General features: G+C 39.4%; 1 protein-coding gene across 1 annotated transcript; it reads right to left on the reverse strand.

Annotated features, from left to right (window-relative positions):
- Positions 1-29176: 29176 nt before the first annotated feature.
- DIRAS3 (DIRAS family GTPase 3) lies at positions 29177-31502 on the reverse strand. Its single transcript, XM_016164520.2, has 2 exons — positions 31306-31502; positions 29177-30588 (listed from the first exon to the last, which is right to left on the reverse strand). The coding sequence occupies exon 2, from the start codon at positions 30521-30523 to the stop codon at positions 29834-29836; it is 690 nt and encodes a 229-aa protein (XP_016020006.1). The 5' UTR covers positions 30524-30588; positions 31306-31502; the 3' UTR covers positions 29177-29833.
- Positions 31503-50874: the final 19372 nt, after the last annotated feature.

The raw sequence follows: 50874 nt of genomic DNA on the forward strand, positions 1-50874 counted from the left end.
TTATTATTATAGCTCTTCAATATAGACTCAGAACTCAACTTAACTACCTCAGAATTAGACAGATGTCCAATGTCTCTAAGATCCTTAAGATAGCAATCGATTGCAATCCCTGATCTAGCTCCTCAAACCTTTCCATGCCGGGCAGGCAGACAAAATCCTGTCCTTTCCACTTCTCCAGTGGGATGACATGGAGGTTAGCCCATTCGAATGCCACCATTCTTAATGTGCATATCCGCAGAAATTGGACTATTTCATAGGGGAGTTGCCAATTATTATGGGAAATAGGCATTGTCCTATTGGGCCTTATTATAGATCTGTTATTATGCCACATACCGTGAAGGAAGAGATACCCTAACCTTCCCTAACAGGTCCCTTTAGAATTAGACATTCTCCACCTGTTCTTACAAGGATCTCTTTGTATTTATTGAGCCTCATTATTACATTTAATAGGCCAGGCTGCCAGGCTCTAGACAGAACTATTAATTTGAATCTGTCCTAGATGACACAGTGTACCCAAAGAGTAATCTCAATAAAATTTATAATTATCACAATGATAATAAAAATAGGTGTCTCTCAAATAATGCCCCCATTATGATCCCATTCAAATTGCTTAGTATGATAGACTCAGAAATTTAGGATTCTCTAACCATTTAATTTTGGGAAAGCCCACCAGGGGCAAGCCTTTCCAAAAAGTTACTAATTGTTCTTAGTGCCATTCCTAATATTGCTACTGCTTTTCTAGCTACTGTGCCAATAGTTGCTACGCTTAAGGCCCTCTTCCTACAGCCCCAGTGAACCCCATATCCATATCGCACCATTTATCTGACCTTTATCAATGGAAGCCCTTTGCCCTTTGCCTCCATTGATTACCCGGATACAATGTCCATTATTGGATACTGTGACCATGCCCTGTGGACACATGCCCATGTACTTCATTGGAGGTATATTGATCGTCACATAATTTTCAATTTTTATAGCCATCATTGCTGCTGGATCCCAGTTTCCTCAAAATTTAAAAGGAATTCAAATATCTCTCACCCTTTCTATAGGTACTATTAAACTTGAAAACTCACTGAAGTGGTGATCCCAGTGAAACTGCCCAACCCTATAATAAGTATAGATGCTCTAACTAAAAACCATTCTCATTGTGTTAGACCCAAATGCAATGCCCTGATCATAGGCCACACTAATTGGACCCCAATGGATCTATTATATTCTATTAAAATTGTAAACACCTCATGATATCACATTAAATAACATATTAAAGAATTAAGACCCACTATTAATGATTTGGTTGCAGAAGGAGTCCTCATTCTCACCATTTCTCCCCTTACTAGCTCTATTCAGCCTGTCTGTAAGCCAAATAAAAAACAATCTTGACATATGGTCAACTATTGCAATCTCTAGGTGGAATTACCTCTAATTAAGGATCCTGTGCCAAATGTCATTAAAATTACTGACACCATTCAATCAGCTACAGGAAAGTTCCTCATAGTTGTTAATCTAGATAATGTCCTATTTTGTCTCCATTTCTCCATCACCATAGCCACATCGAGAAGTCCCAATGTACATTATTTAGTTTACCTGTGGGATATCTCAATAGACAACCATTGGTCATAATTTATGCACACAGAGCTTTTGAGGGTTTGCTTTTGTCTCCAGGCACTGTGCTATAGCATGACATTAATAATAGTCTACTAAGGGGAGAAACTCATGAAACCACTGCACAAGACCTTTGAACTGTTGTCCAGACTTTAACTGACTGCAACTGAATCATTGCACCTCAAAAAGCCTACCACATGACATTTGGGAGCCTAATTTGGTCTGTGGAGGTTAATCCATATGACAAAATTGCATGTTTCCAAACATTTTTTTTTGTGACATCCTACACACTTAGTATAGCCATCCTAGTCTCCTTGTCAGAATAGAAATGGCACCTACAAGATATAACTCAGTCTAGACCTTCAAGCATAACCAGATTGCAGGAGGACGTGGCTTTCTTTGCATTAGTCTATTGATCTAGGAGATCTAGTTCACCTCTCTCCCAGCCTGGCTGGCTACTTAGGGAACCCTGTGGGATAAATTGAATCTATCAGAAAAAAATTCCATTAATTTTATCAATGGCATCACCTTTATTACATGTAATGGAGCTCGCTTGAAGGCTGCATTTCCTATCCTGTTACAGGAACATTCCTGTTAAAGGATGGAATAATTGTCAGCTCAATTCAGGGATCTGATCATAGTTACTTAGGTACTGGAGGATGCCCTCAATTAAGGTATGACCTTTGTTCCTATTTTTAAAGAATCCTGGGCAGTAATGGCCTTGTTGTTTGGTTGAGTAAATAGATTCAAATAGACTTTTCACTCAGGATCCTGTGACTGGGATTCTACCACTCTGGCTCAATGCCATATACCATAGCTCCTTTCTATGCATACCATCAACCCTACTTATTTGGGTAAATCAGTCTACGGCTTCCCTATAAGAAGTTATTCCATAACTTGTAGAGGCAAAGGGATTTTCAGTCATATCTGTAATAATTTCTCAAGTGTAAACTTGGCCTTATAGTCTTGGGACCAGTGCAGAACTCATATCAGGAGCTCCCACCTCCGATCATACTAGTGCCCTTGTAGGTACTATCCATAAGTCAATTACAGTCAATAGCACAATTAGGATGATGACCTAAGCCCAGCAGACCAAAGCATTCCAAATGATAACTTCTGCACAATTGATAGTCCCAGCCTCTACAATGGTACCCTAATGTATCTTGCCAACACAATTCCACATTGAAAGCTGCTAAATAGATATTTTCTTTTCTCCTAAACTTAACTGTGGCTCTTTTACACCACCAAAACCCCCTATAACTTCCTAGCTTCCCTTTCTTTTTTCTCATTTTCTGACTTAACCTCCAGATTTCAATCTATGTAGGCCTGTTTATGCTCTGTTCCCAACCTAACTCACACCACTGTCACCATGGCTATTGTGGACTGCATGACTAAGGATCACATCCACTCTTTTATGTAAATCTCTGCAACTCCATCTTATCTCTTACACAATGTAAGGACACCCTTCAAGAAGCAAATGCTCATTGGCAGGCCTTTTCCTGCCTAGATATATTCGAGCCCTGATGAATGATGCTGTAAATGATACCTTTGCCCATTACCTAACCAGTCGCATCAAGGAACTGCAAGCACATTATTTGGATTTTTTAATTGACTCACTCTTTTTCCTTTTCATGAGTTGCTCTTCGGTATAAGCTAGGAGCCTGAAAATGAGCTGAACTCTCCATGCTGGTGTCCTAAAACTCTCTCTCTCTCAGCTTAAAAACTGAATTTGGAACCCATTTCCACTATCCCCACACAAAAGCCTAAAACTTGACTTCCGCCTTGCTTAAGAGCTGAGACGTGGTTACAGTAACTGCCCATTTGACCACCCCTACATCGTTCACCACTGGGACCCCTAAAGTCTCATCAGTTCTGATTTCCCTTACCCAACAACTCACTCTTCATTCTCCACTATTTCTCTGTCACTATCTCCACTTTCTACTTTCCTTGGCCTGATGGACAATACCTATATAACACTAACAGAGCATGTCACCTGGAGTTAAACCCTTGTAATTCTGGGCCTGCTAACAGGTGCCCCAGCCTGGACAACCACTTATACAACTAATTTCTGCTCTTCTTTAGGTCTGTGATATTCATCTTAACTGACAGTCATCCTCTCCAGTAGAGCCTCTGTTCATGCCCCCAGCCTCTCTCGACCTCTCCAGGTGCTTCCTTATTAACCAGCCCTTCATGGACTCCTTGTCCTTCCCAGCTTTCCTTGCCAATCAATAACTACATACAACTGTGACTTCTCCCACCCCACTCCACCTCCACCCTCTGACAGGTCTATATTGATATAAATTTACCCACCAGACATTCCATCTCTAAGACCCTTGGGCTACCGGTTCTCTTGTGGCACTCTTCCTGTTCAACAGGGTCTCACACTCTACTCCTCTACCCCACCCCTTCTCACTTATGCGGCCTGGTCTGTCTTACAGACATGTAATACTCAGGTCACTATACATCCAACTAGAGAATTCACTTCTCTTATAAAGCTTTCCCTCAAAAGGGCCACCTTTTCCTATTATATTGAACCTCATTACAATCTTTGGTAACAGGCATAAATTTAGTTTTTTTTCAATTCTGTAATACAGACTCAACTCAGAGAGGCCACACAGACCACATATATCAAATGGCCCTAGATGCCATTAATAAGGGACAAAACTCTCTGGTTGCTATGGTAGCTGACAATAGATTGGCATTAGATTACCTACTGGTATCTCAAAGTGGAGTGTGTGCCTTGAAGGGAACCTCCTACTTCATGTGGGTTAATAACACAGGAAAGGTCTGCAGAAGAGCTCAACGAATAAACCAACGAACCAAAATGTTATTACTAAAATACTCCAAGAGATTCCCTGGACTCCATTGACTTCTCTTGGCTATCTCTCTTCCCGGGGCACATGACTCCTCCCTATCTTTCAGGAAGCTATAATAGCAATTGCTAGCCTGATCATTATGGGTTGGCTTTGCAAATCTGGTAGTTTTCAAGTATATGTTTATGTAAAGGAAAACTGGGAGGTTGCTATATTAACCCAGATATCTCAGATGAATTGTGAAGAGCATAGGAAAGAAATTTAAACCCTTAATTTACCTTTCTTTAGTGCCAGTAAACTCTTAATGTCATCTGCCTGTGTCTGTCAACTCCTGTACAATAAGGTTCACATTATTGCACTTCCATCCCACAAGCTCACGCATGCTCTTACTTTCAGACTTCATAGCAGAGGCTGTACTCTCCTCCCACTGGCAGGACGTCCTCTCTATAAATGCTCATGCACTCTCTACACTCTCCAGCAGACCCATGCCCTTTGCCCCTCACCTTGGGACTTCCTCACTTGTGTGAGTAATAAAACTTTCTTTGATCAGACCAAGGGACCATTCTTAAGACTTTTGACATCTGAAGCTAACCCTGAGAGGGGGTTTGTTTCTTCATGTTATAATAGAATTGCTCTTTCATACGTTATTACAATTATTTTGCTGATAAGGAAATTGAGAGGATTTGAAGTCATTCTAGATGATTAGATCCTACCTGACAGGTAACATATTTAATCAAAGCTTTTTGAAGGCAAATTGTTTATGATAAACTTGGGCCTACAAATCTTTTGGTGTGTGGTACGATGCCGAGCCAGAAGATTTCTCTAGCTGGAAATAACATCTTATACTTGTGGCATAATTAAAAGGGAGGCTTCTCAACTACTTATAAGTGGGGTGGGGGTGGGGCTGGGGCTTGTGGTCTGGTCCTAAAGTGCTGGTGCTCATGAGCTAGGAGCTGTCCTGCCAGGAGGTCATTCCTACTCCTGCGTGCTGTATGGCCAAATTCTTGTGATCGATTTGCATGACCATATATCTCATGGGAGAAAATGCTACAGTTTTCTTATTCCTTTCCAAATGGTTTCTTGGGGAATCACATACACAGTAAAAACACAGTCCTCAGAAAACTTAGGCCATGACAACATCCTTTAATATAGAGGTTATTAGACAGAGCAGGAGAACCATATTGCTCAATTTTTGTTAGTGCAAAGGTCCCTAAAATGCACTAATCTGCTTCTCTTCCAAGAGAAGGGCAGTATGTTGAACATGATGGATAGTCTCTTTGTACCCTCATGGTGCAAAGTAACCATGGTACTCTTTTCTGCCTCAACTGTGATGTTTAGAGGACCCTAGGATGATCAAAGGGTATGTATGAACTCCAGTATATACCATGAAATAATGACATAATAATGGATCTCCTATTCTGATCATCTACTACATGCCAGGAAATTTGCACACATTATCTCTTAAATCCTTACAAATCTGTGAAGTACTGACATTCCCATTTTACAGAAGAGAAAACCAGGGCAAATTAAGAGGTCATTTAACTAGCAAAACACAGAACTGGTTTTCAAGTCCATCTCACTCTCCAAATTCTAAATTATAACCAACATCTCTCCTCCTTTGGTGTCTTTGACAGGCAAAATGATGCCCACCCACCAAAGGTGTCCACATCCTAATTTCCAGAATCTGTGACTATGTTACCATGCAAAGCAAAAGTAGTTTTGCAGGTGTGATCAAGATTTTGTGAGAAAGAGATTATTCTTAGGATTATATTGGGTCCTTATGAGAGGAAGGCTGGAGGATCAGAGTCACAGTAGATACGACAATAGAAGCAGAGGTTAGAGAGATAAGGTCATAAGCCAAAGAACAAAAGCAGTCTCTAGAGGCCAGAAAAGTCAAGGAATGTGTTCTCTTCTAAAGCCTTCAGAGAAAAACACAGCCCTGTTGACACCATCATTGCCTCGTAGACCCATTTCAAACTTCTGACCTTTAGAACTGTAATATAATAAATTTGTGGGGTTTTTGTTAAAGCTGTTAAGTTTCTAGTAATTTGTTATAGCAATAGGAAATTAATACAATGTCCCATTCCACTTTAACTATACTTTGATATTACTTTTTATTTTGTAATATATTATTATATAACATATATTATATAATATATAATGCATATTATATTATGTATTATTATATATTATATAATATATCTTCCAGCAAAAATATCTTTTTTATTACTCTATACCTACCAAATCTTAACTTTTCCCAGTGTCTATGTTGTACTAAGCACTATAATACAAACTTTACAAATAAAGACTCGTTTAATTTTCCTAACGACCTGTGGTAGAGACAGCTAGCTTTCCATAATAAAACGTGTGCTTCCCTTCTATAGTACAGACTGTTTCTAGAAATTCGTTGTCCAAGCAGAGACTACATTTCCTATAAATCCCTCCATATCTAAGTATGGCCGCAGGGCTGGGTTTGCCAATGAAATCTGAGTATAGGTGATATAGTTAGGAAGCACGTATGCCTCCTTCACTCATTCCTTACCTTTACAGAGGCCTGGAAAACTATGTGTGGAATAAGGCTTGGCCCCTTTTACCACTGTAATCTTTTAAGAGCAAGAAATAAATCAAGACTTGGGGCTTTATCTGTTATACCAGCTGGTGTTACTTCGGCGATACTCCAACCCTATGAAATATATATTAGTGGCCTCGTGTTTAATGGTAGTGAAACTAGGGCTCAGAATAATGAAATAACTTGACCAAGGTAACAAATTTGAAAGTGGCAGAGGCAGAATTCTGACTCCAAATACCATCGTACTTTTATAGTACTACATAGTATCTTATGTAAAATGGAGGTTCAATTGTCTGTTGAGCAAATTTTTTTTTTTAAAACAAAGTCGCCAAATCATAGATTTTAGACCTATAAGTTACTTCAGAGATTATCTTCCCTAAATGTCTTACAGTACCTCAAAGATGAGAAAAGGGAGGCATAAAGATACCAGGTGACTGGCCCACGTGATGAGACAGAGCTGGGACCAGAACCCAGGCCTCCTTTTCATTACCCAAATACTACTATGTCAGCTTGTCTTTGAATCAAAAATGGTTCTCAGACATTTTTATATAATATCACCTATGACCACTGAATATAGAGTCTTCTCTTTAGAACAAAAAAAATAGGAAAAACAATTTTTAACTGTATTAAAAAACTCTGAGGTTATTGCACATCGTGATATGTATACCTTGTTCTATTCTTAATCTCTTGTTTTATTGAGACTGAATTATCTTCACACTATAAAAATAAAAATGGCAGAGCACTGAACAGATGGAGAGTTGAAAGAATAAGCTGAGGATTCCACATCTTGGCAGTCTGAAAATATGTTACTACAGTAAACATATTTTTAGCAAACAAATCGTGGAGATTCACATGTTGATCTTGCAAGAGAATTCTCTAGTTTGGCTCATTTGTTCTCTAAGTATAGCTGAACTTCTTTGTAATAGACTACTACTCCCCCACCCCACCCTCACTTTCAAGCCCAGGAGTGAATTTAAGAGCACCAAAGAAATGGCTAAAATTGAAAAATTACAATTATGATTTTGTACTGGGTAAAATGTTTCTAGTCAGATCAGAACACAGATACATGACAGACTATTTTGATTTCTGCTACTGATCTGATTTCTTAACATGGAAATTCTAATATGGAACAATTTCTCCAAAAAGTCATAATTCTGTAATAATGACTGCTGTGAGAAATGGAGTTCTGAAAAATCTGAATATACAATGTGCCATGAGATAATGGCAAACCCACTGTACTTGTAATTTTCTACGATAAATTTTGATATTAATTAAGCATCTTAGCATCAAGGAATCTCAGGGCTGGAATGGAACTTCAGGGCATAGAACAAAGGGTCTCCCCAAATTCTATTACTTTGGAATTACTTTCAAGATATATCTGGATACTGAATATTCAATTTATTCCTTAATAGTTTTTTTTCTGTAAATTAACTTTAAAACTAAAAATTAACTTTTGAAAAATTATCAGCTTCTTGAGGTATAACCTGTATAACGTAAAATTTGCTCATGTAAATTCAATGATTTTTCATGAATTTACTGAGTAGTGCAACCATAACCACAATCAAAGTTTAGAACATTTCTATTACCCTCAAAAGACACCTCCTGCCCATTTTCATTCCTGGCTTTGAATTCTCAGCCCTAAACAAACAGTGGTCTCCTTTTCTTTTCTTTCTTTTTTTTTTTTTTTTTGTCTCTTACAGATTTGCTTTTTCAGGAAATGTCATATAAATGGAAACCTACAGTATGTGGTCTTCTGCGTCTGACTTCTGAGGTTCCCTTTAAAGTCAATCAGTCTGTCCAACCAAAAGCTGGGCTCAGATCCCTTGCTCCTGGGACTCCCGAGGGAGCCGGTGGGCCAAGCCACAGGTGAGATGTCACTGCTGGGTTCTTGAGGGTTCTTGACTGCTGTCAGCTGGCCACTGCCTCATATCGTTTTGCATGACAGAGAAACAACTGATCTTGATCCTTCCCCAAGTTCACTTAGGGAAACCTTGTTATGACTTTAACTTCCTTTACAAAATAAAATTTGACCATTTTCTCAGCACTCCATCACAGTTATGGCCTTTGCACTGAGGCCAATTTGTGTGCTTCACTAAACCATATGACTGATAGGAGTGATTGGCTGAACATATGAAGAGCAGGGATTAAGTGCAAGCTTCTGACCTGCACTTTCTGAGAACTTCTCCTTCAGGAAGAATAATTGCAGTGCCTGATGGGGAATGGAGTGCAGTGGGTGACCAACGCCTGCAAGACTAGGGAAGGCACACTCCCAGTCAGTGTAGCGGGGGCAGCCCTGGCCATGTAAAGGTGTCACAGACTTGTGAATGTTCAGTCTGGAGGGGCTGACTCCTACTTGTTCCTCTGAGAAGTTGGGGGACACTGACTGTGCAGGGTCTTTAGTTAGCAAGCAGGAATTTCCTTCCTTATCAGAATTAACCAAATTGCTCTACCAATTTAGGATAGCCAGTGAAGAACTATCAATCCTGTCTATATCTGGTCTGGGCAAGGATCCCCTGATGAGGCAAATTAAACCTCAGGCTCCACTTCTGGGGTAACTTTCCATCAATTCCCTTAAGTTAAACCTTTGTAACCATACTCGCTCAGTACTCAAAGACTTTGATTTCCTGAAAACTGCCCTAAGGGTCTTGAGAATTACACTGTCACATGGCCTAACCTACATTGCTTTGGACTGGAACTACAATGGTATCTGATTGTCTTCAAACCTCTGGCTTTCATCCTTGATTAAGGAAATCATTCTCGGCAAATACTTTTCTCTGGCTCTTCTGTCTATACAAGAATTTCACCTCTAGCAGAGCACAATATGGCTGGCCACCTCCTATTTGTCCATCGAACTATGGCTTCAGTTCTGAAAACAAACAAAACGGAACTGTAGTCCTATTTCTTTATTGAGAAACTGGCTGTGGTCTCCAGAGGGCTTGAAATACTTTTTTCTTGTTTTAAACAATAAACACTCTCCTTGGGATACTCAGCTAAGCACATCAAGTGTGTTCCAAGAGGCAAGGAGCAAAGGCAAGTAGCCTAATGTTTTTGAGGTTTATCTCTGTCGTAGCATATATCAGGTCTTTATTCAGTTTCCTTGCTGAGTATTGTTTTATTGTATGTATGTGCCACAATTTGATTACCCATTCACCGATTGACAGCTTACTTATTTGTTCACCATTTGATGGTTATTAGAGTTGTTTCCTCATTTTGACTATTATGAATAAATCTGATACAGTGTTTCATTTCTCTTGGGAGAATTGCTGGCCATATGATAAATTTATGTTAAATAGTCAAACTGTTCCCCAGAGTGGCTATACCAGCAATGTATGACAGTTTCTCTATATTCTCCCCAGCATTTGTTATTACCTTTTATTATTATTATTATTATATTATTATTATTATTTTAGCAATTTTGGTCAGTGTGTAGTGGTATCTCATGGTAGTTTTAATTGGTATTTCCTCAATTGCTGATGACGTTGAACATCTTTTCCTGTGATTATTGTCATCTCTGTATCTTCTTTGATGAATATCTGTTCATGTCCATTGCCCATTTTTTAACTGGATTTTTTTAAATATTGAGCTTTGAGAATTCCTTATATATTCTTGACAGAAAAATTTTGTCCAGTAGGTGATTTCAATATTTACTTCCAGTCTGTATATTTGTCTCTCTATCCTTTTAATATAGTTCTTCACAAAGCAATAATTTTTAACTTTGATTTTCATGGTGATGAAAATGAATTTGTTCCTTTTATAGATCATATATTTAGTGTCAAGTCTTAGAACTTTTCATCTAGTCCTAGGTTCCAAAAATTTTATCTAATGTTTCTCTTAAAGTTTTATAGTTTAGCATTTTCTATTCAAGCCCATGATTCATTTTGCATTAATTTTTGTATAAGGTGGAGGGTTTAGGTTGAAGTTTGTTATTTTATTTGTTTGTTTTATCTATAGATGCTTATAGTAGTGAGCTTGGACTACCATAACAAAACATCATAGAATGGTGGCTTAAACAACAGCAATTTATTTTCTCATGGTTCTAGCGGCTAGAACAGGGTTGGATTCTTGATAAAGTCCCCCTCCTTGGCTCACAGACATCCCAGGTCTTGCTGTCTGATGTGGAAGGGACAGAGAGAGACAGAGAGACAGAAAGACAGAGAGACAGAGAGAAAGCCTCTTACTTCCTCTTCTTATAAATCCACCAATCTTATCAGATTAGGACCCTTAGCACCCTCATTTAACCTTATGATTTCATTTAACCTTAAGTACCTCCTAAAAGCCCTATCTCCAAATACAGTCACATTGTGAGTAAGGACTTCAACATATGAATTTTGGGGAGACACAATTTAGTCTATAACAATGTCTTATAGCTCCAGCACCATTTGTTGAGAAGGCTATCTTTTCTACATTGAATTGCTTTCACACCTTTGTCAAAAATCAGTTGGGCATATGCGTGTGGGTTTATTTCTGGTCCTTCTGTTCCCTTAATCTGTGTGCCTATTTCTCTGCCAATACAATACTGTCTTGATTATTGTACCTATATATTAAGCCTTAACATTAAGAATTCTTTATTGTTTATTTATACTTTATTCTTCTTTTAAAATATTATTTTGGCCATTCTAGAACATTTCCCTTTTCATGTAAATTTTAGAATAAACTTATGTGTGTCTACCAAATGATGCTGGGGTTTTTATAGAAATTATATTAAATCTATAGATCAATTAACTCCTATGGACTGACTAAATTCATGCATAAGCTTAGAAAGAAAACTTAAAGCCATAAAGAAGCAGTACAAGAGGAGTACGTAACCTAGGATAGGTTAACGTGCATTTATCAGTAGGAATTCTGCTTTCAGCCAAATGAATCTGAAGCTAACTCTGTCCATGCCTTTGCTTCTAGAATCTACTGTGGGTTCCTGCAAGAGCCTTCCAGAGTCACAGACAAATCAATCTCAAGGCTTGTATTTGAGTCTTCCTTGTTTCTTCTCTGTATAGCCATGGGGGATGAAACTGTAAAGTTTGGGACAAATCTCCAGCCACTGTTAACTTCAGGCAGCCAAATTTCATGAAAATAATATACTTAGAGAACCAGCCAGGGCAAATGGACCCTCTTTATTATTAGCTTTGATTTAGACCTAATCCCTCTGTAGGGCTCTTGGTCCCAAAAAGCAGAGCTGGAAAAATGTTAAGGACTCTCTTTGCCCCTTTAGCTTTACGTCTAGACTAGGAAATACCTCAGCAGACAGATTAAGCCTTGCTTTCCCTGAGCTCCTTTATTGGTACCCTAGTGGCGTCTGCTTGAACTTCCCAGGGCACACATACCCATTTCTTAAACTCACAGGGGAAGAGACATTTACAAAACCAAGTACAGAAGGCAAAAAGTGAGAAGCCAAGAAACACCATGGCATTCGAATTCCAGGTTTGTAGGTTTTTTAAAAAATCATTTTCCTTATCACACCAGAAGCCCAGCCCCAGACCTGTGGCTCCATTTCCCATGGCGTTGATCCAAATCGGTGCTTCAGTGTTCAGTTGAAGTGGAGTTGGGGCAATGGAGTGGGTAGCCTTGGTCTCTCCCTAGAGGCTGCCTTTTCCCAAGCTCTTTCTAGCTGTGCTACTAAATCTGTTTGCCTGTATTGCTGGGGAGATTGAGTTTCATAAATCATCATGCGGTTCACATGGATGCTAACATCAGATAAACTGCCTGACAGGCTAGCTATAACAAATCATTGCTTGTTGCTATGCTGCTCCTTAGATTCTTGAGAGAAAGATTCCACAGTGCAATAACAACCAGTTATGTGTCCCAGGGGCAGCCGGAGCCACAGCTTTCACCTTTCAGTGCCTTTGCTCATGTTGTTGCCTTCTTTTTAGAGAAAAGCCTCTGTCTGCGACCAAACCCAGCTCAGCCGCCTTCTGTGAAGTCTTCCCCACCCCCACCGCTGCTCCCCCAACAAAAGCCTCATAAACCATTCCCTTCCCATTGCCCTAACGGCCCTTTTCTATTATTATACTTCTAGCATGGTTGGTTTTGTTCTTTACTGAACAGTAAACTGCAGGCAAAGGAAGCCAGGGAGTATTTCTGAGCAGTGCAAAAATCCTGATTTGTACTTCAATCAGATGACTCTGGTGGTAATGGAGCATGGAATGGTTTGGAGAAAAACTCGAGGCTGAGTCACCTGTGAAGTGGTTCTCACAATATAAGGGATGATGGGGTTGGATCCAGTGTGGGGGTAGTCAAAACAGAGAATATTGACTTTGTTTCCAACATGTCAGTATGTTTTACCTGAAAAATGTGATTTAGATCTGTTAATTGGGAAAACAGAAGGGATTGTTGTGAGTGGATTAAATGAGACCCGGCATGTACAGCACCTCCCCCGAAGCCTGGTATATAGTAAGCGCTCAGTAACTGCTTATTGCTTCCCTTCCTCCCGCCTGCAGCAGCCATAGTTCTGGGCTCTAATCATGCTCCGAGAGAGGAGGGGAGAGAAAAATGATGTGGGAGCAAACCAGGGCAGAGGACTCATCAGTTACAGGTGAAAAAGATTGACCTAAACTGAGGCAGATGGATGAATGGCCTCTTGCAGCCCAGTGGTATAATATATCTACTCATCCGAGATTTGAATTTTAACGTGGACAACAAGAGGCCACGTTTCTATACTAAAGAAGGTTGTTAAAATTCACGAAGCAGAGAAGCTCTCTAAGAAACAAGATTCATGATGGTCTTTTCACAAGGAAGTAGAAGATTTATTACAAGCAGAGGTTCTAATGTATGTTGTACCCACTGCCCTCCCTCCTTAGGACAGGGAGGAGGGACACCAAGGGCATTCAGATGGGTGAGCATTTAATCACCTCCCTGTTTCTTTTGTTCATGTCTGCTTCGAGCCAGGAAAGGCCAGAATAAAGTCACTCTGACCATCAGCAACTAGTTTGGGGTCTCAGAATCTCTGCCTTTTTAATATACAGTTTGGAGATAATCCTACTTTTCTTGTCTACTCCACAGGGCTTTTGTTAAGATTGAGGCAAGGGAAAGGGAGCTATAGCCTGGTTTTACGTAACCCACCCATTTGCCACAGAGGATTCTTTTTAAAAAAACTAACCTGAACCTGTTGTTTAAGTCTTGAGACAGCTTCCTACTGCCAATAAGAAGTCTGCAATCTTTATAGCATGGCTTTCAGGGCTTGGCATGCTCTGGCTCTACTCTGCCAGCTTCATCTTAGTTCATGTCATCCTTTACTCTCTGAACTCCAGCTTCATTGCCCTTGATTTTAGTACACTTAAGATACCATACCTCTTCCCACCCTAGGATTTCAAACATACTGTTCTCCTGCCTGGAAGACTTGTTCCTCATCTTCACTTGGTTAACACTCACTCTTCTTTTAGGATTTAGCTTAAATTAGCTTTAGTCATACAAATCACAAATACTTATTGAGTGCCTACTATGTGCCAGGCACAATTTTAGATTCTAGGGGCAGTAGTGAATGGAAAGGCAGAGACCCCGGTCCCATGAATCTCATATTCTAACAGTGAGAGACAGAGTAAACAAGCAAACAATGAATGGGCAAGATAATGTCTTATGAAGTTATTGAGAAGGTGATAAAAGGGTAATGGGATAGGAATGCCAGGCTCTCTGGAGGGTGGTAGTTGGGTGAAAGAGGGCAGTATGTATTGATTGGATCATCTCTTAGTGTGAAGCAAATGATAAAAAAAGATGCTCCAAGAATAGAGGCAGCAGCAAGGATAAAGGTCCTGAGGCAGAATTGAGCTTCGTTAAGTCAAGGAAAAAAAGAAGGCCTAGATTTTTAGCACACAGAGACAGTGATAGAGAAGTATACCATAGGTCAGAGAGGTGGCTAAGGCAGATCAACTAGGACATTATAAGCAATGGGTAAGGGGCTCAGATTAAGAATAAATGGAACATTTTGATTTACATTTACATTTTTAAAAGATTACCTTGTATGCTATGTGCAGACTAGCTAGTAGAGATGACAAAGAGAAAACATGGGAGAAGAACTTTTGGAGATGCCTACAGAAGGCAGTGTGGACATGGTAGTGGTTCAGACGAGGGTAGTATTGGTGGAATTGAAGAGAACTGGGGTGTATTTTAGAATTAGGACCTGTAGACCTTGTTCACAGACTGGATGGTGGGGTGAAGAAAACAGAGGAGGCAATACAGAAAATAAAGGAGAAATATTCCTGGGAAGAAATTAAGATTTCAGTTTCTGCTATTCTAAATTACTTTCTTACAGAAGACTTTCCTGATCCCCAGTCCTGGTTTGAGCTTTATATTGGATGCCCCTAGAGTAACCTACAGCTTTTCTTTGTAATACTCCTAACATTTATCATTTGCTGTTATTTGTTCAAAAAATTTCCCCTGTTAGACCTGAGGGGAGGAGCCTGCTTGTCTTGTTCAATCCTGTTTTTCCAATGCTTTTCACAGTGCCTGGCATATAAAGGTAATTTATAGTATAATGTAATAGAACGGTATTAACAAACTGAAAAGTAATATTGCTGTACCAGATACTATTATGAGTAGTTTACATGCATTAATACATGTAAATGAATACTAGAATCATGTCCATTTGACAGATATGTAAAATGAGGCATAGAGAAAGTAAGTAAACTTGCTTATGGTCACACAGCTAGCAAACACCAATAAATGAATAAACTTTTTTTTTTTTTACACAAACAATATATTTTATGCTTCACACCACCACAGTGTGGTAGGCTTATGTTCTCATTTTTCAGATGAGGCAGGGAAGACATAGAACTGTCAATATCAGGAAGAAGAGTCAATAGGATTTGAACCATCCAGAGGCTAATTGAGAAAGGCTATTATGGAGGTACCATAGCATGTTAGTTGAGAGCACTCATTTTGGGGCTGGGCTGGCTTCCTTTGAAATGCACCCCTGCAATTTACTGTGTATGAGAACTTGCCCAAATTTCTTAAAGCAACTGTGCCTCAATTTCTTCATCCGTAAATTGTGCCACTGTTAATAGTACCTATCCTCATTTGGACCAGATGTGACCATATTTGTAGCACACTTAGAACAGTGTAACTGTTGTAGGAAGAAACTATAGTTTGCCTACAGGAGATGCCAACAAGAGAGGGTTCTTTGCTTCCTTAATCTTTCCATAGGGCATTCATTCTGGATTGAGGTATTACAATTAAAGAATCATTGGGGTTAGAGTTGACAGTCACCTGATGCACCACCTCCTACTCATTAATTAGATAAGCAAACTGTGGATGCTATAAAGATGAGTGTGGTGAGGTACGACAATATCCTGGAGAGTTTCTTGGAGAAACATGAGACCTTCTGTATGATAGAGGTATAAAAAAGATTAGAAATATAATATACCAAGCTAGAAAAATCAGGCATCTTTTGTTATTGAAAGAAAAACCTTCCCAATAATTTCTAAAACAATCTCTTGATTTTCTGTGATTCGAGGGCCAAAAAGAGCAGAGATTATTAGAGTGTTTACTTACTTTCTAATTTTATCCTCCTACCAATCAAAAAAGAAGCCTGGGTAGCTTTGTTTCGCTTTTTTCTCTTATTCCTTCTTCCAGTATCTGGTGTAGGTGTTAATGAAAAGTGAATTGGTCAAATCCCAGCTGATTAGGAGGAAACAGAAAAAGAATAAAAATTCAGGGTCATCAGGTACCAAATAATCAAGATTGCCTGTGTTAAGCTGACTTAACAATAAGGTGTCTGAAAAGTCAGTTCTGCTGTTTTTTTTAAAGAACTTTCTCCAACTTGCTTTCCTTTCTGTCAGGCAATAAGCTCAATGACATCAGCTTTCATTTCTACTCCCACAATATAAATTTCATTTATCCAATCCCTGGTCCACTGTGCAAATCTGGCATCAGGAAAGAAATGTCCTGATCTGACACATAATGCAAGTCAAATTACTTGAAATTCAGTTTGAAACTGTTGTCTGGAATCACTGACACAACTCAGGGCTAGATATGTATAAGCTGACGCAAAACCTGCAATCCACTGGTGGAATTTTACCCAGGGCTGGGGATATGCAAATTGCTGCAATTTTTCCGGATAGCAATTTAGAAATACAGATCAAGAACTTTAAAAATGCTCATACCCCTTAACCCAGTAATTTCACTCTTAGGAACTGACCCTGAGGAAATATTGAGAGACAAGGGCTAAGGTTAATGTACAAGGTTGTTCCCTGCAGCACTATCTGCAACTACAAAAACAAAACAGGAACCAAAGAAAATATCCAACAATTATAAATTACATCATATTTCAATTAGCCAAATATGTGGTTGTTTAAAGAAACGTTTAGCAGCATGGGAAACATATGCCCAATATGAACACGGGGACAGAGGGAGGACCTAAGTTCCAAAACCATAAGCAATAAAATACAATTCTCATTTTGTGGGTCAATTTTATATATTCTTTATCTCTCAGTCTACCTAGAGGATTTATGCCTAGAAAAATAACAGGAAACAAATAAATACATTAACAGTAATTTCCTTGGAGTATTGGTCTCATCATGTTTTTCATCTTTACACTCTTCCATATTTTCCAAATTTCCTATAGTGAACATGTTATTTTAAATGTAAAAGGAATTATAAGTAATATCTGCTTCGGAAACAAGCAGATATTCTTTGAAATGCAAAATACTCCTATTATATCATCTTACTGCCTTCATTTTCCCTCTCCTTCAACTTTTCTGAACCATTCTTTCATTACATAACCCTTCGCTTTAAAAGATTCTCTGGCTCCTGTGTGCGTGTTTGTGCGTGTGCGTGTGTGCATGCGCGGGTACGCGCACACACGCACATGCGCACACGCGTATAATGGTTTAACTCCTTAACCTGGCCTTCCAGGTCTTTGTCAATCTAGTCCCAGCATACTGTCTTGTGTTTTTATTAGCATTTTTTTTTTCTCCTCAAATCTTCATTCCACAGATATTTATGAAGCACCAACTCTGTGTCCGTTTGGTTCCACGCTTCCCTCCTATGTCCCTTTACTCTCTACATATTTCCTCTATCCCAGACCAGTCTCATAGGCTCCCACCTTTAAGTCTCTATCCCTTGGTACGATCCTTCTGGGCCCATTGCAGAATACCCGATGCACGCGCAAAATCCTCTCAGAGACTTTCACTTATCTCCCCATTTGGAGCACATGTTTCAGAGACTTAGGCAAGTGCCTTACTCCCTCCTTGCTTCAGCTTTCCCATTTATATAATGAGAATTGTAGTAGAAACACGTGACTTCTTCTCTACATTCATTGTAAAAATCGAAAGAGCTAATAGATTAAAATGCTTGGAACAGCATTTGGCATAATTTAAGCATTCAAGAAATGTTCCTTCTACATATTAGAGACTGTAAGTTTCCTAAAAGTAGGACCCTAATCTCATTCTATTTTATAACTCCTGTGGGACTTGGCATCTTGCTTTGCCTCCAATTGAATACTCAATGAATATTTGAGTAAATGTATGAATGAATGACTGTTATATGAACCTTTACTGAGAATAAGCCTCACTCTTCTGGGCATCCTGTGACTGTAAAATGTACCCACATCATTCATGTGGTCAGTATCTGTGCTAATCGTCGTGATCACAGGCAGACTGTCAGTACCTGTACAACCCTGCTTTTGCTCTGGAAGCACTGTGGGGTAGATGCTTGATATCCTGCCCCTCCCAGATTCTACACTGTTCATGTTTTTCTGTGGCAAGCTGCAAAATGATGACCTTATATTTTCCAATCTTACTAATTTTCTTGGCCACAAGCCTGAAGAAAATTGCATTATCCCTTTCATTTTAAGTCCACACATTGTATTATCCCAAATGAATGTTTCGACTGTGGTTGAATTGCAGGGGGCCACCTATTCATTTCATTTGCCAGTTAGCAAAAAACAAACAAACAAAGGCACAAAATAACCAATTTATTTGCATGACCACTATGTGCAGGATACTGTGATAACATTTTTATACATTTATCCTAGTGAAAAATGTTAAAGACACAGAAGCTGTGTGGTCACAGTCATATCTTTTTGTCCCTCTGCGCCTCAGCTTGTTTCCCTAGGCCACACTATTTTCCACCCAGATGCTCTCCTATTCTCTGGCCTGACTGCTGATTGTCTACTGGAAAAGTCTACTTGCATGTACAAAGCGGAGTTATCTCCTACCCTGAACTGCTCTTCCATCCATGTCCCCACCATCCACTCAGCTGCTCAAATCAGAAACCCAGGGAATATCCTCCATGTCTGCCTCTCTCCTCACACATAATTCATCACAAAATCTAAGTGCCTGTAACAGTTTTTCACCGGGATAAATGTAGAAAGAGAAGACTATGAACAAATACATAAATATTATATGAGCTTTTTCTCCTCCTCTGGAGGAGAATTAGCAGGCACTCCAAGGGTAGAATCACAGGCAATCATGTTTTTTGTCCCATGCTTAGTAAAGTGGCCATGTTCTGTAAAAATCTCCCCTGCTACTCTTGGTCTCCTCATCCAGCGTAATTTTCTTTGTAACACTTATCGCTGCCTGTAGTTATATAATATTTATGTATTTGTGCATAGTGTCCTCACCCTACTCTCCACCCCATCAGAATACAAGTTCCACTAGGAAAGGGGCTCAATCTGTTGCATTCATCTCTATATCCTCAGCACCTAAAAAAGCCCCAGTACCTAGTAGGCCCCCATTTGGCAGATAGATGAATGGATGGTTGAATAAATGAGTAGATAGAGAGCCCAATAAATGTTGGTTATTACTAATAACGTCATATTTTTCAAATGCCTCCCTTTAGATTAGGGCCCCATTAAGTGGTTCACTTATGTTCTAGGGTCTAGAACCTGCTTTTTTCTTCCACACATGGAAACTTCTATGGCCTCTTCAAGCTACTGGCCCATGCTTGTGTAGCAGTTCCAAGGCCTTTTGGTGACACTATCCTCCCCGACTGTGTTCTGGGGAAGTATGAAGGCTACTTGGGAACTTTTCTTCTGATTATGTTAGGAAATTGTTACCTAGGATCTGACACCCCAGGAAGCTTTTCTGCTTCAGACCTGATGAAGCCAACCACAAAGGGACAAGTTTCCTGGCAACAATCGGGGTATCACATTTTCAAGTGTATTTGTAGTTCTTATTTTTGATCTACACAGAAAAGTTGGTTGATAGTTCTGACTTAAGAACAAGATCTTACCTTCAGATTTCTTTGAATTATGCTCTCCCTTGAGAGAGTGGGCTTGGGAAGTAGAAACATGGGGTTATGCTCTTGGTTTTTGTGGGCAGGAAATCAGGGCTTTTGGAATCAGGCAAATCTAGGCTTGAATCTTGATTCTTCTCCTTACTAGCTCCATGCCTTAGGAAGAGATTTAGCTTTTCTGAACCTCAATTTCCTGTATAAAATGTAGCTTCCCTCATTAACATGTAAGTATTTACCACCTATTAAATTCCAGGCATCATTCTAGACATTAAGACTATACCAGTGAGCAAAAGCTGCATATGACTTCATGCTCATAATTTTAAAATCTATCTGGATGGAAAAACCATTAAATAAATACTAATGCAAAGGGGAAGGATGGGATGTGATGGGAACTTACAATGAGGATGTAACCCAGTCTGGACACTCAGGGAAGATTTAACTGAAGCAGTTAGAGATAAACTGAGTTAGGCAAAGAAAAGATGTGAGTGAGTGGACTGCAAAGAAAGAGAAAAAAGTTTGGGTCTTCTATTGAGCTGTGGTTTAGGGCTAGAGAATAAGATTATGCTTTTACAAGAGGTTTGATAAGACTCTTAGAATAAGCCATGCCACTTTGGGGACCAGATTTGAGACAGGCAATTATCTCAACTTCTGCATGAAAACCTTACATTCTCCAGCATTGGGAAGAGCATCATGTGAACTTGGCTTTAGAGCTCCCTGTTGGGGGATTGAGCAGATCTAGAAGAATGTGGAAGATGCCAAGTTGGACTGTAGTTTGTTGATTAGTTTGTGTATAGTTGTAACCCAAGGAGCTCTCAGAAATTATTGGTGAGAGTCGGGGTGGCAAGTGCTATATTACTAAGTGAGGGCAAGAATGGGGTCTTTTATATAAACTGTTTCCTCTTGAGTTTGAGACAATTAAAGGAGCAACATGTCTCTAGTACAGTTTAGTAGCTCAACTGGTACAGTAAGTCCTTACTTAATGTTGTTGATAGGTTCTTGGTACTGCGGTGAAATGACATGTAACAAAATCAATTTTACCATAGGCTAATCAATATAATCAAGAGTTAAGTTTCTACAGCATCTCATCTACTTTATAACAAAACAGTATAGAATGAAACATTATTTGAGGGCCTGATAATAAACTGGTCACCGAGAATATGATCATGGCAATAATTTTATATCATTAAAATAAAAATATTTTACAAATATTAACTCATATAATATGCATAACAGCACTATAAGTCTATTTATTTTCTACTGCTGTGTAATAAATTATCACAAACTTAGCAGCTTATAATATATAATACAATTATCACCTCACATTTCCTATACGTAACAACACTCTAAGGGAGGAACTATTATTACCCACATTTTGTAAATGAGGAAATAGCGATACTTAGCCGAATTCACATGATTAGGCTAGGCACAGCATAACAGGATCCTCTGCTCACAATCTCACCAGGCTGCAATCAAGGTATCGGCTGGTTACATTCTCATTTGGAGACTCGTCTAGAGAATATGTTTCTAAGGACATTCGAGTTGTTGGTAGAATTTATTTTCTTGCATATGTATCACTGTGGGCCCCAGGCTTTTGCTGGATGTTGTCCGGAGACTGTCTTTGTGTTCTAAACACCATCCACAGTCCAAGGCTATTCCCAGTTCCTTGCCATGTGGGCTTCTCCAACATGGCTGCTTACCTCACTGAACTCACAAAGAGCTTAAGCGCCAGCTTGTCAAGGCAGTCTTATTAGTGTAACATAATCACAAGAGTGACTTCTCATTACCATTGTTGTATTCTATTCTTTGAAGCAAGTCACAGTCTCTTCTCTTTGACCCCGCTCAAGAGGAGGAGATTTTACAAAACTGTGAACATAAGTAGGTCGGCACCATTGGAGGTCACTTTGGACACATATGTAACAACACTCTAAGGGAGGAACTATTGTTACCCACATTTTGTAAACGAGGAAATAGCGATACTTAGCCAAATTCACATGACTAGCAAGCAGGAGAGCCTGACTTCAAATTCAGGAAGCCTGGCCCCAGATTCTATGCTCTTGAGACTCTGTCACCATGAGGCTCTGTCACCATGCATCACTGAAGAGAGTCCAGTCTGTATTTCTCCTGTCATAAACTTTGGCATTTTTTTTGTATTCTGAATCATTGTTGTCTTCCATCTTTAAACAATAATCCTGATAACCTCCTATCTGTGTTATATTCGCAGCTTTAAACACATTTCATATTCCCCAGTGATGCAAGGAAGGAGATTGTATCACCATTTTCCAGATAAAGGACTGAGGTTTAGAGAGGATAAATCCCAGCACAACTATGGAATAGAAATGGGGCTCAATCAAGAGCTTTTAGTTCCATCCTCCATCATTATGCCACTATGAACACTGTAAGGAAGTTACTTCAATACTTTTATTTTCCCAGATAATAATGAAGATGTCACAATATGTCTGAACGGTAATGAGCTGTCTGTATTCTCCATGCTGAGGTGACTAGCTTGTGGCTGGCAGCCCTGGCATAGTTAGACCCAAATAGAACTTTTTATAACCAATTTCTAGTTACCAATATTTAAAAATTGTCAGATTTCCCATAAAAATCAGAAAAAATAAATTGTAACACTGAGTCCACATCTCCCAATAGAATTTAGTAGAGGCAGCTTGCTACAGATTGGACATAACCTTTCCTTACACCATAATTTAGACTCTGTACTCGCCCTCTGTGGACCTTGCATTTGAGATCCTCTCATTTTAAAGATGAAAAAAAGGTACAGTCCACAGAAGTTTCCAGAGGCCTCCAGCTAGTTAAGAATGGCAGAACTGATATCAAAGTTAGTACCTTAAGGAGTGCCTCTACCAGCAGGACATTTTCAAGCAACGATTTCAAACATGTGACAAATTGCCTTGTTCTCAAATAGCCCGGCTTCATAGCACTACTTAATTCACATTTAAATTACACTGGGAACAAATACATTTCACAATGTTCAGCTCCAGGTTTCAGAGAAAAACATACTAATAGAGGACTGCAATTACAAATAATTTCTCTCAATCCCTCTCTTTCTCTCCCACTCTAAATTAATGACCATTTTTACGAAGAGGCCACATGAGCTTTCAGAGCAAAAGGAGTAAACAGGAGGACATGCATTAATGTGGCAGGCTAGTTACCTCCCACGCCTGAGTTTAGAGCTCTTAGAAATGGAATTTTTTAACTGTGCTTCTCCTGCAAATATCACGGGAACATAATCTCCCAGAGTCCAGAGGCAGTGAGTGTTGGGTAGAATGACATTTGCATTAGTCTTTGAGTAAATATCCAAGACAGGTAAAGAGGGAAGGAAGCATCAGTCCAATTTAACTAAGCGGTTGAGGGCTCACTACGTGCCAGTTATTGTGAGCTTTGCTTTCACAGTCATTGCTCGCACAGTTATTTTATTTTATATACACAACTCACAAAATTGTGAGCAGAAAAAAAAAGCAAAGAAGGATACACACAGGATTAAACTCATATTTTTTGACCCTGAGTTCATCTGGGTGATGTCAGGCGGATCTAGTGGAGAACCTCAGCTTCAGTGACCTCAGTGTGTGACCTTAGGTTATTGATTTAACCGTTCTGAGCTTCATCTGTTCCTCACCTGTTAAATCCCATATGCTAGATGCACAATACATTTATAGTTCTTTTCTTTCAATTAGACCATGTGGTTCCTTTCTGGGGTTACTTTAATGTTAAATAAAATTGAAAAAGCACTGCGGTTGGTGTCAGAAAACTTGGATTCTAGTCCCCACACTGTCCTTTCCTGCTAAGACTCATAAGAAAATTATCTCCCCCCACCAATTTGAAAAATAATATATGCACATGTAATATAATTCAAACTGCATTAAAAGTTATAAAATGAAAAGCAGGTGTTCCCTCCCCACTAAATTACCATTCCCTCCTCAGGGCCAATGTCTAGTAACAATTACTCGAATACTCTTCTAGAAGTTTTTTATTTCACAAATGAACACACACACACACACACACACACATACACACACACACATTCTCTCTCTCTCTCTCTCTACCCTCAAATGGAAGTAAATTTTTAAAAAATCTTGGATATATGGTGTGTTGGCCCATATTACCTCATTATTTTAATATACCTGGGCCCATATTAAGTCATTAAAGCAATTTCCAGTCTTTTGTTAATAATAGCAATAGCTGATATTTATGGATTGCTTATCATGTTCCAGGCACTATTCTAAGTACTCTATGAGTATTAATCTTTTTAACAAAAACATCCTGGGTAGAAGCTATTATTATCATCCCCATTTTATATTGGAAGAAAACAATGTCCAGAAAACTTCAGTGCTTGACTTATAGATACACAATAAGTGGCAGAGATGAGATCCATATACATCTCTTTCCACATAGTTATATACATTTGTCAGAGTATCTGGCAAATGATGGCTCTTAAAGTAGCAGTTTAAGCAAATTGCACTTTTGAAAGATCGGTATGATAGCAGGGTGGAGAATAGACCTATCTTAGAGCACCTATCCCACTGTGCTGTGCTTTTTAATTTTCTTTCCTGTCTCCCTTGTTAGATCCCCTGCTTCTTGAAGGCGGAGGCAACAGGGCCAGCATATTGCCGACTCTTAAAAACATTTATGGATGATTACTGAAAAACAGGGAAGCCTTTAATGGGAGTGGTATTTGGTATTTTAAAGGGTGGATAAAATTTTGATAGAAGGAAATTGGAAGAAAATTACCTCGTTTGAAGAAAAAGCAAAGGAAAGACTACATAGGCTATTTGGCGGAACAGCAAAATTGTCCAGGTTGGTCGGGGAAAGAGTGCATGGCGTGATGTGCTCACAGAGGATACTGGAAAGGGAATCTGGAGGCAGAACATGGGGAATTCTAATGCTATTCTGAGTTTGTGAGATCTCTTCCAGGCCACATCCATTAACCTGGAGGGCAAGACCGATGAGCGGCTATGGAACATGCCCTCATATATACACAATACTGATGTCAAATACTTAAATTTATTGAATCTCATTTTACAAAATTGTATGGATCGCCACATCAGGTTTCTTTCCTTTCTTCCTTTCTTCCTTTCCTTCTTTCCTTCTTTCCTTCTTTCCTTCTTTCTTTCTTTCTTTCTTTCTTTCTTTCTTTCTTTCTTTCTTTCTTTCTTTCTTTCTTTCTTCTTTTTGATGTCAAATGGATGGCAGGTTTTTCAGTATCAGCAGCCTGAGAAATATAATATTAGTGTAGTGGGCGTATTTTCAGTTTTCATTTATTTTAATCTTCACCAACTCCCTGAATTCACTGTCTGACATATTTATTTTTCTAAGCTCTGGGCCTGTGGACCCAAGTTTATGAATGTAGCTTATAGATGTACTATTCAAATTCATTTATATACAAACATACCTCTCAGTGGATTTTGTTACATTTCTGTTAATCTTGAATTTCGTGAAGTTACTGAGACATCTGACAACACACATTATTTTTCAATAAATGCTAACATTTTTCAACACTTGACTGCATATCCTGGTGAAGGTATGTAATCAAATTCAAATTAGAAATTAGTTCCAATAGCCACTCTTAAATAGATCAGCACTACCCAATAGAAATATGATGTAAGCCACAAAACTGAACCACAAATATAATTTAAAATTTTCTGGTAGCCACATTTTAAAAAGTAAAAAGGAACATCAAATTAATTTAAACAATATATTTCATTTAATTCACTATATCTAAAATATTATTTCATGTAGTAAATATAAAAATTACGAGATATTCTACATACTTTTTTTCATAGTAAGTCCAGAGTATATTTTTGTACTTGTAGTACATCTCACTTTGGACTAGTCATATTTCAGGTGCAGAAGTCACAAAGGCTATAGACTACTATATTGGATAGTGTAAAAATAGAAGCTATAAGTTTCAGCACCTTTGAGTACCACTATTAGCTCAAAGAATGGCTAGAATGGTTTACATCCTCCCTGCTCCCATCCAAGCAGCAATAATGTAAAGTTTCTCTCTAACTTGTGCTTTTTTAGGGAGAATCTTGTCCCAAGCTTTTGTATCATGGCCAAGGAAAGTGAGACTCATAGAGGTGGGGGTGGAGTGAGGGTGGGAGAGAACTAGAGGGCCGACTTGCTCGACGCTGCAAGTACCGCCTCATTCAGTCTCCCTGTTGACAGGTGGAGATGGAGGCTCAGTTCCCTGACAAGCCAAGCACCTGCTGACACAATGCTGGAAGGGGACTGAGAGAGAGCATGAGCTTCCTGCTCAGCCCTACTGACACCCTCGTGCCAGCATGGAAGGGGTAGGGGAAATCTGCCACTCAGGGGTAGATGTGGTCCAGCACTAGGACAGGAGATCAAAACACTGCCATCCGCTTCCACAGGGCAAGGGATAGTGGGGTGAAAGACCAGCTGCCTCTGGGAGAGTAGTGGGGCAGGAAGAGCAGAGATGTTTCTGTTGGAGTAGGGTGTGTATTGCCAAAAAGGTTTTCTGTTATTAAACCACCCCTTTCCTGGGCTTTTAGCTGGGGTAAATGTGTTTTTCCAGCTTTTTTTTTTTTTTTTTTTTGGTCTATGCCTGTTGGCAGGTCAAACCTGAAGGCGTCTGTGTTGTTCCGTGTAGGATGTATGGGAGACAATAAGGAAACAGAGAAAGCACCATGATGTCATTCCTCACATCCCGAGGTTCCAAGCATTCCACTTACTTCCATCATTAAATATTTTCTTTTGCTTGTTTGCTGTGTTATGTCCAGAGTTATTTTTGTATTAAGAAGGAGTGCCTGGGAGGTATAGGGCTACTCTGTCTAGGCTGGAACCAGGAATCTACTAAGTGCTAAATCTAAGTACCACCTTCTAATCCTCATCCTATTCTATTTGTTACATTTTTTTTTTTTTGCTATGATAAATGCTTTTCCTTGAAATTAATTTCTCCCTCAGCATTTATTACTGCACCTTACAAGCTTCCTCCTATCTTTTGGTCACTTCTAAATGTCCTTCACAGTTTCCTCTGGGTCAGTAGCTTTCTAAGTGCTTGTGTTCCCCAGGATTCTGTCTTAAGTCCTTTTATCTTGCCTCCTCTTTTCTCTTTCCACAGCGAGCTATATCGTGAAAATGCACAAACTGTTGTCTCCTAATCCTCATCCCAATCTAGTTCCCATTGGAAACTTCTAGCTGGTTATACTGGCAACTGTTACCCAGAATGTAACTTATTATCCTCATGCGCATGTGCAAATAGATGTTTCTTCCAAATTGGCTTTTATTTCTGAATTTCTGAATTTGGTTATGACCCTATAAACCCTATAACCTACCAGGAAACACACTCAAAAATGTAGTATTCTAGTTTGGCTTCTTTCTTTCTTCCACACTCCAGCACATCAAGCTCTTGATGTTCTCCCTATATATGCAATACCTCCCTTTGTCTCCATCCCTGTGGCAATGCTGAGTATTTATTCAAAATCACTCTTCCAATTGTTTTTAAATTTGTCTATCTGCCTCTTTTTCATTACCTATTAAAGAGGCTCTAGCTGATCTCTTTTTAATGCAAATATGATCAAATCTGTTTAAGTCCTTTAGTAATTACCTTTAAAGAATGGATTCTGAACTTCAACTTTTCAGGCTCATCTTCCACAGTTTGCTCCATTTCTGGAAATACACTGTGATCTCTCAGACCCCACACTTTGTCCTGACCTTTGCTCACATTGCTTAGTCTGCTTGAAATGTTTTCTTCTGTCACCCACACCTGCTCCACATAAACCAACTCCTACCAGGCATGAAAGGTTCCAGACATGTGATCTCTTCTGAGAAATGTTCTCCTTTGCCCTGCATAAAGTGTTTCTCTTCCCTGTTTCTAAACCCCTATCTGCATGTTGTAATTGTTGATTTGCTTCTTTGCCTCCCAACTGGATTCTAGAGAGGCTCTGAGGAAGCTTTTTTTCCACATCGGTATAATATAAATAGAGAACAGAAAAGTCAGCTATTCATCCTTTGACTAGTCGTCTTAGAGTGGAAGTATACTATTGCGGTTAAAAGCACTGACTCTGGAGCAGAAAACCTGTTTCAAAGGTCCCTTGCTCATCTACAAGGATCGACAAATGCAATACATTTTTTGAGGAGAATTCTGGAAAATAGTCAAGATAGAGTACTTTTCTTTTAGAAATAAAATTCCTCCATTAGGTACTTTAGCTAAAACCTATTTTTTAATAGATTACATAAAAAGCAATATGGTAAGAGCACTTAGGTATTTTCTAGTGGTTAAGAAGAATCGCTTTGAAAATGAATAGGAAAAATCTTAATTGACTATTTAAAAGGAACCACTGAATGGATTTTCTAAGCTCAAAACTTTGATCACACTATTATTAAATAGATGTTTATGCTTCTGTCTCAATGGTGTGCTTGTTCCCTGAAAATCAAGCTATACGAAACTGTTTTAAAAACATATATAAATTGTTCATTATTTGTTCAATATTTTATGGGGAAAAATTACCATATTGAGTTTTCCCTTCCTCCCCCAATTGAAAAAACACTCGAAAGTAAAGGCATGTGTAGATATATATAGTACCTCACTCAAAAATTTATGTTCAAATATATAAAATTAATCTTTTTTTAAAATTCCGCTTAAGGAGTTTCTCAAATTTTATAGCCCTCCCATACCTTTTTATACCTCCCCATACCTTTCATCCTCCTATATCCATATCCATTGTATCTTTTGTACTTCTTGAGGGAAGACTTTTGAGGCACCCAAAGACTGAGGTTTGTTTCTCACCAGTACCTCCAAGTTGGCAAAAGAGTGAGCTTCCTCTTCAAAGACCCCTGGAGTGTTTCTAGACATTGGTCCAGGAAAGATTATGGATACAAACCAGCTGCTTTGCTGTGACCCCTTTAACCACCCCCACATTGGCTCATTTCGAGAGGGCAGGGGCATCCATGTGTGAAATTCTTACTGAAAACCTTCCCCAGATGTGGTGGAAATTTTAATGCCGTGCTAATTTTTTTTATTGTCTAGTGGGGGGAAAAAATATCACAGCCGATTGCATGCAGGAAAAGCTTTATTTAAAGTCACGGAACAGTTACACTTTTTAAAATTGCTAAGCGGAATACCCCAACATTTTTCAATGACTTAGGAAACTGGCACATCTTTAGTAAGCAGGTTCCACTTCCACCATTTTCTCTGCCCCACCTTCAATGCTCAGTTGTAGAATATTCATTTATTTATCTTATTAAGTATATTTATCTCACAGTCATCTGTCAAAGCTTTTGTTGCAAAAACACATCTTAACAATTACGTACACAATGGAAAGATCTGATTAGGTGTTTACAGGACGTGAAATATTTAAAAATACACGACAACAGGGTTACGAGAAGGGTAGCGGCATCTTTCAAGTCATTTTACTATTTCTTTCTCTTTTGCAAACATTAATCTCTGACATCTGTCAAGTCTTATTCCTTAAACACATCATGTTCCTTTCCTCTCCCTCCTCTTCCTCCAACATCAATGTTGTAACAATCAGAATTCTCTTGCCTGGGAAAAAGAAAATTTTTACCTACAAAGGACATTTACTGACGTCTAGCTGTTATAACCCAAACCACAGCACAAAAGTCAGTCTTGTACGGGTGACACATTACACTGACATTGGTCCACATTTTCTGTACACTGTCGGAGAAGGTCGGGGCTCCTAAAACCTGGGGCTCACATGACGATGCACTTGCCGAGCAGCTTCTCGGCCACCTTGGGCATCTGCGATTTCTTCTGGTTAGGCTGGAGGCAGGTGGGGGGCTTCTTCGCGTGGTTCAGCAGCATGTGAAACAGCTCCTGCACGTTGACATCCTTCTTGGCAGAGGTCTCCAGGAAGGCGCAATTCCACTCCATCGCGTAGGCAGCGCCATCCCTCGCCGTCAGCTCCCGGCGGCGGGTGTCATCGCATTTGTTGCCGACCAGCACGATAGGATACTTACGCAGGTTTCTACCTTTGATCTCGCGGATCAGCTCATAGAAGGGCTTCAGCTCCTCCAGGGTTTGCTTCTTGGTGACCGAGTAGACCAGGATGAAGGCATGGCCCCTGGCAATGGCGAGGCGCTGCAAACCCGGGTAGCGATGACCGCCAGCCGTGTCGGTAATATGCAGCGTGCCGGTGCCGCGATTGCCGCTGCGGACCTGGTGGTAGGTGTCTTCCATGGTTGGTACATACTTTTCGCGAAAGTTGCCGCGCACCCATCTCTTCACCAGTGCACTCTTGCCAACGCCTGTGGAGCCCAAGATCACCACGCAGTAATCTTTGTTCCTTCTCTGCGGAACGAAGGCGCGGATGATCAGCAGAGTGGGCAGAGGCCGCAGCCGCTGCATCAGCTTTTCCTTGAAGCCGAAGCAGGAATTGCCCATTGTCGGAAATGGGTGAGGAGATGCTCGCACAACTTCTCTGGCACCGAGCCAGAAGCAGGCGAAGCCTGGGGAGGAAGAAAAGGAGAGTGAGAGAGAGACTGGACTTCTAACCTAGAATGTTGTCACAGCATCTGCCTGGACAGCTTCTCCAGGGGACGCTGGGGAAGGTCTCAGCTCACTCCCCAAACCCCACATCCTCCCTCCTCGGAGGCAGAGCCTGGCTCACTGCCCACCTCAGGCACCGACAAAAGGCAGTGCAGGTGCGGAGATTCGCTCACCACCTCCTACGAGGACGCCTTACTCAGTGGCTACACACCCGTTATTTGCACAACACACTACTAGCTGCAAAATGAGAAACTGTAAAAATGGACAGCCTGCCAACCCTTAAAACGCACACATCCGAGAGATGTTACCAAACCTTCCCTCCTCGAAAAAGCCCTCGTTGCACTCTTTCCTTGGATATTAAAAATTTGCCAGCATCTCTGACACTGATCCATTACGGCAGGCAAGGGTTGGCTGCCGCGGACGTCGCGACCCAGGGTGTGGTCACGGGGTTGGGAAGGGGCACCTGAGAAGCCCACAGGGGCCTGATGCTCGGTTCGTTATGTCAACAGACCCACTGCCTGCAGCAACTATTCCAGTGTCATTCAGGGACGTGTACCCACCCGCTTGGCGGACAACGTGTCCGCTGGTTCCCATCCGCAACAACCCAGGCTGGTTATCCAGCTACGCCTCACATTTTAGTTCCTCTCAAAAGGCAGAAAATTGCTTTTGCCTCTTACCTCTCTGCGAGGAGAAAACCGAGTGGGCTAGCGGGCAAATCTGCTCCTGGCCCAGGCGGTGTTGGCGGCGGCAGCGGATGCGGCACCAGTCGCGTACCTGGAGCGGCAAGCGGAGCGCAGCCAGGTACGACCAGCTCGCTCGGAGGCTCCGAGAGAACTGCTCCAACTGTTGGACTCCGACTGGAGCACTGGAACCAGGGGGCGCAGACTGGGAGACTCCACTTGCACAGTACGCAGAGGGGAGGACTGGCCACGCAAGGCGGGCCGAGCCCAGATGTGCTCCCACCCCTCCCCCCACCATCTTCCCGGCGTCCCCCACACCTGAGCGTACCAGTACCCACAGCCCAAGGCAGCGCAGAGCGGGGGCGGGATGGGTGGGTTCCTGGCTTTACAGGCTCTGGTCCCTGGGGGTGAGCACTACTGAGGCTTCTGTTATAAGAACAGGCTTCAGAACATACCTCTGATTGGGATTTCCTGTAGTGTCATGCAGGCTCTATGTAAGAGGATAGAGGAGCATCCTCTGAACCCAGTGGCATTAGCATCTATCACATTTATCGCCACTCCTTGTACATTGGATCTCATTTGATCACCACAAAAACCTTACAAGAAAATCAGAGCAGGGATGTACGCAGCCTCTAGGTACCTAGAGTGGCCCCTGACAGCCAGCAAGAAAACATGGACCTCAAGCTTATGCTTGCTAGCAACTGGATTTTGCTAACAACCTAAATTAACTTAAAGCAGATTCTTTGCTAGAAACTGTGTATAAGACCACAAACCAGCCAACAGCTGTGATTAAGCAGAGAACCCAGTCCAGCCCAAGGACAGACTTCTGTCCTGCAGAACTGTGGTTTCTGTAGTTAGGTGGTTTTTTAAGCCATAAAATGTGCGGTAATTTGTTACACAGCAAAAGTAAACTAATGCAGTAGGTAAAATTACTTGTTCAAGGTTACAGAAGTCATAAATCAGTGACCTAGGCCCAAACATATTTCTCCTGACTCCAAAATTTCTTTCTCTGGTATTATCATTCTATGTCATTAAGTTGATACTCTGTTTCTTATTCATTAGTGACATTTTTTTTAGATAGCTTTTTTCTAACCCAAGGCACATCCATGTTGGGTGGAGATCAAGGGCACATGCTTTAGAGGCAAAAACTGTGTTTAGAATGTTTGTGTATTTTTCTTTTCCTTATTTTGAACACACTTTAATATAACTGAACTGTAGGATCTTGAGATTTTACTTTTCTGTAAAGGAGGAACCAATACATATGAGAAAGACTTGTGGAGAGGATTCAAGAAAATATTGCCTGAAGCACTATTAGAAAGCATATTTAATACAATAGGCAATCTATGAATGACAGCTATCAACCTTCATACAGTAATGCTGAAGACTGTATATACATAATCCTGTAGTCTTTGAACATTCAGAACATGATATTCTGAAAGAGGTCATAAACTTTTTAACCCAAAGGAGAGCAGATTTCAGTTTGGAGAATATAGCAGTTTCGGGGAGAAATAAATTGGTGGCAGAACTTGGGACAGGGAGGAAGTAGAGTGAGAATTCCAAGTAATAATGAAAGTATTGCCTATTCTTCCTAAACCACAAGATTCACTTTGCCTATTGAAATCAGAGTAACTGAAATGTCCTTCGGAATGAGAAAGATGAGAAAAGAGGCTCCTGAAAACATTTATGTGGAAGATGAATGAAGGTGCCTTTGTAGGTAAGACACATACACACACACACGAATGACTAGGGTAGAAATAAGATATATCCCAAAGTTAAAATCTTTAACTGCCAGAGAGGTCAAATTAAGAAATTATTAAATAAAATTTACAAGAAATGATAACAAATGATAAAACCATAACTCTTACATTCAAACTGAGTCTTATATCTCGAAAGCTAGTATAAAATCTTTTACCTTAAGAAGAAACCTATCCCAGGGAACCAACACTGCACTAGGCTAGAAGATTCAAAAGCATGGGCCAAACAAGAATTCTGGAACAAATATTGGCAAGTTAAAATCTACAGTTTGAGATATATCAGTGAGAAACAACAATTAATCGAAACTAACACTGAGATGAACCAGATACTGGAATTATCTGAGGATTTTAAAACAATCATCATAAAAATACTTCAACAAGCACAATTTTTTGAAACAAATCAAAAATTTCAGCAAAGAAATAAAATGTATATAAAGGATCTAAATGAAAATTATAAAACTGAAAAATATAATAGAACTTTTAAAAACTTCCTAAATGGGCTCAATAGTAGAATAAAGATGACAGGATAGAATTAGTGAACTGAGGATAAAGCAATACAATTTACTCAATGTAAACGACAGAGAGATATTAGACCTGGGGAGGATATAAAGCAAGTCTCAAGGACATGTAAGATAGTAACTAAAATTCCAACATTTGTATCATTAGAGTTCTAAAAAGAGAGAGAAAGGGTGTGGGTCTGAATGACAATTGGAAGTTAAGGCTGAAAACTTCTGAAATTTGGTGAAAGACACAAACCTATAGTTCCAAGAAGGTGAGCAAACTCCACCAGGATAATTCCAGGGAAATCCATGCCAAGACACCCACAGCAATCTCCTCGTATTTGTGGAGCATATGTTCCAAGACCCCCAATGGATACCTGAAATTGCAGACATTACCAGACCCTATATATACTATGTCTATTTCTATATACATATACCTATGTTAAATTTATAAATCAGGGAATTTCACAGATAGAAGTTTCGTTTTTACTGTATAGTTCAGCAACCTCAACATATAATTTTAATTTTATTTATTAAGTTGAGAACTTTCATTAAAGGAAACACTTTATGGTTTCTCTTTGGCATATCCAAATTGTCAGCATCACTATTCTTCTCCTTTGGGGCCATTGTTAAGTAAAATAAGGGTTACTTGAACATAATCACTATGATTCCACAACAGTTGATCTGAGATCCAAGATGGCTACTAAGTGATTAACAAGAGGGTAGCATATACAGTGTGGATATGCAGGACAAGGGATGATACATGTCCCAGGTGGGACAGAGATGAAAGGCAGGCGATTTCATGATGCTACTCAGAATGGCATGCAATTCAAAACTTACGAATTGTTTATTTCTGGAATTTTCTATTTAATAATTTTGGACAATGGTTGACCATGGGTAACTGAAACCCTAGAAAGTGAAATTGAGAATGAGGGACTACTGTAATTTAATTCTAAAAACTAAGAACAAAGAAAGACTCTTGAAAACAGGTGGGAAAAAACCAACATATTGCCATGAGGAACACTATTTTGGATGACAGCAGATATTTCGTTATAAACCATAGATGCCAGAGGAAATGGCATGACATTTTTTAAGTGCTGGAAGAAAAGCACTGTCAACTGCAAATTCTATATCCAACAAAACAGTCCTTAAAGAGCAATGAGGAAATACTAATGTGTTTAGATGAAGAAAAGCTAAGAGAATTTTTTGCTAACAAATCTACTCTTAATGAATGACAAACAAAAGTGTTTCAAACAGAGGACAATGTGGAATTTCAGAAAGGAAAGTAGAATGTCAAAATATGCAAAAATGAGGGTAAATATGATAGACTATATTTCTTCTCATGAATTTTTATAATTATATTTGATGATTGGAACATTAATCCCCACAATATCTGATGCTAAAGACAATAATATTAAAAATTGAGGAAGGCAAAGGGTCCTAAATAGAAGTAAGGTTTCCATAGTTCACTCAAAGTGGTCAAATGTAGATACCAATAGATTGCAATAAGTCATATATGCATACTGAAATACCCAGAGCAACAACTTTTTATACAGAGATATACTCAAACACACTAAAAGTAAATAAGATGAAATCCTAAAAAGTGTTTCAGTAACCCACAGGAAAGTGAGAAAAGTGAAACAGAGGAAAACAAGAAAATAAATAATACAGTTGCATATTTAAGCTCAAATATATCAAGAATTGCCTTAAATATAAATTCGGTAAATATATCAATTAAAAAGGCAAATTAGCAGAGTGGAACAAAAGAACAAAAGAAACACAAGTCAACAATATGGTATTTGAGGTGAAAAGAAACACTTCACATTCAAAGTCATACCTAGGTTGAAGGTAAAAGGGTGTTTTCATATAGTAATATGTAATATATGAAAACTAAAATTAAGAACATGAAATGATTTATAATCACTCTAAAGAAAATAAAATATTTTTATATGATTAACAAAACACATAAAGGATCTCAATGCTGAAAATTACAAAATGTTAATAAAAGAAATCAAAGAAGAGCTTAATAGATGGAGAGACCTAATATATTCATGAGTTAGAAGATTTAACTTAGTAAAGTTATAAATTCTCTCCAGATTGATCTATAGGTTTAATGTAATTCTTGTCAAAAAACCTAGCAAGACTTTTTTGTAAACACACAAGTTGATTCTAAAATTTATATGAAAAAAACATAGTACATAAAGTAGCTAAAATACTTTTGAAAAAGGAATAAAGTGAAAATAATCACTCTACTTGATATTAAGTCTCGCAATATAGGTACATTAATCATGATAGTGCCATATTGCTGGATAGACAGACATATAAATTAATGGAATAGAAGAGAGAATCCAGGAATAGGCCCACACAAATATGCCCATATTATTTTTGACGAAGGCACAAAAGCAATTCAATGCAGGAAGAATCGTCTTTTTAACAAATGGCCCTGGAGCAATTGGACGTCCACAGACAAAAACAAACAAGTAAACAAAAAAAATCTCAACCTAAATTTCACGTTTTAAAAAAATTAATTTATAATGGATAATGAAGTTAAATGTAACACGTAAACTATGAAATTGTTAGAAAAAAATCAAACAGAAAAATCTTCAGGATTTAAGTCCAGGCAAAGAGTTCTTACACTTAACATCAGTAGCACAATCCGTTAAAAAAATTTTGATAAATTAGACTTCACAAAAATTAAAAACTTTTACTCTGTGAAAGGCCCCGTAAATCTAATGGAAGAAAATATTTGCACTGGCAGAAAATATTTGCAAGCCACGTATCTGGCATAGGACTAATATGTAGAAATAAATATATAAAGAACCCTTGAAACTCAGTGATAAAAAAAAAGTCCAATTAGAAAATAGGCAAAAGATGCAAATAGATATTTCAGTGAATAAGATAAACAGATAGCAAATAATTACATGTAAAGCTTTTCAACAACATTAGCACTAGAGAAATACAAATTAAAAGTACAGTGAGATATTGCTATGCTTCTATCAAAATAGCCAAACTAAAAACTAGTGATAAAATTAAAACCTGATGAGGATGTGGAGCAACTGGATCACTCGTACATTGCTCGTAGGAATGTGAAATGGTAGCCACTCTGGAAAAAGAGTTTCGCAGATTGTCGCAAAACTAAAAATACAACCCAGTAATAGCACTTCTAGGTATTTATCGTAGAGAACTGAAAACTTATGTTTACACAAAATGCACACTACTTTGTGAATCTTGCACACATTATTTACAGCAGCTTAATTAATAGTAGCCAAATACTGAAAACAATCCAGCCATTTTCTAATGGGTATATAATTAAATCACAGTACATTCATATTATAGAATATTACTCAAAAACAAACAAACAAAAAGGAATTATTGACACAGGTAAAATTTGGATGAATCTTAAGAGAATTATGGTGAGTAAAAAAATCCAATCACAAAAGATTATATACTATATGGTTCTATTTATGTAACATTCTTGAAATAACAAACTTATAGAAATGGTAGGAGTAGTAGGGTTTTAGATACGAGGGAAGGGGCATGGGAGGAAGGTAGGTATGCTTGTGAAAGGGCAACATGAAAGATTCTTGGAGTGATGGAACTGTTCTGTATCCTGACTGGTTGTAGATATACAAACTTACAAATGATTAAATTCCATAGAGCATACATAAAGGAGTACAAGTAAAACAGAGAAAATTTGAAAAAGAGCAGTGAATTGTATCAATGTTAGTATCCTGGTTGTGATACTGACCACAGCTTGCAAGATATTACCATTGAGGGAAACTGAGTAAAAGTTAATCAAGATCTCTTATTTCTTATAATTGCATGTGAATTTTCAATTATCAAAAGTAAAAAAAAAAAACATTAATTTTAAGAAGTACTCGCTAAAAACAAAACAAAAAACACTCATGGCTCCCTGTTGCTTACAAATTTAAAGTTCAAATCCTTTAGCTTCATGTTCCCAACTCCTTGCAAACAGACACCAAATTCCCTTTCAAGTCTTACCTTCCTCAAGTCTGCATATACTGGCTTAATAATTGGATGTTCTTCGGAGTTTCCCTACATCTGCTTCTCCACTCAGCTCATCCCGCAACTCCTCATCCACACACCTCAATCCAATTATCCGCCCAGTGGAACCTCCACCTGGAAAGAATCCCTCCCTGAGTTCTCAAGCACCTTTTCACCTCATATTGAAGTTTCTCACATACTTGTTTTATATTTTCTACAAAGCTATAAGCTTTTGTTGGACAGAACTAAGATTCTTTTATCTCTGATTCCCTCACAGATGCTTTAAGTAAGTGTTGGAATGTAGCACTCAAGAGGCTGTCAGGATGGTGTGGTTAGTTAAAGCAGATTGCACCAAGAGGGTGGACGTCACTGATGGAGTGCCTGCTCTGGAACCAGCCTGGCTTCTCACCAGTCCTGGTTTCACCACCTCTTTATAATTTAGCCTTTAACTTTATCCTCAGCATCCCCTGATAGTAGGGGAAATACATGATAATTTCTGACACACTAGAAAACACCTTCCTCAATACCTGGCACAGAATAGACAGTCAGAAAATGCAGCTGGGGTTCGGAGACTTGGTCTTCAGTTTCTGTTTGCTCACGTACTAGTTTTATAGACTTAGACAAACAACTTGTTTTCATTTCACAGTTTTCTCCTCTGTAAAATGGAGACAAATGTATCTATGTTTGAAATAAGATTAACTGATTTATTTGTATAAAAGTCAAGCAGAGTATTGCTGGTGGAATGTGAGTAAACTAGCATTTATCTGAGCATTTGCCATGACATCTGGGCATTGTTCTAATAACTTTATACCGTTAACTCATTTAGAACTTACTGTGAGTCTGTGAAGTGGAGACTATTACTATCTCCGTTTTACAAATGGGAAGGCTAGGCATAGAGAGATTAACTAAGTGGTAGAGGCCAGGAAGTCTGGCTAGCTCCAGGACCTGTGCATTTTATATCATGCCGCCTGCCTCAAAGAGACAGGTGGGGATGTTCAGGATCCTCACAATTATAATTTTGGGAGTTCGTTTCCTTTTGGTTTCTTTATAGGTTCTTCCCTCATTTTCCTTTTAAGCTCTGCAGAAAACTAATGGCAGTTTTGTTCTCTATCCTTCACAAGGAGATAATATTTACAATTTTGATCTCTAGGTTCAAGGTTGTTTCAGAAATCCCTTCCCTTAACCTTTGCAAGCATCTTCTCCCATTTCTACCACTTCTGTTTCCAACCAGACTGCTTTTCCCTCGCACCCTCCTGCTACAAATAGCCCCTTGTTCATAGAAGTATCATCTCTTACCTCACAGAAAGAAAGCCACCAGATAAAACTCCACCAGTGCCTTAGCCCACACATATCCCGCAGCATTTTCTCTTTTCTCCATCCAAGGTTAGCGCTTTATCTGAGTCCTGGTGTGCTTTTCAACCCATGCTTCCTAGGCTCATCTGTGGGGGAAATCACCTGGGATGCTTGTTAAACATACCTAATCCAATTTACACATTGTTACATGTCAAATTTGTTCCATTAAAAAAATACCCTGCCCACCTCTACGGAATCACAATCTATAGGTGAGACCTGGGGTCTGCATTTTAAGAAGCTCTCTCAGGTGATTCCAATACAGAAGATGCTTGAAACTATTCCTTAGAACCTTACTTGATCAACCATCCCATGTCTAACCTAGCTGTTTGATCTCTTGCTCTCCATTAGATTTTTTCTTGTTTTCTAACATGGGCTTTTCATGCTAAAAATGTCCCTATAAGCGCTGCTTTCATTACATCCAAAAAAAAGTGTGTTGTTAAATCTCTAAATAGTTGAGAGTTTGTTTACCTATTGATTTCTAGTTTAATTTCATTATGATCTGAGAACATACTTTGTATAATTTCTAGTCTTTTAAATTTGTTCAAGTGTGTTTTATGGCCCCAAACATGGTTGTCTTGGTAAATATTTCATGTATAATTTTTTTTAAATGTGTATTCTTTTGTTATTCAATATTTTATAAATGTCAGATCTAATTGATTAATGATGCTGTTCAGTTCAACTGTATTGTGACTCATTTTCTGCCTGCTGGACCTATCAGTTACTCGAAGGGTATTTAAGTCTCCAACTATAATAATAAATGTGTCTATCTGTCCTTCAGCTCTACTGGTTTTCGCCTCCTGTGTTTTGGTGCTGTTTTCCAGTACATACACATTAAGGATTACTATGTCTTCTTGGAGAATTGACTCCTTTTTCATTATTCCTGATAATTTCCCTTGTTCTGAAGTGTGATTTTTCTGAAATTAATACACCTACTATAGCTTTCTTTTGATTAGTATTATAGTATATCTTCCTTCATCTTTTTACTTTTAGCCTGTCTTTATATTTAAAATGGGTTTCTTATTTTTACAAAACACATATAGTTGTTTCTTCTTCCTTATCTGTCTTTTAATTAGTGTATTAGACTCCATATTTAATGTAATTATTGATATATTTGGTTTACTATCTACTATGTCTGTAACTGTTTTCCATTTTTTATTTGTTCTTTGTTTATTTTTTTCTCTTTTTCTGTCTTCTCTGGTTTTAACTGAGTATTTTATATAAATCCACTTCTCTTAATATACCAATTTATAATATACATTGTGTGTGTGTGTTGCAATCCTAAACACATTTTTAACAAATTTAAGTCCACTTTCAAATAACACTATACCACTTCACATTCATTGCAGTTACCTCATAACATAGTATTCCCAATCCATCTCTCCCTTTATAACACTATAACATTAATGTCATTTATTTCACTCATCCAAATACTATAATCACCTAATACATTATTACTCTTAATTTTTTGAACAGTTATCTATTATATCAATTAGTAAGCAAAATAAAATATTTTATTTTATCTTCATTTATTCCACCTCTAACATTTTTCCATTCTTTTCTTAAAATCTAAGTTCTGAGGAAAAGCTTTATAGAAAACATTCTGTCCGGAGAGAAACTTGAAGGAAGAAGACATTGGGGAAAAGACATTTCAGATAGAAGAACAATACTAAAAGGGCACAGAGCATCCAAGAAAGGATCTATGGATAAAATGGTAGTTGGATTGGAATCCATCCTAGAAATCACCTGTGGTTTAATTACCTTATTTCCTAAGTGAGTAATTTGCCCAAGTTTACAGAGCTGGAAAGTTGCAGAGTTGTGATTCAAAGGCAAGAAGAGTGATTTCAGCACCTATTCTAATCACAGAGGATTGTTAGGATCTGCCCAAGATGGACCAGCCAATCAGATCTAGCCAGGATAAGGCCTTTGGTTCCTACCTCACAGACCTTTCACCTTCTATTCTCCCACAGGTGCACATCCTGAGATATAATTAATCTTCAGAAATCCTATGGTTACTTTGGAGATGGAATTAACACAGTATTCTGGAGTCAAGAAAAAAAATATTCCATAACAGTCAGAAATAATATATTCTCGGGAGGCAGAGAGGATTTGTAGAGTAGCGCTAACTACGGCTTCGAATGAGCTGCCAGCATAGTCTTCTTAATGAAATGAACCAGAATTCTTCTCTGGAAACATTCCTAGATGATCAGGTCTGTGTGAATCAATATGTTTACCCTCGACCCAAAGGAATGCATCAACCAAATGAAGCTTCCTTGAGGAAGAGGGTATGAGAGGAGAGTGTCGGATACCACAATGGAACTAGCAGAGGAGGGTCTTTCGTTGTTTCCAGGATACTCACCTTGGAGAATTATGTAGTAATTACAAATAAAAAATTATATATTCACATAACAATAAGAATGGGTGTTAAAACATAGTGCTTACTGAAAAAAAAAACTAAGAAAATGTGATTAGATATATGGCATCTCATCATTTACATAAGTTAAAGATATATGGCCATAAAACAATGTTATACATTTTTGCAGGAACACATACATGCAAGATACATATTAAACACATTAGAATAGTTGCCTATGGAGGCAAGGAAAGATAGTGAGCTACCCAGAAGATGATTAGATAGATAGGATTTACATATTTATTTACATATATATGTAATATATGACATTTATTTATATAGCTTACATTTATTATACAAGCATGATTTATATAAGGATATGACTCGTATAACCTATCTTTATGTAAATTGTGTGTGTGTGTGTGTGTGTGTGTGTTGCAATCCTAAATAATGATAAGATGTTGAAAGCAACTTTTGTAAATGATTCATTTTAGAAGTCCTCATATTTCCTGGTGTATAGTTAGCAAACAATAAATATTTCTGAATGAATGTCTTCATCTTTAACTTATCTGATTTTCTGAATTTCACCTGCCAGAGAGAGTAAAGACCTTTCTTCCCAACATCTCTCTTTCTCCTGCTCCCAGTTATCTCTTTGCCACTATGGTCTATTAAAGTGGCTGAAAAGAGCTGCTAGAAAGAGAGGAGCAATTACTAAAAATGGAAAAATATTCCCATTAAAAACACATTTCACTCCCCTTTTAAGTAAAAGAGTTTAGTTTTTCAGTGTATTCGCTTTTGATTGCTTTCGTATGCACAGTATTTCCACTGTAAAATAATGGCTGGCTATTTCTTTTACAAGTCAAAAAAGAGAAATCAGTTTTCGCCTCATTGTATCATTTCTGCAGAACTCTAGATGCTATTGTGGGATATAATGGTATATATTTCTCATTTCGCTGTTGTAAAGCAAAATCTTATTTCTGCCCGTAACATTAAATTCTTCAAGACTATTTTTTAAAACTATTTTTTTACTCTAAAGAATAGTTTTAAAAATTTAAGTTTTAGATTTACAGAATTTTTGCAAAGGTTGTAAAGAGAATTTCTATATACTTAACAGCCAGTGTTTCCTATTATAACATCTTACATTAGTATAATATATTTGTCATGATTAATAACATATAATTATGAACTCAACTTCATACCTTATTCATATTTCTGCTAAGAGGACCACAGTCTTTTCTTGTAAGGCCTTCAACTAATTGGGTAAGGCCCACCCACACATAGAAGATAATCTGCTTTACTCAAAGTGTACTGATTTAATGTTAATCGTATCTGAAAATATCGTCATAGAAACAGCTAAACTTGTATTGACCAAACAACTGTGTACCATGGCCCAGCCAAGTTCACACATAAAATTAACCATCACAGATAGTATAGAGAGTTCCCACATATCCCACAGCCAGTTTCCCCTATTCTCAACATCTTACATTATTACATTATCACAATGATACGTGATTAACTCAATTCCATTCTTTTTTCAGATTTCCTCATTTTTTTATTTTAATGTCCTTTCTGTGTCTCAGCATCCCATCCAGGTTATCACATTATCATGTCCCCTTAGTTTCTTCTTGGTTGGTTTCTCTGTTTTTGATGACTTTGACTGCTTTGAGGAATTTTGGTCAAATATTTTGTAGCATAATGTAGCCAATTAGAGACTAGACGTAACCAGAACTCATGAAATCTAAGAGGAGAGCTAAAGGGGACTTACAGTGTCTATATGGTAGACAATCTGATCCAACTCTCACATATACATGGAAACACTGAGGCCCAAACAGAATAAGAACAAGAGCCTACTCTTACACAGTACTTGCTGTATGCCTGGCACCCTTCAGAGAGCTTTCCATGTATCAACTCATTTTATCATCACAACAGTACAATTAGGTAAGTACTATCATCTCCATCTTGCAGACGAAAAAAAAAACAGGCAGAGTGGACAAGCGACTTCAGAGAGGGCAAGTAAATCTTCTAAAGTCACATATCTAATAAGTGACAGAGCCAAGATTCAAATTCATGCAGTCTGACTATACTTATGCTATACCACCAGGTAATGAATCTCCCGATGGGGACAATTCAGAATGATTGACAGCAGGGGCTTTACATAGTACATGCGTATAAACACATTCTCTCATTTACAAAGGAAATTATAAAACTCTATTGTTTTGTAATACTGAGAAATATTAGAAAGCTTAAAGAAAAATTGTTATACCCATAATAATTCAATAATTCAGTAGCTCCAATCTACTTGAAGCTGTCATTGGGCAGAAATGAAATATCTTATTTCAGATTTTGATTTTCAAAGGAACTTTGACCTTTCTCGAAGCATGTGCATGAGTGGTATCAAATGCCTCCTTTATAGCTGCTGAGAGCTACGGGCTCTCTTCACTCAGAGGTGTGGGTGGCCAGAGGTCTATTCTGTGGGAAGTAACGAAAGGCAAGGAGCATTTGCCATGAGCCAGCTGTGTGCTTTTAGCATTTTATTCAACTTCTCCCTTTGTGTTAGGGAACTATTTTCTCTCCTCCTGCACTCCTGCCAGTCTACAAAACAGAAACTTCTGCCCTTTTGGAGGGACTAAGAAGTTAGCTTGTCCTATCCTTTTCCCTCTCCTTTACTTCTTCCCATGAGAGGAAAAGCCTTCTCTTCTTCTCAAGGCTAGAAAAGGGCCTTGAACTGTGGGCTCTCTTTCAGTCTGGCTGCTCACCGGATGGAGACTTTTTTTATTGCTTATGTTTTCCCGTAGGAAGGACAGCTGGATCCCAGCCCAGGACCCTGGCTCTCTGCAGAATTCAGGGGTTAGAGTCAGGCTGCCTACCCTTGAGTGTATGTGTAGGTCCAGACTAGCTCAATGTCATGCCATTTTGAAGGTCGTTTCATTGTGGTTCCAATTTAAATGTTCTAATGGTCATCAATAAAGCCACTATTTTCATCTCTATCTGACTGTAATTATGGCTATTTTTAAACTGGCCCAGAACCAGAGAAGTCCTACTACTCAAAAGAGCTGGAAGGGCCCTTGAAATGGTATAGCTCAAGACCCTTATTGTGCAGGTATAAAGCTGAGAACTGTATGCCCTCCTTCTGGCCCGCCCTCCCAGATCCTGCCTAGGTGCTGGCAGCGAAATGAAGTATGTTGCCCAAGACTGCTTCCATCTGCTAGGCCGGCCCTGTTGCTCTAAGCCATGCCAAACCCTGTGGAGCTGGAGGAGCCGGCCCAGACTCAGACTTTGAAGGAGGGCTTGGTTGGGACCCCATAGGAGAGGTCTCATGGCATTCTCAGCTTCACTTTTCCTTGACCTATACTTTCTGATCGATTGTCTCCAGCAGTTTGACACAGAGCTTGAAACCCCTCCTGATGTCGAAAGTTGTCCTGAGACTTATGATTAATGCTCTTATGCTTACTGATCACAATCCTTCTGGTGTGGCATCCTTTCCAGACTACTTCCATCTTTGTTCCTGGGTTGCTAAGGCCACTGGAGGACCGCGTTGCCAGAGGAATGGCTCTGTGAAGCACGACAGACCCCTGGAACCACCACTAGCCCCTGGAATAACACCCAGATTTTCCCTTAAATGCCCTAAGTTGGACTGAGAAGGTATGGTAGTTCTGAAGGTGTTAACCTGCTGCCTTCGCAGATCACCAGTGCTCTGACAATAAACACTTATTCTAAATATCCCAACTCCTATGTTGGTCTATTGGCTGAGCGGCACACGCAGCACGGGCCTCAGATTCAGTTGCCCTTCGGTTTCATCCTCACTGTGTCTCGGCTTTGTCCAAGTGGACTCTTTGCTGCAAATAAATTGCTTTGTGCTTTTGGTACTCACTCACTCAGGAGCACCTGAGCCTCTCTTCCCTTGGCATGGCTCAGACCCCTTTCCTTTGCGGGGGTGCTACCGCCAGTGTCCTGGGCTATGTTCCGGTTCTGGATCCGAACCCAGTGGACTGGAATCTGCACCTGAGTCACCTGCCTCCCTGCCCAGTCCTCTTTCTGCCCACACGAGGGTGGGTACTCTCTGTGAGTTATATATTTGGACTTGTCTGAGGATCAGACTTCATTAAATAGAGCAATAGTTTCATCTCATTGTATGACTCAGAGACGGTTGCTAGGAAAACCAATGGGACTAGGTTTAATTTGTAAATTCTGTAATGGCCCTAAATTAGCAGCAGTAATTTGTGCTCTTGCTTCACATGGATTTGAGCTGAGCTGACTGGCAAGCAGGTGAGGAGGAGAAAACAATCAGAGGTTGGCTTTCACCACGGTATGTTCACACTCCTCATAAAGGGTTTTTTTTTTTTTTTCTGCCTCTTTGTCAAAAAGCTAAAAGGGATTAAAGAGGGAGCCAGAGGGAACACCATGGTGTCTTTTTGAGTGTACCCGGAAAACTAGAAAGGCAAAATAGTGCAGTTCCGCTCTTCTGAATTCAGGTTCTCATAGCAGGTTCTCAGCATCCATAGACAGATCAAAGAACATCTATGAGGCTTTTTATTTTGAAATGGATTCAGAACCCTGAAATTGTAACTCATGGGGGGCTGCAAACTCCAAATTAGGAGAATCAAGTTATTTGGGAAATTTCATCATGAGGAAAAACAGGATGATCTGAGTGTAGGGTCGTGGCGTCAGATCTGGAAGAGGGGCCCTGCTTCACTTCTGCCTGGTCTTTTCCTGGTCTGTACTGTACTCAGAGGGTAACCCACACTCCGCTCTTGGTCATTTCCAGCGATGAGGAACTCACTCCTACCCAAGGCAGCCACTTTTATTTTAAAACAGCTGTGATTGTTGGAAAGTATGCCTTACGTGGAGTCAAAAAAATGAGGTGTGAGTCGATGATTTTCTCTCTTTGATGCAGTTAACTAGCGGAACTCACGGAGGCTTGTTTATGAGTCTGAGAGACGCTCCCCACCTCCCACTCCCTCCCCCCGCCCCACATCATGTGTCCATCACTGAACAAGCCACACTGGCTCTGGGGCCCAGTACTATCCAGACAGCTGGGGACTCCCACCTTCAGGAATAGGGGAGAAGCAGTGGGGGGAAAAAAACAAAACATTCCTTAAAGCATCGTTTGAATAAAACGCTGTCTCTCGGGGCCTTGCAGTGTTTGCCTCATTGCGATAAAAACCCAAATCAAAGTTCAATCACTGCTGCCCAGGGTAAATGTCACATGAAACTCTTCTTTATACAAATCAGGGGCTATGGGGGATGACTTGGTGTTCTAGATGTGGCCAGATGTGCTAAGTTGGGGGAGGAGGATCCTTGCTCTCTCTTTTGGAAACATCATAGTCCCATTGATCCTGCTGGACGTCACATTAGTTCGTGGCAGCTGCATTCCCCCAGTGACTTATGTTGGACTCTACAATCAGTGAAAACCCCTAGGCTATTTCTCCTTTGTTGGTGCAACATCACAAGGCCCCCAGTCCCAGCTCCATTGAGACTGTGGATGTCCAGAGCCCCTTCTAGCTCCTGGCCTGCTTTTGCTGTCAAGTTCATGGGTTCACCTTCAGCATTTCAAAATTTTGGGTTGCAGGGGCTGCAACATCTTGTCTCTGGTTTTTTGACACCTCTCCTGGTCTTTAAGGCCCCAAGAGGTCACCACCTGTGGATAATTGATCTCATTCACATGGTCCCATTCTCTTCGGCTCTAATTTATCCAGACCAGCATATTAAATGAAGTTAAATGTCTCATCTGCCCTTTATCAATGTCAATTCTCTCTCTTCCAATTCCTTGACAGAAAAGTTGAAGGAAAGGGAGGAAATGAGGAGTTCTGCTCTTACTTTGGTCATAATTAACTTATCTGATAATATATTACACTCATGAGGTATAATAGTTTAGGATTTTTGGAAAAAGACTTCCAACCTGAGAGTGTATATTTTGTGTGCCCTTTTACTTGGTTCACTATTGCTGAGTTTAATGCCATATAATCGTTTTTAACAAAGAGTTTCCAGGGTCTATAAAAATGGACACATTCATTAAATTCTCATTCAGTTCACTCATTCTTCTGGAAAGTCTACTTTTATGTGCCACTCAGCCATAATCTAGGTTTGCTTCATTGTAGAGAAAGAATCCAGGAAGAAATAAACATTCATGGGTGGCAATTTTGCAAAATTCAAACTGTAAAATGATGACCGGAGTCCTTGTCAAGGGATCGTAGTTTTGTCTCTAAACTTGGCTCAAGATTTACTAGAAAACTAGCTGCAGTGTAAACTGGGAAACAGAAAGAACACATTTCTTGGAACATGGAGTGTGTGAGTAATCTCAGCCTTAGAGTAAAGAGTCAGAATATGTCTGGCCCGAGAAACAGGAGTGAAAAGATAGGATGGTTTTCTGAGGCTGCATCTGTGGGAAATGTCAGTACTTTACACTGAAAATCAGAGGCATGCACAAAGAGGAGAGAGGAAAAAGGAAGGAAAGCCTTTGGCCCCAAATGAGAAGGGGCATGAGTTTGGTGTTAGGGTACCAGGGGTGAAAGAAAAGAAAAGATAAAACTATACCATCATTTTTCTACTTCTTTTCTTTCAGAATAATGACTTTAAACTTCACGTTGGTCACAGCAGTGAAAGTTTTACTATGCAAAACAAAGTACATGGTTCTAAGATTATAGAATTCCTTGTGCAGATTTATGCCTGGGAAGAATCCCAGCAAAAAGCAACTAATCATCATTCCCATAGCAGCACTCTGTATTTAAAATGTAGATGCATCGATAATATATACACTCTTGAGTGGTTTATTAAAAGGTACTTTGAACCATTCATACTGAGATAATAACAGTGCAAGGCAGCCTGCCCTAAGGGCCAGGAGAGGAATGAAGGGTGAGCGCTCCCAGGGAGATGCTGAGTCTGAGTGGACAGGATGTCTGCAAGGAGAGCCTGAGGGAGCCCTGAAGTGAGCCTAGAAGAGAGTATTCTTGGGATTCCAAGTCTCCTGTGACCTCTGCAGCTTGACTGTACCAACAGGCAGTTTGGAGGATAAAGACAATATCTCGAGGCAAGAAGTAAACCCCAGGCCCAGTAGCTTCCTGGTCAGGGATCTTTAAGGCAAGAGGTAGAAAAGTATGCTAAGACTTGATTTCATCTAGAAGGCAAATCAATCTAAATGCTGTTCCAGAAAAACTCATCTCTTGGCGAAGCTGGGAGCACGCCACCAGCTGTTCGACAATGCTGGACATTTTGGAGCAGGAAGCTTAAGTGTTTTTCAAGCATATGCTGCTTACTCCCCAACCCAAGAGGTACACGGAATGTACAAGGCTGTTTTGCTTTGTCACTGTGTCTGTGTGTGTGTGTGTGTATGTGTGTGTGTGTGTGTAGAAGCTTCTAGCATTTAATGCCTGGGACCAGAGATGCTTAATGTCCTGCAACACTAGGCCAGTTCTACATAGCATATTCAAATCTTATTGTCAAAGACTGTACTTTGGACCCCGTCAAAGGCAAATTCCCTTAGAAGAGGTAGGCACAACTTAAATTGAAACTGGGTGTGATAATTCTCATAATCCTCACATGTACATACGCTTGTATATTCAAAGTCTTTTCATCTGTTCTGTCATTTGGTCCAGACAATAGCTCTGTGCTGAGGGTGAAGCAGGTGAAGCATAATATTAACTATATTAATATACTCAAAAGACACAATAAAGAAAGCAAAATTACCAAATCTCTTAGGGGAAGATAATTGTAACATATACCAGATGTAACTGACAAGAAATTAATATCCGGATTACATATTTTTTAATTCTACAAATCAATTAGGAGAATCCTCCCCACCTGTTGCAATAGGAGAACAGAATAGAAATAGACATATTACAGATGAGAAAACACAAATGACAAATAAACATATGAAAGCATGTTTAATCTCATTAGTAATCAGGGAAATAAAAACTAAGCCCGATGAGATACACTAAACTGGGAAAATTAAGATAACAGAAAGTGTTTATGAGGACATAGGTTAATAAGAACTTTTATACACTGTTAGTAGCATTGAAATTTGTGCAATCGCTTTGCAAAATGACCTGGTACTAAGTAGTAAACTGAAAATTTGCTATCTCTATGACTGATCAATTCCATTCCTAAATACATGTCTAGAGAAACTCTTGTACACGTGTAATGGGAGGCACGTACAAGAAAGAATGTGAAAATGAATAAACTATGACTATTGGCATCAACTCGAATGAATCTCACAAACATATTTTGAATTTGAAAAACAACGTAGCTCACATAGCTCGTGATCTTTTCCTAATGTTCAAAAAAGAGCAAGATGAAATAACATCTATGTTTTTAAAAAAATTTCTAAGTATGCGATAAAATATAAAAATAAGGCAAAGGAAGAGTAAGTAAGCACATTCAGAAAAGGGATGGCACAGGGGAGGCCCAGAAAGAATGTGGCGAAGGGGAGGAGCTCAGAGGCAGATAAAAGCTACCAGTAATATTTTCATCCTTAAGTTCTTGGAGACCTTTTATTATTTCATTTATTTACTTAGATATACACTATGCATATGTTTTGTATTATCAACTACTACATAATAACAAATTTAAAGATACTAGAGGAACACATTCACCTGTGTTCCTAGGCACCCAGCCCTGAGAGGCCAGAGAGAGGTTACAGACCAAAGTCAAGGAACTGACCATTCCTCTCTTTTATCTGTTTAGCCGTCATAAGCATCTGGGACCAGGGATAAAGTTAGATAGAGCATGTGGCTCCACTACGTTCTGTGGTCTCGATTCAGAAACCGAGAGACTGAGGGAGGATGGGGAAAATAAGAACTTCCCCTGGTACGTGGGAGCCGCCGGTGAAAAGTGGTGAGGAATGGGCACCTGTGTGCTAGTTCTCGCTCCCCCCCCCCCCAGCTGCGTGACCCTGGGCAAGTCGCTGGGCCTCAGTTTTCTCTCATATTTCTCTTCTACCAGTTGATCTTACGGTGGCGTGATTCAATGTTCCCAAGGGGGCCTTTGAAATATGTAGGGGGAAATTTTTGGTCGTCACTATGACTGGGGAACCAAAATGCCAGCAGCATGCTCCTAATGAGAAACGCTGGCTCTCACAGTCCTTTGAGCCCTCTACACTTCTCTGTGTCGTCTGCATGCGTGATGATTGCTGCTGGGGGCTGGGAAGCCGCAGGATGCTCTGTGAATGAAGCACACAAATCTATGCTCGAACCCTTCAGGACACATGGCTGCTGGTCCTAACGTTAGGATCTTTAGGGTTGCAGATGCTCTGTTCTCACTTGTTTCCTCCTGCTTGGGAACTGAGTCATCCTAGCAGCAAGATTTGGTCAAATTTGGTTGAGGTGGACAGTCACAGACACTTGATCGCTTGTTCTGTTAGACAGCAGGAGCAGAAAACTGGCTTGTTCCGGTTCTAACCGCAGTCTCAGAACAACCACGTATTCAGGGCTTTGTCATCCTGTGCAAAGCTGAGCACTGCCCTCCTGGGGACACACGGAGAATGTGCACACTGGCTGCTCTGAGAAAATGCCTTGCCGCCCAGAGAGAAAAGCTCCGTGGCTGTGGCTGGAGCCAACCAACTGCCACCAGCCCGTGTAGGAGCCTTAGTGAACACTGGACAGAGGTGCAC

Source organism: Rousettus aegyptiacus, unplaced genomic scaffold, assembly GCF_014176215.1.
Source record: "Rousettus aegyptiacus isolate mRouAeg1 unplaced genomic scaffold, mRouAeg1.p scaffold_m13_p_1, whole genome shotgun sequence".
NCBI lineage: Eukaryota > Metazoa > Chordata > Mammalia > Chiroptera > Pteropodidae > Rousettus > Rousettus aegyptiacus.

Excerpts from the sequence above, each read along its gene's own strand:
- DIRAS3 (XM_016164520.2), bottom strand. The coding sequence starts at position 30,523 with ATGGGCAATTCCTGCTTCGGCTTCAAGGAAAAGCTGATGCAGCGGCTG.